The sequence below is a fragment of the Lactuca virosa genome, chromosome 2 (assembly GCF_052849685.1).
Source record: "Lactuca virosa cultivar CGN04683 chromosome 2, Lactuca_virosa_CGN04683_v6, whole genome shotgun sequence".
Lineage (NCBI taxonomy): Eukaryota > Viridiplantae > Streptophyta > Magnoliopsida > Asterales > Asteraceae > Lactuca > Lactuca virosa.
In genome coordinates this window covers 209732379-209804467 of record NC_136427.1, presented here as the reverse complement: position 1 = coordinate 209804467, position 72089 = coordinate 209732379, and the positions used below count along the sequence as shown (strand labels likewise).

Here is a 72089-nt window from a genome sequence, read left to right as displayed (position 1 = left end):
CCACACAGTGATTCACTAACGACATTCTCCGGATTCAATGCGTCCAATTGGGCTTCCTTGATCTGTGAGGCTAGATGATATTGGATGGTGTTTGATAGAGTCTTCACGCGACGACTTGAATACTCCTTTTGGCTCATGGCATCGGCTACCACGTTAGCCTTGCCTGGATGGTATTTTATCTCACACTCATAATCATTTAACAGTTCAACCCATCTCCGCTTCCTCATGTTCATTTCTTTTTGATTTAGAATGTGTTGGAGGCTTTTGTGGTCTGTAAAGATGGTGCACTTGGTACCATATAGGTAGTGCCTCCAAATTTTCAAGGCGAAGACCACCGCCCCCAGTTCGAGATCATGTGTGGTATATTTTACTTCATGTGTTTTCAGTTGTCTGGATGCATATGCAATTACCTACCCGCGTTGCATAAGGACACAACCTAAACCTTGATTCGAAGCATCACAGTAGACTACGAAATCTTCGGTTCCCTCCGTAAGGATAGCACTGGAGCACTACAGAGGGCTTGCTTCAGGGTTTGGAAGGCAATCTCTTGTTTCTCGGTCCAGTTGAAAGGTACGCCCTTTTGTGTCAATAAGGTGAGGGGTTTGGCTATCTTGGAGAAGTTCTGAATGAACCTTCGGTAGTAGCCTGCAAGACCCAAGTATTGGCGAATTTCTGTTGGTGTTGTCGAAATTGCCCAGCCTTCGATGGCCTTGATCTTGGAGGGATCTACATGGATTCCTTCCTTGCTGACAACATGTCCCAAGAAATTTACATTGCGAAGCCAAAACTCACACTTGGAGAGTTTCGCATACAACTTTTCAGTCTGAAGGGTCTCTAAGATCTGTCGGAGGTGTTGGCTATGCTTTTCCTTGCTTCGAGAGTATACGAGAATATCATCGATGAAAATGATCACGAAATTGTCAAGGAATGGGAGGCAGACTCGATTCATGAGGTCCATAAATGAGAATTTATAAGTCCTTGTCCTACCCGTTCGGCTAACGACCCTCCACCGATCAAGGAAGCGGTGGGTGAGAGTGGACACCCATTAAGTTGCCATTTTATAGGCAACAACCTTATACCCCCCCCCCCCTTATAGACCGGCTTCGTGAATGAGGCGTACTAGCGGTAAGACGACTTGATCTTATACATATATAAATATTATTAAAATTATAATATTATAAAGTATAAGGGTTGAATTTTAACTTTTAAAATTCTAGGGGTTGGAACTAAAGTTTTTAATATGACTTTACATGTTCCAAAACTTGAGGGCAAGTTTTGTAAACTTTCAAAACTTTTCATTTCTCATAACTTATGAGTTAATGGTTATTAAAAATGAAGACTCTTCATTTTTTTGTAACCTATGTATTCTTTTAATGGTTATTTATAAATGTGACTTTTGGTTATCCATAACTTAAGAACTAGTTATGGACTCCATTAAAACACATAAAGATCAAGAATTAATCTAATCAATTATTAGCACATAATTTCTATGATCTTCTAAACTCATATGTTTATGAATGTTCATATCAAAAATTTCAAGAATCGTAAGTACATATACAAAACTTGAAATTTTGATACGAGCTTTTGAACAAAACTTCGATTTTCAAGTTTTTTTTTTTTTTGCATCAAGTATCAAATAAACAAACCCGTCTCTGATACTACTGATGAGTTTTGAGCATTCTAACACTCCTATGGTGTACATGCAACCCTAGAAACCTTGGATCTATGTTTGACTAAGATACATGCAAATAATTATTTTTCCAAGGTTCTTATCCTATCTAGCATGGCATGGGGAACTTGAATCAAATAAAGCTAGTAGAATTACTTACCTTGTAGTTGTAGTTGATTGCTTGGAGTTTTAGAGCCTAGCACCAATAGTGTGGATGCCTCAAATGGAAATCACAAATCACCACAAACTTGGAATTTTGAGAGAATAGTAATCACCTTTCTTGAAATCGGCCCTCTTACTTTACTCACCACAACTCGTGTGATTTCAAGAACCAAAGCCTCCTTTATATAGTGTGGTGGATTAGGGTTACATCCATGTAAACCCTAATACCCATGTCTTTTCATTTGCATGAGATCCATGGGTTAAAGCTCCATGGAGTATCCATGGACTTTCCATGCAAGCCTAGCCCATTCCAAATAAGCATTAGTCCACACTATATAAATACAAGAGCCCATATTTAATTAGTCATACTTTTGATCTCTAAATTAATTCTAGATTAATTATAGATCAATACTAATTAAATAATATGATTTTATATTAATATATTAGGACTTATAATATATTAATAAATCATAACTTATACTATTCTCAAACGATTATCCATAAATTGTCCGGGTGAAGTGCAACCCAAATGGACCATGCCGGGTCGGGTCAAGTACATACCAAATATAGTTATGGACTTAGACACTATATCCAACAGTCTCCCACTTGGATAAGTCTAATAACTATAGTTGCAAGTATGACTTCAGGAACCGATCAGCAATTGTAGCTCTTTAAAATCTGTTGAACTATGAAGCGCCATTTTAGATAAGTGATCATATAATCCTCTGTTCTAGATATCAGCCGGACAAATACATGGAACATGGTCTTGCTTATTGTCCAGCATTTGTTTCCCGATTTCCGATTTGTTTGACATAGAACTTAACTGAACACATCAATTTAGTTCTGACCGGGCCCGGTACATAGGTCAAAACAAAATCATCGAGGGGCCCAGATATCGCTTCTAATCCTAGAAGGAACAGATAAACTTCGACTCATATGTTTGCTCTACTACTTGTTAAATTACACACAAAAGCACAGTTTATAACATCGAGTTACCAATGCGTTTTCGTGCAATCAATGCATAACCAACTCATAGGCAACAAATCATATCTCTAGGTTTGAAGACTTATATGATATTACCGTCTTACGATCACTCGAGATAAATTCCATGAAGTGATACAAGTGAGCGTGGGTTGAATCCAATACTCAGAACTTATGAGCACTCATGAGTGTTGTAGCCCCGCTTTGTCTAACATCTTAGACCTCTACAAGCCAACCCATGACAGTCTTGATTCATATCTACTTCCAACATATGACCGACTGTGGAGAGTTTGAATAATATGATATAAACCATAACATAATTATTCTGGAAGTCAAAACATGCAAAAAGAAATAATAGTAAACGATTGACAAGAGATAGCAACACTTTACTCATAAATAACAGCTTTTATTTATCATCAAATGTCAATTACATTTTACAATTTCAAGATTATCTAACTACTAAAACTAATATCATCCTTCAGCCCTATGCTCCGAGCATGCTGGAGATACTTAGCCCGAGTCAGTCCCTTCGTGAGGGGATCTGCTGGGTTCTCAACCGATGATACCCTCTTTGCCACGAGGATTCCTTCTTCTATTCGATGTCTGATGAAGTGATATTTTCTGTCAATGTGTCTGGATCTCCCATGATCTCTTGGTTCCTTGGCTAAGGCAACTGCACTATTGTTGTCACAGAAAATCTCCATTGGCTCCTTTATAGCTGGTACAACTCCAAGGTCTCCGATGAAGTTCTTTAGCCATATAGCCTCATTTGCTGCCTCGCTTGCTGCTATATACTCTGATTCACAAGTGGAATCAGCCACTGTCTCCTGCTTGGAACTTTTCCAAGTAATTGCCCCTCCGTTTAGAGTAAAGACCCAGCCCGACTGAGAGCGGAAATTATCCCTGTCAGTCTGAAAGCTAGCATCACTGTACCCTACAACTCTCAAGTCCTCACTGCCACCGAGGGTAAGGACCCAGTCCTTAGTCCTCCGTAGGTACTTGAGGATATTCTTTACCGCAGTCCAGTGTGCCTTGCCAGGGTTCCCCTGATACCTGCTAACCATGCTCAAAGCAAAGGCTACATCAGGTCGAGTACACGTCATAGCATACATGATCGATCCTACAGCTGAAGCATAAGGTATTCGACTCATTTCTGCTATCTCAGCCTCAGTACTAGGGCTTTGTGTCTTACTCAATCTGGCGTTACTCTGGATGGGTAACTCTCCTTTCTTGGAGTTATGCATGTTGAACCTTTTCAACACTTTGTCCACATAGGTGCTTTGACTAAGTCCAATTAGTCTTTTACTCCTGTTTCTCAAAATCCTTATCCCTAGGATATAGGCAGCTTCTCCAAGGTCCTTCATAGCGAAACACTTCCCAAGCCAGGACTTTACTTCCTGCAGGGTTGGGATGTCATTTCCTATGAGTAGTATGTCATCCACATACAGTACCAAAAAGCTGACTATACTCCCACTAGCCTTGATATAGACACAAGATTCATCTTCACTCCTTGAAAAGCCAAATTCTTTGACTTTCTCATCAAAGCAAAGATTCCATCTGCGAGGTGCCTGTTTTAATCCATAAATGGATTTCTCGAGCTTACACACTCTACTGGGGTACTCTGTACTGACAAAACCCTCTGGCTGAACCATGTAAACATCTTCAGCCAACTTTCCATTAAGGAAAGCGGTTTTGACATCCATTTGCCATATTTCATAATCATGAAATGCAGCAATGGCTAACAGAACCCTAATAGACTTAATCTTGGCCACTGGTGAAAAGGTCTCATCATAATCAACTCCCGGAGTTTGAGAATAACCCTTTGCAACCAGTCGTGCCTTATAAGTGTGTACATTACCATCCATGTCGGTCTTCTTCTTGAAGATCCATTTGCACCCAACTATCTTACGATCAGGTACATTGTCAACCAAGTTCCAAACTTGATTGTCATACATGGACTGTATCTCGCTATCCATAGCCTATTTCCATTTAGCAGCCTCAGGGCCTGCCTTGGCTTCCGTGTAGCTATTAGGCTCATCCAGATTTACCAGTGTGTTATCACTGATAAGTGTCTCACCTTCTGCAGTAATATGAAAACCATAATAATGCTCAGGTGCATTCCTAACTCTAGTGGAACGCCTCAGAGGTATAGATTCTTCAGTCGGCTCAACAGGAGTTTCCTCCTCAGGTTGAGGGCTAGGGTTTGAGGTTCCTTCACCACTTGACTCTTGAATTTCCTCAAGGTCAATTTGCCTCTCACTGTCTCCTTGGCTCATGAATTCTCTCTCTCGAAAGAATCCTCTTCTTGCTACAAAGACCACATTATCACTGGGTCTGTAGAAGATGTAACCAAAGGATTTCTGTGGGTAGCCGATGAAAATACACCTTTCGCTTCGGGGTTCGAGCTTATCATGAGTCTCGCGTCTCACGAAAGCCTCGCAACCCCAAATCTTGATGTGGTCTAGATTGGGAACTTTTCCAGTCCACACCTCGTGAGGTGTTTTGGCAACCTTCTTTGTAGGGACTAGATTAAGGATATGGGCGACAGTCTCTAAGGCATACCCCCAAAATGAGATTGGTAGCGAAGCTCGACTCATCATGGAACGAACCATGTCCAACAAGGTCTGATTGCGCCTCTCAGCTACACCATTCAACTGTGGTGTCCTAGGAGGTGTCAATTGTGAGACAATCCCACATTCCTTAAGATAGTCAAGGAACTCAGTACTAAGATACTCACCACCACGATCGGATCGAAGCATCTTAATGTTCCTGCCCAACTGATTCTCCACTTCTTGCTTAAACTCTTTGAATTTCTCAAAGGTTTCTGACTTATGCTTGATTAGGTAGACATATCCATATCTACTAAAATCATCAGTAAAAGTCACATAGAACCGATTAGCATCTCTTGTGGCGGTTCTGAAGGGTCCACACACATCCGTGTGTATGAGGTCCAACAAACCTTCACCCCTAGCACAAGTGCCAGTAAAAGGTGACTTTGTCATTTTACCAAGCAAACAAGATTCACAACTATCATCTGACTTTAGGTCAAATGACTCCAAGACTCCATCCTTTTGGAGTTGGCCTATTCGTTTCTTGCTTACATGTCCAAGACGACAATGCCATAAGGATGCTTTATCTAAGCTAGTGGAAGAGTTAATACACAATACATTATTTCCTAGATTATCTACAACAGATACAGTTTCATACACGCCATCACAAGGTAATGCTTTAAAATAAAGAACATTATTAAAGAAAGCATCAATACTACCATTATTATTATCAAAATAAAAGGTAAAACCTTGTTTATACAATGCATGAAAGGAAATAACATTTCTTGTCATTTCTGGCGAATAATAACATTTATTCAAATCTAATGTAAACCCACTATTTAGCACTAAGGAATAAACTCCTATCTTGGTGACAGGTGAAGCTTTCTTGTTTCCCATGATCAAGTTTATCTTTCCCTGCTCCACATTCTCACTTCTTTTTAGTCCCTGCAAATCACAACATATGTGAATACCACAACCTGTATCAAGGACCCAAGACGTAGAATGAGGTGAGTTATTAGACAATATAGTGTATATACCTGCATGGTTGGGTTTTACTTTCCCATCCTTCAAATCTTGCTGGTACTTTGGGCAGTTTCGCTTCCAGTGCGACTTTTCATGGCAATAGAAGCATTCAGCCTCATTAGGGTTAGCAGAAGGAGTGACAAAACCTTTCTTGGTTTTGCTTGAAGAGGAGCCTTCAAGGGTCTTACCCTTGGTACCCTTAGAAGGGTTCTTTCTCTTCTTCCCTTTGCCATGCCCGATTGCCAAGACATTGGCCGCAGTTGGAGTAGGAGTAGGAGTAGTAACAACCGACTTACCCTTTAGACCACTTTCGGCGGTCTTCAAGAGTCCTTGAAGTTTGCTGAGGGTGACTTCTTCCTTGTTCATGTGATATGTCATGCGGAATTGATCATAACACAATGGCAAGGAGTGCAAAATGATATCTATTGCTAACTCCTCAGGGAAGTTCACATTCAGCTTCAGTAAACGGTCCACATACCTTTGCATTTTCTGCATGTGGCCCGTGATGGGTTCACCATCCTTCATTCGGGTTGTTATCATGGAGGAGATTATTTCATATCGCTCTTGACGAGCACTTTGATGGTAGCTGTCCATCAAGTCCTGGTGCATCTCAAAAGGATAATAGTCCTCATAGGACTTTTGGAGCTCGGCTGTCATGGTGGCCATCATGATGCATGCCACTTTTGTAGCATCTCTTTCATGTACCTCATATTCAGCAAGCTCTTCAGGAGTAGCAGTTGGCTCGGGTACCTTCAGCTCCTTGTCGAGAACATATTCTTTGTTCTCATACCGAGTGACCATCCTGATGTTTCTGATCCAATTTGTAAAGTTGGACCCATCAAAGATGACTCTCCCACAAAGATTCATGAGAGAGAAGGATCTAGTAGGGTTTGAGCCAGAAGCATTGTTATTGGAAGACATTTGAAAAGAAGAGGGAATAGATTAGATTAGATATAGAGATAGTCCTTAACAAAACACCCAAATGTAATATTAAGGCTAGGACCCAACACAATATTTTATAACTTAGAAGAGGGATGCCGTAATCTAAGCTATAAGATATTTGAAAGTAGGTGAATGACGATTCACCAATTTCCACCATGAAAAACGAAATATTTAATTAGGTTTTAATTGGTTTAGAAACTCCTAGATTCTTTGAGATTCATTGAACTTTCTTCAATGGCATGTTTCAATCTTGAGTGTGCCCTTCAAGTTTTGTGACTGGGATGCCGAGGATCACAAAACAAGGTGTGAAGTAACCATGCAAATTACTTGGTACCCTTAATGTATTACCCCTCAATCGATGTGTCGGTTAACCACACACGCTCCATCGATACTATGATAAACATTAAGTCACCCTTTACCTACCTTGTTAAGTTCAAGTTAGTGTGCCGGTTAACCACACACGCTCCACTAACGACTTAAATAAAGTGTAAAGTGTAATTTCATGGATTAGCACCTTATTCACATTTTCCTAAAATAACTAAGATTGGGAATTCAATAAAGTTTAGTTACTTTAGTATTATCATTATACTTTTAATGAGAATTTATAAGTCCTTGTCCTACCCGTTCGGCTAACGACCCTCCACCGATCAAGGAAGCGGTGGGTGAGAGTGGACACCCATTAAGTTGCCATTTTATAGGCAACAACCTTATACCCCCCTTATAGACCGGCTTCGTGAATGAGGCGTACTAGCGGTAAGACGACTTGATCTTATACATATATAAATATTATTAAACTTATAATATTATAAAGTATAAGGGTTGAATTTTAACTTTTAAAATTCTAGGGGTTGGAACTAAAGTTTTTAATATGACTTTACATGTTCCAAAAGTTGAGGGCAAGTTTTGTAAACTTTCAAAACTTTTCATTTCTCATAACTTATGAGTTAATGGTTATTAAAAATGAAGACTCTTCATTTTTTTGTAACCTATGTGTTCTTTTAATGGTTATTTATAAATGTGACTTTTGGTTATCCATAACTTAAGAACTAGTTATGGACTCCATTAAAACACATAAAGATCAAGAATTAATCTAATCAATTATTAGCACATAATTTCTATGATCTTCTAAACTCATATGTTTATGAATGTTCATATCAAAAATTTCAAGAATCGTAAGTACATATACAAAACTTGAAATTTTGATACGAGCTTTTGAACAAAACTTCAATTTTCAAGTTTTTTTTTTTTTTTTTGCATCAAGTATCAAATAAACAAACCCGTCTCTGATACCACTGATGGGTTTTGAGCATTCTAACACTCCTATGGTGTACATGCAACCCTAGAAACCTTGGATCTATGTTTGACTAAGATACATGCAAATAATTATTTTTCCAAGGTTCTTATCCTATCTAGCATGGCATGGGGAACTTGAATCAAATAAAGCTAGTAGAATTACTTACCTTGTAGTTGTAGTTGATTGCTTGGAGTTTTAGAGCCTAGCACCAGTAGTGTGGATGCCTCAAATGGAAATCACAAATCACCACAAACTTGGAATTTTGAGAGAATAGTAATCACCTTTCTTGAAATCGGCCCTCTTACTTTACTCACCACAACTCGTGTGATTTCAAGAACCAAAGCCTCCTTTATATAGTGTGGTGGATTAGGGTTACATCCATGTAAACCCTAATACCCATGTCTTTTCATTTCCATGAGATCCATGGGTTAAAGCTCCATGGAGTATCCATGGACTTTCCATGCAAGCCTAGCCCATTCCAAATAAGCATTAGCCCACACTATATAAATACAAGAGCCCATATTTAATTAGTCATACTTTTGATCTCTAAATTAATTCTAGATTAATTATAGATCAATACTAATTAAATAATATGATTTTATATTAATATATTAGGACTTATAATATATTAATAAATCATAACTTATACTATTCTCAAACGATTATCCATAAATTGTTCGGGTGAAGTGCAACCCAAATGGACCATGCCGGGTCGGGTCAAGTACATACCAAATATAGTTATGGACTTAGACACTATATCCAACAGGTTAACCACATGACCCAAGAACTGGACTTCTCGGATCCAAAAATCACACTTGGAGAATGTCATCTAACACTTCTCGTAGATTATGGCCATGCTCCTCTTGGCTTTTCGAGTAGATGAGAATGCCATCTATGAACACTATCACGGACTTATCGAGGAATGGTTTACAAACCCTGTTCATCAAATCCATGAATGCTGCTGGAGCATTGGTTAATCCAAACGACATAACCAAGAACTTGTAGTGTCCATATCTCGTTCTGAACGCAGTCTTCTCGATATCCTGATCTCTCACCTTCAGCTGATGATATCCTGACCTAAGATCGATCTTTGAGAAATAGCTCGAACCTTGCAGCTGGTCGAATAGGTCATCAATCCTCGGCAATGGGTACTTGTTCTTCACTGTTGCCTTGTTCAGCTCTCGGTAGTCTATACACATTCTCATGCTTCCGTCTTTCTTCTTCACTAATAGCACCGCAGCTCCCCAGGGTGATGAACTAGGTCGAATGAAACCGTTGTTCAATAACTCCTGAAGTTGCGTCATAAGCTCCTTCATCTCCGTCGGTGCTAATCGATACGGTGCCTTTGCTATCGGTGTTGTACCTGGTAACAAGTCTATCCGAAATTCCACTTGTCTATCAGGTGGTAATCCGGGAAGATCTTCGGGAAAGACTTCCGGATAATCACACACGACTGGTATATCATGCACCTCCTTTTTCTCCTTCTTTGCATCGATCACAAATGCCAAGTACGATGCACATCCCTTGGACAAACATTTCCTGGCTTTCATCAGGGAGATGATTCCAGAATTTACTCTACGTTTGTCCCCGTACACCATAAATGACTCTTTTCCAGGTGGGTTTACTCTTACTATCTTCTTTTGGCATAGTATCTCGGTATCATTGGCACTGAGCCAATCCATTCCCAGAACGATGTCGAAACCGTTCAACTCAATGGGCAACAACTCTTCGTGGAATTCATTTCCGTTTAGGTCGATGACGATGTTCTTAATACGATTACTAACAGGTACCAACTTGCCACTGGCAACTTCCACAATTAGGGCATTATCAAGTTTTTCTACAGGCAATGCTAATTTTCCTCCAAATCTATGCGATACAAAGGAATAGTTTGCTCCCGAATCAAATAGCATATTGGCAGGAAATCCATTTACAAGAAAGGTACCTGAAGCGATGTCTGCTGCCTCCTTTGCAGCCTCGAGCGTCATCTGGAAGGCTCTTGCCTTCGGCTTCGGTGGAATGTTGGGTCTTCCTACCTCCTTCTTCTTCGGACAGTCCCTCGAAATGTGCCCTTCCTCGTTGCACTCATAACAGACCTTCTTAGTGAACGTGCACTCATTGGCATAGTGCTCAGGCTTCCCACATTTGAAACAAGTGACTCCTCTGTCACATTTCCCCTGGTGCTTCTTCTTGCACTTGTCACACCATTTGGCTTCACCTCCTCCAGACTTCTGCGTACCAGACCTTGAGAACTTGCTTTTCTTGCTGAATTTCGACGACCCATCAAATTTCCTTTTCTCTCCCACCTCCGCTCTCTCCAGACCCTTCTCTCGTATCTGGGTCTCCACATTCTTAGCAGCCCAGATGGCGGCTTTCAGAGTGGTTGTTTGCTTGACCATTAGACCGAAGTCAGCTGGTAATCCGAGGGCAAACTTGTTAACCTTGGAGAGTTCAGTTGGGACGAGGTGAGGAACAAGCTTCATTTTCTCTGTAAAGCTTGCAGCGTATTCAGTAACGCTCATTCTTCCCTTCTTTAGATTCTGGAATTCGTTGTTAATCTCCAGAAGATCCTGCTCAGAGCAATATTGCATCTTTAATTGCACCAGAAAATCCTCCCACGACATCTTGCTCGCTTCTCCTTTGGGCATTGAATCAGCTAGTAGCTTCCACCAGCTTGGTACTCCAGATTTCAACAGAGGAACCGCGAGAGCGGTCTTCTGCCTGTTGCTACACTAGCAACTCTCAACATCGTTTCCATCTCGGAGATCCAGTTCATGACTTCCACCGGCGTCGGGCTTCCAGATAGACACGGTGGTTTGGATGCCATGAAATCCTTGTATTTGCATCCACGTCTGTCATGTCCTCCATCCTGATGGTTTTGCCTAACTATCGGTGGGTTGGCTTGACCAACAGTCCCACTGTAGTTTCCTCCTTCTGACGGCCCATCATTCAGCTCGGGCTCTACGATTGGTATGGTAGCTTCCTCGCGATTTTGTTGGAGCAAACGCCTGGTTTCCTCCATTTGACGATCCAACATCATCTGGGTCATCGCTTGCACTACGGCCATCGTGATTGGCTCAGGAACATCTGCTACAACAGGTATTTGCGGAATCACTGGGGGTTGATTCCTATTCCCATTTGCATTCCCAGCTCCACTGCGGGTTCTTTCCATTTTGATCTATACACTGAATAAGGTGAATTTAGATCTTTATTCAGGATAGACGTTTAAATCATTCTTATCTCTCCGAAACGTTCACATGCTAGTTCTAATATCGTAGTCGTACGTTTAGAATCCTAAACACATAAGGTTTCCAGATCCGGTCGGCAACAGACCATAGATCCGAACAAATAACAGCATATCAGGCACAAAGCATTTAGCACATAAAAGCATTTTAGGCATAATTCCTAAAATAAGATAGTGCTCACACCTCACAATCATCGCTTAGCATTCTAAGTTTAAGTCTAGAAATCCTACGAATTCCTAGTTCGCTTAAACTAATGCTCTGATACCAACTGTGACATCCCCATTTTCACGGCCAGAAAAGACCGATTTTGTTTATGCTTGTTTGAAAATCAGAGTAATATTTTAAATAAAAGTGTTGCGGAATTTGTCCCAAAACAAAATATGATAAAGATTTATCAAAAGCATTTCCAAGGAAATGTATTTCATTAAAAGACTCGGGATGTCATGTTCGATACAGATCAAAAGCATAAACAGTACAATATAAGCCTTACTACATTATTTCATATCTACAGGCCTATATCCGTAATCCCTCATCCAAAACATCACATCTATGCTCGAGCGCCACTACCTGTAATACATGAAACTGAGTGGGTCAGGCTTGGGAGCCTGGTGAGCACATAGGGTTTTCAACCCATAATAAATAAGTTTATTAATTTCATCAATCAACAATAACCCGATTACCCGTTCCCGTTATCCTCATTTTACGTCCCTAAACACCTATCATAAGGGACCTAGCCTAAGGATCATCATCGGGATGGACATTACTGCTAAGGGGGTTCCTCAGCAATAAATGTCCTAAAGGCAACCATGAGGGGGATGGAGTACACCGGTGAACACATCGTTCACAAACACCTACAGGTTGCGAGCCTGCTAGCGTTCCACTAGACTGTCTAGAAGAGTCCGTGGTTGTCATCCATACTCTGCTAGATGACAGAATCAACAACAACAACATTGAGGCCTCTCATCATTTTATCACACATCGTCTATTACATCTACCCATGTTTTACCCCAACATTTTTGTAGATATAAAATACATATACAGTTTAAATCATTTAAAACATGTATAAAAATCTTTCACCAGCATAGACAGCAAGTATTCAGACAATATGCACACATAGCACGTAGTTTATATTAAATACTTCATATCTATGTATAAGATGAAAGTAACTATGCACTCACCTGATTAAGTGGTGACTCGGTACTTGAACAGCACTTCGTTATCTCAAAACAATTTTTCCTTGACCAAAACCTAGTATTAATACCACTAGAGTTTAGTTTTAACGTTAACCGCGACTAATTAATAGTCTAGCTATTATTATTATTATATAAGCGTTAAATAACACTCAATATAACTCATAATAATAGCCCAAATAATTATTTTAAAGACCTAATAACATTAATATAATTATTTAAAAGTTATATTAAAAATTGCGTAGGCGTAGCTCACTTACAGCGGATTTTAAAGAAAACCGGGCCTTGCTCGGAGCAGCGTTTCCGAACCGAAAGACCCTTTTTCTCGGGACTCCGGGAGCCTCGGGGCTTCCTTAGGGTGCTAGGGATTTTTCCTAGGGTTTAGGGGTGGTTTGGAACCTTAGAGAGAGAAAGAATTTAGAGAGAGAAGGGTTTTTGGTGTGATTTGTTCGGCAGCCCTCGCAGGTATTTATAGCCGCGAGCCTCGGACGTACGCTGGGCGTAGTCCTTGGCTACGCAGGGCGTAGTCCTCGGATAAGGTCACCAGCTCGGATCCAGCTGGCTCGCACGCGCCTACTCTCGGAAGTGGATAAGGCTAAGTACGTCGGGCGTACCCAGCTTCGGACGCGGGGCGTAGAGCGAGGCTACGTGGCGTTCATCGGATGCGAGGCCGTGGGGAGCAAGCAACGGTTAGGATCTTGTCACGTCATCACAGTTTCGCAAATTGCACGCTTAATTTCTAAAAATCATAACTTTCGCATACGAGCTCCGTTTTCGACGTTCTTTATATCCACGCGTAGGCGGGAACGTACTCTAAAACTTTTGTTTAGACTCCGTTGGCTAATTTTGACTTTATTTTAAAAGTTATATTTTTAACAGGCCGGGACAGGATTGGTCCGTTAAAAATTCATAACTTCTTCATCCGACGTCCGTTTTCGTCTGTCTTTTTATCATTATGCTACTATTAACGAGATCTTCGATTCTCGTTTAGGTTGTGTCGGCTAAAAACCGCTCGATCTAATATTCGAACTTCGGGCTGTACACTGCTAAGCCGAAACTTCAAAAAATCATAACTTCCTCATACGAAGTCAGATTTGAGCGTTCTTTTTATGGACGCTCTCGGTTTAATGTTTTCTACGACTTTCGTTTAGATCGCTAAGGCTAAAAGTCACTTTATCGTAAATTCACTATTTACGCTTCCCGGTGCCGTGCCGGTTCCGTCGCGAAACTTCGACGGGTCATAACTTCTTCGTTATAACTCGGATTTCGGCGTTCTTTATATCTCCGGAATCCTTGTTTCGACCACTACAACTTTATGTAAAGATATCGGGTTTATCTCACACTTTAATTTTGAAGCTTATTAATTTTGAAGCTTATTTTTATTATTTATTAATTATACATTTATAATTAAATAATAAGCATATAAATTCACATAATTCACAAAATACTCAAATATTTCATCTTTATTACATCAAAAGAGTTACAATAGTTGACCTAGACTATTACATCGTCTAAAAATGCTTAGCCCCGAAACCCGGGCATTACAACGATCATAGTAGAGTTCAATATTTTCACTTTCTTTTTGTCTGAATTCTCCTAGCTCAAGCAGACATTGCTTAACAGAGCTCTTCTTCGTCTTCTCACTCCCTTGATACTTGTATTTCAAAGTATCCCAAATTTCTTTAGAAGTCTTGCAACCACGCACATAGTTGTAAACCACCGGTGGAAGAGCACCACGGAGTTCATGCAAGCATCTTTTCTCATTTTTCATTAGTTTCTCTGTTTGTTGACCAACATTTATATTAGAACTTGCAGTTCCAACCTCTTGTAACAGAATTGCAGGACAAAGTCCATCAGTAATGCATTTCCATAGATCTTCATCGATTCCATTCAGATAGTCTTCCATCCTATCGGCCCATTGATCATAGTATTCAGGAATCAACATAGGGATTTTGGTTGAAGAACCAAGAAGATGAGAATAAGAAGTCATCGTGTTCATATTGAAGTTCGTCATTGTTGTACGAACACAAAAGTTGAAAAGCTTCAAAAAGAGGAATGTAAGAACTGAATCTTTCAGGAATCAAACACTAAACACTCGATTAATCAAACGAACAGCAGAATCGAATCAAAGCAATTGAACTGAAATGATTTTAGAATATTTTTGAATCTGAAACAACAACTCAAAAACTTTTGAAATGAGAAGAAAATCAGAGATCTATTGCTAGAATCCTGCTCTGATACCAATTTTATTTCGTGTGAATCGAATGATTGAAATGAAATCAGAGTATGAATCAAACAAGAACACAGAATCGTAAATATAATCTGTTTTGCCCAATATAACTTCTGAAAGATACAGAGAATGTTTTAGAGTAAGAACAACGAAGGCTCAAAAGTTACTCTAACTCTAGTACCTATCCCTATTTATAGGAATGATAGAAGTAGACAAAAAAAACACAAGGGCGAATACAATTACGCTTCGACATACAGATGTGACCTTATGCAATACATACAATACAGACTTCGACACTAACATATAACTAAGGACGCTTCGATACCTTACATGTAACGACGAGAATTTCCAAAACAATTTTTCATTTTTAAAAACATTTCATAAGAAATAATAAAATCCAATGTAACCCATGTCATCCAAATGAAACAATCCCAAGATCCCAAATACATAAAAACTCCATCAGTGTGTACAGATCATGCCGGCGCCTTCCCGCGATCCTCGCTAGTACCTGAAACACATATCACATAACACGGTAAGCATAAATGCTTAGTGAGTTCCCCAAATACCACATACAACACATACGCCACTCAAGGCCATAGCTCTATGGGACCTTTCGGTCCATGTGTCTCAGGGGACTTCCGTCCCAACCCTGGTAGACCTTCCGGTTCTACCCGTAATGACCTTCCGGTCCTCATCATCTTGACCTTCCGGTCTATACACTGTTGACCTTTCGGTCCAGATCATACTGACCTTCCGGTCCATACCATACTACTCATAACATAACATAGCACATACATATCACATATATCACATATTCTGCATATCATATAAGACCTTCCGGTCACACATAATTACCACTCTAGGTAAAGCATAGTGAGAAGACTCACCTCGTACGATGTCGGATAATCTCTCTTGCTTGATAACCCGACCTAGCCTCCTCCTATTAACATAATAACATTTCTAATCAATACCTTCTCATGTCCTTACTTCTAAAGGATGGGTAGAAGACCATTCTACCCCTCCCTGATCTCTCATGAACCAGCTTGACCAAAACCCTAAGGTCAACTGAAGTCAACTCCAGTCAACAGTCAAACTTTGACCCGACTCGTCGAGTGCACTCGGGTGACTCGGCGAGTCCAAGTGTGTCCTCTGAATCCTTCTAAGTCTTTACTCGACTCGTCGAGTGAACCTTCCACTCGACGGGTTACTTCTGGTCATGAATCGCGGGGCAACCCCGACTCGACTCGTCGAGTTCCCTATGGACTCGACGAGTTTCTTCCATAGACATACTCAAATGACCTTCTGAGGTCAGATCTGCTTCTCTAACTAAGAGATCTGACCCTACCATGCTCAATAATCATGTAAAGGTCCGACCTTTACACTCATGCCACGTCCATAATGCTTCTTTTGGTGAAATAGCCTCTAAAATGGCAACCTAGGTTCATATTTCTAATGGAATAGCATAAAGCAGGATAGATAGGACTCTCTGGACCTCTTAAGGTCCAGATCTAAGAAGAACTCCACCTTGGGACCTCATATACTTCGAATCCAAGCTAAAGAAGGCATAAGAAAACCCTAGATTCAAGTAGATCACCAAATACACGAGATTGAGCACAGATTTATACCTCTAGCAGCCTCTTCTGATCAATTGGTGGTAGATCTGAGCTTCTCAATCTTCCTTGCTTGCCCTCCTTCCTTCTTTCTTGCAAAATCACACTTAGAATGATGAAAACGACTTCCTCTCTCTCTCACAGCGCTCTCATGTGCTCTCATGGGTGAAGGTGGCCGCAAATGAGGGCCATAAGGTCTCTTAAATAGGTCCCAAACCCGGACAATTAGGGTTTTCCTTAACAGCGCTGACTCGGCGAGTCAGATACCCGACTCGTCGAGTCCCTTCATTAAACTAGTCACCGAGTCACGATTCTACTCGATGAGTTGAGGCGTCAACTCGTCGAGTCACTCCTCATAACTCAAGAAGAAATACTCAAATTGTCATGCCTGGAAATCCGGATGTTACAATTCTCCCCCACTTGAAATAGATTTTGCCCTCGAAATCGCTCCTCAAACCAAATAGATAGAGACCAAACACTCGAAAAGCACCACTGAGAGGTTCTTACACCAAAACGATATCTTCCTCCATGAATACCTGGATCCGACCGGGAACTTCAAATTTGGAACAAAACCGGCCCCTCTGTCGCTAAAATACCCCTTTCTGACCTTCCCAGAACCGAGAAACTCTAGTGGCCTGGTCCGCCGCCAGGCCGCCCACTCACGCTATTACCATGATATTCGCTCCTCGAACATCAAACCCTGATAACTCACTGCTCCTCTGATTCTCACAAGACAAAATCCGACAATCGGCTACCGATCACTCATACCAACGTACCAAAACAGTTCGAATCACGCCCCAAGGAACGAAAGGGTTCACATCCCACCAGGACTCATCCACTGAACTACTATCAGAATCCATCCAAACAATAAACTTTCAACTTCCTGTTTTCTGACACAATAAAATCATGCTCGCTCAGAAGTCCTTAGACATCTAAAATCATAAGCCTCAGCTGCATCCCTCGTATCCCTTTTTAACACTGAGTACCAGGTCTGATCTCGACCCAATAGTTGAACCTCCAGGGTCATCCGTTGCATTATCCCAACCGTCTCCATGGTTTCCTTCTTACTATAACCACATCGGTCCAATGTGACAAGTAACGAAGTTCGCTTAACCCTAAGCGAATGCTACCTTCCCAACTGGAGATCGACTCAACCCCGACCTCTGTCACCTGTTACTCATCGTTCCATGCAACTTGCGGTACCTCCCGTACACGAGTACTGACCCACACAGGTCTAAGACATCAGATGACAAACAATACTCCTCAATATGGAACCCACCTCAGAATCCAGAATCTTATCTCGCCTATCCAACGCACCACCAGAACCAAACTCAAACTCGAGAGTTTGGTCCGACCCAGAGTTGGAACCACTCGTCCCAACGAAGCACTCAACTCAGAACTCATTTCCCGCAACCCATGCGTACCTCACTTATCCCATTCGTTTGGATTGCGATGACCACACCTTACTCAGAACATAATGACTCCCTATCATTGAGGAGACCCCGATCTCGCCCCTGGTCCGACCACCAGGTTCCCAAAACTCATAAATTAGGGCCACCCCATGCCTAAAACTCTTCTGCGCCCTGCTCTGATCAAAGAGTACTTTACCATAACAACTTCTCGTTGACTAGTGTGTGTTACGTCTTCCCGTAGCATCACATCAACCTCTCATTGACTGGTGAGTACTACGGCTTCACGCAGTATCACCACAACCTCTCACTGACTGGTGAGTACTACGTCTTCCTGCAATATCACCACACCTCTGACTAGTGAGTACTACGGCTTCCCGTAGCATCACAACAATCCTCTGACTAGTGAGTACTACGGCTTCCCATAGCATCACAACAACCTCTGACTAGTGAGTACTACGGCTTCCCGTAACATCACTACAATCCTCTGACTAGTGAGTACTACGGCTTCCCGTAGCATCACAACAACCTCTGACTAGTGAGTACTACGGCTTCCCGTAGCATCACAACAACCTCTGACCAGTGAGTACTACGGCTTCCCGTAGCATCACAACAACCTCTGACTAGTGAGTACTACGGCTTCCCGTAGCATCACAACAATCCTCTAACTAGTGAGTACTACGGCTTCCCGTAGCATCACAACAATCCTCTGACTAGCTCACAATCTGCGGATCAATCATAGATAGGTGCATGCACTTACCCAAATTATGCATCCCTATATCTGGCGGCAATCGTCATAACAAAACACCCTTCCCTGCTACGATCCATATTCTTGGACAATCTCACTTTCTGTCATTAACCGAAAGGGCTCCCACTGGAATCATCGATGCTTGACCCACCACTTGCCGTCTCCACTCAAGGCTCAAAATTATCCGAAATCCAATGCATTAAATTCGGATACCTCGATACACCACATAGGACCTCACGACGTCTCGTCTCATCCACTGATCTTCCTATTCCACGACCTGAAATTGGTTGTTTAATCAACTTCTGCCCTTTCCAAGCTGAATAACAGCCCCATCATTGAACCATAATTTCTCATCCACCGAACCCACCCTACAAGCCAACCATCTCGAATTCACCATTACGACCTTGAAGAATTCCCGTTCCCCCAAGGTCTCCTATCAACGGCCACTTATCGTGGAGGCACTCGTCCTTTTCAACATGACACATGCATTATCTCGCTCTACACCTCGTCTCAATCACCAACAACCTTGGGCTCAATGAATTCGCACCGCCGGTCTCTATATCCAGATCTCTAACCATTCTCGATCGAATCTATGATCCCCTCAATACAATACCCGGTTCTCCCCCACTTAGGGTTCGAACCATCCCCAATCGGCGCACCAGCAATCTATCACACAGACTGTTTCCACCAGTAATCATCGCACCTACTCTTGGAAGGTGCTACGCAACGCTCGATGATCTCCCGACAGAGATCGAGCAACTCCAAATGCCCTGAAACTCAGGTGAAATCCTCATAACTTCCCACCATGACTGCCTCTAGTCATTCAGGATCTCACACCATTCCATCACGTCACTTATCATAAGAGCAGAAACCATATTTCTACTCTTATTACCCATCAAAGTCAATAAGGGCCACCGCCCTGATATACTCCTATTGATCGTCCGACGCTGCAGCTAACGCATGCCCTACTATACTCAATTAGGGTGTATCCTGGTCCTTGACCATCTCAATCCCCACTGACGACCTGTTCAAGCTATATCTTTACCTCGCGGCAGACCTACTGCCATATACTCTGGTTGAAGATCACCATCCGTGCAATCCCACAGGGCTCACCCCCAAACTCAAAACCGAAATCTCTACACCTCTTATGGCTCCCACAAGAAACGGAAATAGCACCACTCGGGTCACAGAAAGTGACCTCTCCACTATCGGCCGGTTGTCCAGCCCAGAACGTATTCTCCCATAACGCACCATCCCTACTCATCCCTGAGTCTTGCGACTCCAACTGGCATATCACCCACAATCCCTCGGAGCTCACTCGATTTCCCTTTTCAAGGGATGCTCCACTAAAACTTGTTCATCATGGCCTTCTGGCCCCATACTCATTCACCTCTTATATCAGTCTAGACAATCCCCACAGAATAACCAGTAAAAACCAGAAACACTAACCGCCACATGTCAGGATACTCAAACCGTGTGGCCACCTCTCGATCTGCTATGGATCATGGTACCTGAACCATGTTATCTCCTCTTAATCTTCTACGAATCATGGTACTTGAACCATGTTCCCTCTTCTCAATCCACCTCACATCATGGCACTCAAACCATGACATCACCTCTCGACCTCCTACAACTCATGGTACTCGAACCATGACGTCACTTCTCAATCCGCTACTTATCATGGTACTCGAACCATGACATCACTTCTCAATCTGCTACTTATCATGGTACTCGTACCATGATATCGCCTCTTGCAGCTATCGGATCCTGTCCCATCAAACCCTGGTGACTTCGTGTTGCTGAGCTCCCGGTACAGCAACGAGTCACCCCCTCGTGGCCTAGCAGTTGCGACAGCTTCGGTGGCTGCAGCAGCAGCAGCTTCCGAAACAGCAGCGTATCGCTCATCGAACGTCTCAATCAACGTGGTCTCGATAGACCCAAGCATCTCGTGTATGACCTCACGTATGGTCGCGGCCACCTCATCACGAATCATCCTGCGAATCTCGTCATCGCTAACTCCGCTGCTCTCTGGTGTGTGACGTGTACCCACCATGATGTCTCTGAAACACAACACAAAGATACCAGAGACTCGATCGAGTATACTCGCACTCGATCACCCAACCCTACTTGTTCCCTGATACCCTAAGGATTCTTACTTGGACTACTCACTGATCCGGTGTTTCCAGTAATACGGGCCCTATACTACCTTTCACACTGCATCAGTATTCATCCCAAGTCCTCCTCCTAGGATCCCAGATCACAAGTACTCTACACCTTGTTGAGCATAGGCTACCCTTCGGTAGACCTCTCATAAGCTCCTCACTGCTACCTACTCACTCTCGAAGCATCACATAGCAGCAGTAATCCCCTAGGCTAAGGCATCACAAATCAGTCCACTCTAGTCCTAATATGAATACCTAGCCTACCCTAGCATGCATAACATATCATATCATATCTCATAACACATAATGTAAGGGTATTTTGGGAAATCACCGTTCGGGCGCTGGCTGATCGTACACACTGCTTCTTTCCGCTTTCCTCAATTTCCTTTACTTTTTAGAAAAATTGTTCCTTTTATGAAAAACTTTCTTAAATCCTCAGTTTGATTTCAAATACACCCGAAGGTGCATCCGAATCCCTCAAACCAAGGCTCTGATACCAACTTGTAACGACGAGAATTTCCAAAACAATTTTTCATTTTTAAAAACATAATTTCATTCATAAGAAATAATAAAATCCAATGTAACCCATGTCATCCAAATGAAACAATCCCAAGATCCCAAATACATAAAAACTCCATCAGTGTGTACAGATCATGCCGGCGCCTTCCCGCGATCCTCGCTAGTACCTGAAACACATATCACATAACACGGTAAGCATAAATGCTTAGTGAGTTCCCCAAATACCACATACAACACATACGCCACTCAAGGCCATAGCTCTATGGGACCTTCCGGTCCATGTGTCTCAGGGGACTTCCGTCCCAACCCTAGTAGACCTTCCGGTTCTACCCGTAATGACCTTCCGGTCCTCATCATCTTGACCTTCTGGTCCATACACTGTTGACCTTCCGGTCCAGATCATACTGACCTTCCGGTCCATACCATACTACTCATAACATAACATAGCACATACATATCACATATATCACATATTCTGCATATCATATAAGACCTTCCGGTCACACATAATTACCACTCTAGGTAAAGCATAGTGAGAAGACTCACCTCGTACGATGTCGGATAATCTCTCTTGCTTGATAACCCGACCTAGCCTCCTCCTATTAACATAATAACATTTCTAATCAATACCTTCTCATGTCCTTACTTCTAAAGGATGGGTAGAAGACCATTCTACCCCTCCCTGATCTCTCATGAACCAGCTTGACCAAAAGCCTAAGGTCAACTGAAGTCAACTCCAGTCAATAGTCAAACTTTGACCCGACTCGTCGAATGCACTCGGGTGACTCGGCGAGTCCAAGCGTGTCCTCCGAATCCTTCTAAGTCTTTACTCGACTCGTCGAGTGAACCTTCCACTCGACGGGTTACTACTGTTCATGAATCGCGGGGCAACCCCGACTCGACTCGTCGAGTTCCCTATGGACTCGGCGAGTTTCTTCCATAGACATACTCAAATGACCTTCTGAGGTCAGATCTGCTTCTCTAACTAATAGATCTGACCCTACCATGCTCAATAATCATGTAAAGGTCCGACCTTTACACTCATGCCACGTCCATAATGCTTCTTTTGATGAAATAGCCTCTAAAATGGCAACCTAGGTTCATATCTCTAATGGAATAGCATAAAGCAGGATAGATAGGACTCTCTGTACCTCTTAAGGTCCAGATCTAAGAGGAATCTAAGAACTAAATCTTTCAGGAATCAAACACTAAACACTCGATTAATCAAACGAACAGCAGAATCGAATCAAAGCAATTGAACTGAAATGATTTTGGAATATTTTTGAATCTGAAACAACTCAAAAACTTTTGAAATGAGAAGAAAATCAGAGATCTATTGCTAGAATCCTGCTCTGATACCAATTGTATTTCGTGTGAATCGAGTGATTGAAATGAAATCAGAGTATGAATCAAACAAGAACACAGAATCGTAAATATAATCTGTTTTGCCCAATATAACTTCTGAAAGATACAGAGAATGTTTTAGAGTAAAAACAACGAAGGCTCAAAAGTTACTCTAACTCTAGTACCTATCCCTATTTATAGGAATGATAGAAGTAGACAGACAAAAACACAAGGGTGAATACAATTACGCTTCGACATACAGATGTGACCTTATGCAATACATACAATACAGACTTCGACACTAACATATAACTAAGGACGCTTCGATACCTTACATGTAACGACGAGAATTTCCAAAACAATTTTTCATTTTTAAAAACATAATTTCATTCATAAGAAATAATAAAATCCAATGTAACCCATGTCATCCAAATGAAACAATCCCAAGATCCCAAATACATAAAAACTCCATCAGTGTGTACAGATCATGCCGGCGCCTTCCCGCGATCCTCGCTAGTACCTGAAACACATATCACATAACACGGTAAGCATAAATGCTTAGTGAGTTCCCCAAATACCACATACAACACATACGCCACTCAAGGCCATAGCTCTATAGGACCTTCCGGTCCATGTGTCTCAGGGGACTTCCGTCCCAACCCTGGTAGACCTTCCGGTTCTACCCGTAATGACCTTCCGGTCCATACACTGTTGACCTTCCGGTCCAGATCATACTGACCTTCCGGTCCATACCATACTACTCATAACATAACATAGCACATACATATCACATATATCACATATTCTGCATATCATATAAGACCTTCCGGTCACACATAATTACCACTCTAAGTAAAGCATAGTGAGAAGACCCACCTCGTACGATGTCGGATAATCTCTCTTGCTTGATAACCCGACCTAGCCTCCTCCTATTAACATAATAACATTTCTAATCAATACCTTCTCATGTCCTTACTTCTAAAGGATGGGTAGAAGACCATTCTACCCCTCCCTGATCTCTCATGAACCAGCTTGACCAAAACCCTAAGGTCAACTGAAGTCAACTCCAGTCAACAGTCAAACTTTGACCCGACTCGTCGAGTGCACTCGGGTGACTCGGCGAGTCCAAGTGTGTCCTCTGAATCCTTCTAAGTCTTTACTCGACTCGTCGAGTGAACCTTCCACTCGACGGGTTACTTCTGGTCATGAATCGCGGGGCAACCCCGACTCGACTCGTCGAGTTCCCTATGGACTCGACGAGTTTCTTCCATAGACATACTCAAATGACCTTCTGAGGTCAGATCTGCTTCTCTAACTAAGAGATCTGACCCTACCATGCTCAATAATCATGTAAAGGTCCGACCTTTACACTCATGCCACGTCCATAATGCTTCTTTTGGTGAAATAGCCTCTAAAATGGCAACCTAGGTTCATATCTCTAATGGAATAGCATAAAGCAGGATGGATAGGACTCTCTGGACCTCTTAAGGTCCAGATCTAAGAAGAACTCCACCTTGGGACCTCATATACTTCGAATCCAAGCTAAAGAAGGCATAAGAAAACCCTAGATTCAAGTAGATCACCAAATACACGAGATTGAGCACAGATTTATACCTCTAGCAGCCTCTTCTGATCAATTGGTGGTAGATCTGAGCTTCTCAATCTTCCTTGCTTGCCCTCCTTCCTTCTTTCTTGCAAAATCATACTTAGAATGATGAAAACGACTTCCTCTCTCTCTCACAGCGCTCTCAGGTGCTCTGGTGCTCTCATGGGTGTAGGTGGCCGCAAATGAGGGCCATAAGGTCTCTTAAATAGGTCCCAAACCCGGACAATTAGGGTTTTCCTTAACAGCGCTGACTCGGCGAGTCAGATACTCGACTCGTCGAGTCCCTTCATTAAACTGGTCACCGAGTCACGATTCTACTCGACGAGTTGAGGCGTCAACTCGTCGAGTCACTCCTCATAACTCAAGAAGAAATACTCAAATTGTCATGCCTGGAAATCCGGATGTTACATCACAACTAAATTCGACCTCAACAGGGGGTAAGAAACACATCGCTCAAAAGCGAAATGGAACCCTTTGAAACCAAAAGCCAAAAAGAGAACCAAAGTTGGTGGATCCTCTTAAAAGGATTCATAGATCAGATCTCAACCTGACTTTCGGTCACTACCTATCCCACTTACCCACTCTTTCGAAGTACCCTTCGAAGCTTTAAAAACATAATTTGCATACACACATACGGGGAGTTTGCTCATAATCTACCCCTATCCTCTCAAAAGGATGTTGATGGTATTCAACAAAGTCCCTTGGAGCCCCTTGGGACACACTCATGTGTCAATTTGAATGATCCCATTTCTTCTACACAGGCACAATCAATGGCCCCTGCCACTGATTCCAATCTTTCCGATACATGAGCAATCTCTCCCACCTCAAAAACCATAACCGGTCTGATACCTGGTTCAGGTAAAGGAGGATCGGGTGTATTTGACAAAGATGGGGATGATTTTCTTGACAGTGCTCACTTACAACATCTGGAGCTAACACGAGAACAAGTTGAATACACTCTTATGTTTATGTGCCAACGTGCCATCAGATGTTGGCCATTTCTCTGATATACTGATAAGGAATCTTACATGCCATAAATTGTATACCCTTCATGAGTTTTTCTCTTCCAACGAATGACTCAGACCAACTTGACTTACAAATTTCTCCTTAAGGACGCTTTTACATCAAGTTTGCACCACTACATCCATCAGATGATCCTCAAATCATCATCCGAACTGAACGCGAGAGATTGAAAACCTTCTACTCCAAGAATGCGCGTCCTCAAAAAGAAGTGTGGTTTTCGAAAATGATCACAAAATTCATTGGATATGGCAAAAAGGTTCAAAGCAAGTTCGATCTTGATTGTATTCTCTACAAATACTATGTGTATCGAAACAAGGAATCTACCATTCTAATCACTGATGCAGACTTTCCTTCAATCAATCTGAACGACATTCTCACCATGACTGATCATCTCAAAGATCGTCAGATAAATGAATCACTGATGCAGAGCTTTCAATCCGAGATGAAGACTTCCGAGATGTAGATTGAGTCTGAAGTAAATATGTTCCGAAGTGAAGACTTGTCCGAGATCAATGTTTGTTTAGAACTATTTTGAGTTTGTAATACATTAATTGTTTCAAGTACTATTTTGTATCTTTCTTATTGTTTTCTAGTATAGTACAAGAGACAAGATCAACAGCAACGGTTGTGTCAGTCTATTGATCTTCAGTCGTCTCGCTCACTTTATCAGATTTGTCTTTTAGTTACTCCTTATCTATTTAAGGAGGTGTCTTCCTTGTATCGAATAGAGAAGTATGTACCTTTTTCACTCTATTAAATCAAAGAAACATTCAGTCAATTATTCTCTCTTACATTCTTCTTGTTCTTATTACTCTACACTGTTCATACTCATTACTAATCTTTATTTAGAGCACTTTGTTGAGTTTATCTGATCCGAGACAAGACTAGTTTACCAGAATTGACTGTAACTTTATTACAAGCAATCATTGATCTTAAGTTAATTCAAGGTTTGAGTTTTCAAACCTTGTCCGTGCAACCTCATTGCATTCACACACTCGTCAATCTCATCAGTCTTCCGCTACTGATGTCCTTCCTATAGATGCTAATCCTCCCTCTACTCATCCCATGGTCACACGGCTCAAACAGGGTATTACAAAACCCGTTTCTAGCCTCCACTTTCATGTCAACTTTGAGTCCACTCTTCCCTGTTCTTACTCAGAGGCTTTTGACGATCCCAACTGGCGAAAAGCAATGCAAGAAGAATATAATGCGCTTATTGCTAACAACACATGGACTCTTGTAACCCATCCTCCAGATGCGAACATTATTAATTGCATTTGGCTATTTAAAAAGAAGCTAAATGCGGATGGTACTCTTTATCGTTATAAAGCTCGTCTCGTTGCCAATGGAATGAGTCAGCGACCCAGTATTGACTGTGATGATACCTTCAGTCCGGAGGTAAAACCCACCACTATTTGTAACATCTTGAGCATTGTGGTTACTCACAAGTGTCCTATTCGACAATTGGATGTGAAGAATGCATTTCTTCACGGTCACCTTCAGGAGACTGTCTACATGTAACAGCCTCCTGTTTTTTGTGATCCGTCTCGGCCTCATCATGTCTGTTTTCTCCAAAGATCTCTTTATGGTCTCAAACAGGCACCGAAAGCATGGTTTCAACGGTTTACTTCTTTTATCTCACATATTGTTTTTTTCTAACAACAGGTGTGGTTCATCTTTGTTTATTTATAGACAGGGTACCCACATTTCTTACTTAATGCATTATGTGGATGATATTATTCTCACTGGTAACTCGTCTAAGCTCCTGATACATGTTACATCTATTCTTGGAACCGAGATCTCCATGTCAGACCGTGGTGATCTACATTATTTTTAGGGTATCTCCGCTACTAGAACTGTTGACGGATTATATTTGTCTCAACAAAAATATGCCATAGAGATCCTTGACCGTGCCTCTATGATTAACTATAAATCCACATCTACTCCTGTTGATCTGTCTGCTAAGTTTGATGGCTCAAGTCCTCCTGTTAAAGATCTTACTCTATATCGCAGCTTAGCAGGTGCTCTCTAATACCTAACGTTTACCATACCTAACATTATATATGCAGTTCAACAGATATGTCTTTACATGCATGATCCTCATGAGCCTCATTTCACAACTTTGAAGCCCATTTTGCACTATGTTCGAGGTACATCTGATTATGGTCTTTAGATATTTAGCTCTCCCTCACGGGATCTTATTGCTTATTCAAATGCTGACTTGGCTGGGTGTCCTGTTACTCGACGTTCTACGTTTGGTTATTGTGTATTTTTAGGTCACAACCTTCTATCGTGGTCATCTAAACGCCAGAACATTATCTCTAGGTCGAATGTTGAGGCACAGTATCACGGTGTTGCTAATGTGGTTGCTGAAACATGTTGGATACGTAGTCTTCTTCTCGAGTTACACTATTCTCCCTATCGGGCCACTCTTGTTTATTGTGACAATGTGGGTGTCGTCTACATGTCATAAAATACAGTTCAATATCAACGGATCAAACATATTGACATTGACCTTCATTTTGTTCGTGACATGGTTGCTACGGGTCAGGTTCGGGTGCTTCACATTCCCTCCAAGTCTCAATATGCAGATATATTTACCAAAAGTGTTCCATCGGCTCTATTTCTTGATTTTCAATCCGACTTGAACGTTTGTGATGCTACCCCAGTTCAAACTGCGAGGGGTTGTTAGCGTAAATTATATTTTGTATAGCATATGTTTTAGATAGATAGCCCATTTGTGGCCTTTGGCCCATTGATGTAATCTTGTATAAATACATTTTATGAAGCAATACGATGCATGAATTTTTACCACAATTACAATTCAAATTCAAACTCATATGGTTAGAGATAATTTGTTTTCTCAAACCATATTGATTTGAAACTTAAATGACCTTTTATATTTCTTAATTAATAACGTTTATAATATTTATAAATTTTCAATAAGTTTTTGCATTCTCTCATTATACATGTAGCTAAATTAGTACTCATTTCTCACAAGCAAAAAAAAAAAAAAAATCATGTTGTTGAAGGTTTAGTGATTCGAATATTACAATATAGTTTTCTTTTGGAATAATAGTTATATTAGTAGTATTTTCTCACAGAAAGTTTTTATGTAGTTTAAGCGTTTATGATTCAAATATAAAGAGTTGAATAAGTGGGTTATGTTGCATCAATCGTAATTGTAATATGATTTTTTAGATAATAATGCTTGAAATTTCTTTTTGCATTCTCTAATTATATATGTAGTTATATTAGTACTTATTTCTCACAAAAAGCTTTCATGTTGTTAAAGGTTTTGTGATTCAAATATTTCAATATAGTTTTTTTTTTGGAATAATAGCTATATTAGTAGTATTTTTTTTTTTCACCTAAAGTTTTCATGTAGTTCAAGTGTTTACGATTCAAATATGAAGAGTTGAAGAAGTAGGCTATGTCATATCAATGGTAATTGTAATATGATTTTTTTAGGATAATAATGCTTGAAATTTGATAAAAGCTTGAACAAAGTCTTTCCAATTTAAGCCACCCTTTTGTATGACTTAGCGGAAGTATTTTGGACTTAATAGAAGAAAGAACAAGAGCCCAAACCCATGTCTTTTCCTTTTTTTGCTATCGACATCTCTCTAGATAGTAGATACCCTATCTCTCTAGGCGTCTCTTTGGGATTTTTCTTCATCAAAATAAGACACAAAGCTCTAGAGTTGGTGATATAGTTCTGAAGAATGAAATAGGTTATGTCTCTCCCGAATATATTGGTTATAAACTCAATTTTCTCACTTTTTTTATATGCAGATTCTGCTCTCGGGTTTGGAGGTTTGTCTGGTGTTTTCTATAATTATTTTTATCCAACACTTGATACAAATGTTTAGAAATGATAATCGATTGTCTACTTCTATCTATCTCTTATAAATAAGGTCATTCAAATGAATATGGTTCAAGATAGACCATCTATCTTAAACTATATTCATTGGTCTATCTTGAACCATATTCATTTGAAACTCTCAAACTCTTCAACTTATGCTACTTGAATGATTTATTCAACTTATGCAGGAAAAATTCATGTCTCCTAAAAAATCTTTCATTCAATTCGAAATCGAGCTTGAAAAAAAAATCATTTATTCAATTCAAAATCGAGTCGTGCATATCGCAGGAAGCCTCATACAACATCACAACTTCATTCATTCATTTTGAAGATGAATTAGAGTGAGCATCTCCACTGGCATGTTAGTTCCTTTGTGATCTTATGCCTTTAGTTTTTTTTAAAAGATCATGTGCCTTTAGTTGTACATAGTGACGATGATCTTGTTTCTTTTTTTCCAATCTAAGATGCTTTCTTCCTAACTATTTTGGTTTAAATCTACAATAATTATGATTACTACTTTAGTAGTTAAAATTAATCCCACCATCAATGTCTTCATCATAATCAAGTTATAATGGATACTACACAAATCAAAACTATAAAATATGAAAAATATCAAAATAGAAATTGAAATAATTCCAATAGGAGAAAGAAAATAAAGGATTTGAGGAATGTTTACTTTTAGAGCATCAAGAGAACAACTCATCCCTCCCAATCTTTCTTGGCTACCACAAATCTGCTTAAAAAGTGGATCTTTATATCAAATTGGGAATCACAATCTTATACCCCCCATGCTTTGTCTACTTCTAGTACCAATCTAATAACTATTCTTGCTTTATCACAAATTCACAATATCATCTCCATCACGCTTTGATTAGTTTCACCATCAAAGCTACCAATATGCAAATTCTCAAAATGACAAATGTACCCTTACCTGTCAAGTTGATAGACTGGTTAAATTAGGAAGGTGTCCCATCTATGGAAAGTTTGATTTCATAGACAGCTTTGCATGGGTTCCTGATACCTGTATCTTAGACCAATTATTTGATTCTTTGTCAGCATAAAGGAAAATTCCAAAATGACCCTTTGACTTGTCAATGGCACCCCCATTAACAGGACACGTCATCAGGTGCTTGCTTTGTGCAATTGTGCATATGGTCAGTGGTAAATGCAGATTATTCACTAAGAGAATGTCAAATTTAAAATCAATGGGTATGTGATTTTTTTTCAAGTCTTAATTATAGTATCATGGAGTACAATACCCCTCAATTGTAAGTTTTATTGGATCATTTTGAGATTACTTATTCAAATTTTCATTAAAAGATGAAGGACAAAACTGGTAATTTGAGAGTCCTGTAGTAAAGGAGAATGACCCCACTATCATATGTAAATTATTTGCCAAATCATCTCTTAACAATCCATGTGTAACAATTTTATAAGAAAAACTGATTGTGGATGAGGAATAAGTGATTGAAAAAACACATGACCCCACTCTTGAATTAAAAAAAATCTAAAATTGTGGCCTTCCAAATAGTGGAAGTCGCACCATATGTAGTAGACAACACCCACTTCAGAAACAAGCCTCTCTCCTCTGACCTCTCTTCAACTTATTCCTAAAGTTTCATGGTGCGTTCTTTCTTAGTTTATAGTTTCAGGAGAATAAAATGGCACATAACGAGAAGAAACGATCATCAAGAGTTGCAGACACACAAATGCCATCGTTTCTAAGAAAATTTTTCATTAAAATTCATGATGCTGTAAATTCAAACCACTCACCTTGCAAGAGAAGGAGAAGAAGCCTACACAGGGATGTCGAACAGGAAGAACTCCAGTGCACAAACACCAATTGTCTCTCATCATACTACAGTGTCTTTGTAGCTCGACTTGCCATCATGGTATAAACTATAAAGTATAAACTAAACAAAAACATGAATTTTTCTTTGTAAGATGTGAATCGATTTAGGTTTTTGCAGGTAATGTTGGCGATTCTAATAGGTCTGCTAACGCTTCTCACCTGGCATTTCACTAAAGTGTACACAAGAACATCGTTGAATGCATTGGCATATGGTCTCCGATATGAACTTTTACAGCGTCCGGTGTTGCGTATGTGGAGCATCTTGAATTCAACTGTTGAAATAACAACAGCTCAAGTTAAAATCTCGGAATACGTGATCAAAAAATACAGCAAGCCTGAAAATCAAGCACAGCAAGTTGAGGTTTATGTCAATCCTGTTTCTAATTTTCTCTATGTTATACAGAAATCTAACGTAGAATCATAAATCATGCCCTAATTTATCAGCTCTATGAAGTAATGAGGGATGTCACATGGGCGCTATTCACAAGTCACAAAGCTCTCAATTCGATATCGATAAAATACAAAAACGGTTTTGTTCAGGCGTTTCATAGAGATCCAAGAGATAACAGTACATATTACATATACTCCGATCTCACAAATTACACAATGGCCGGACCTTACGACGTCAACACATCTTCATCGCATCAAGGCTGGAACGATCAAACGATACAAAGTAACATATCGGCGATTTGGTACCGAGAGCCGTTGGATCCCGCCACCGGTGAGAAAATCGGAAAACAAAAGGCGATACCTCCGGATGAGTTAATAAACATCGCCGGAATTTCTCAGGTTCCATATGGTGCAGCTTCGTGGCATGTCGCTGTGAGCAAATTCACAAACTCGCCGTTACTTTCCGCGGCGATGCCGGTGAGGGATGCGTCGGAAGGAAGTATAGTGGCGGTGGTTGGTGTTACGACGTCGCTTTATAGTGTGGGACAGCTTATGAAAGAGCTTGTGGGGTTTCATAGTGGACATATTTATTTGACGTCACAAGAGGGTTGGTTGTTGGCTACTTCTTCTACTACGCCATTGTTGAGGAACTCATCTACAGGTCCAAAGCTGATGATGGCGGTTGATTCTCAAGATAAAGTCATACAAACGGGAGCAAAATGGTTACTCAAAGCCTATGGGAACAAAGAGCCCCCAAATCATGAGGTTCACATAGAGAATGCCAAATTAGGCAATGAACTTTATTACATCGATTCGTTTTACTTGAACTTGAAGCGACTTCCTATGGTATGTATGTTTCACTATTAATGTTTATTTTAGTGTTGGTCAAAAAAAATACCAAAAAGGGTAAATTTGAGAAATTGCTTTTTCTGATATTATATTTTCTATAACTTTATTATTTTTATAAAAAATACATAATTTTTCTTGTGAAATGATATCATTATAATATAATTTCTTAATTATTAAAAGTTTGTGAAATTGAGTAAAAAGTATTTTTTTTTAATGAAAACAAAATTAGACACAACAAAAATTGGTTAACGTATATGTTTCTTAAGCAAATGGGAAGTGATTCGTGCACAATAATTTTTCTCCGTACACAACATTTTATGTTTAATGAAACTGTACAATACAACATTTAAAGCAAATGTGTGGATCCCCTCAAATATCATTTTTTAACAATAAACAATTAATAAAATTTTGGAAAAACTAGTGTTTTATGAAAAATAGGACATAGAACCTATCTTTAAAGTCAAACACTTTAAGCAATTTGTTGAATCTAACTTTATTTATATTTGAAAGGAATAATTTTCTTAAAAATTCCCAAAGATATCATTTTCGCATAAAAAATACTGAAAATGTATTAAAATCAATTTCACAATCTCATGATATTATTTTAAATAAAAAATATTTAATGATAAATATTAAAAAAAATATAGTTATTTGAAGAGGTTTCCTTCCAATATTTAATGATAATAAATATTGGGCGCGTTATATTTATAAAGGGTAAAATTGTAAATTAACAGGTGGGAGTCCTTATCATTCCAAGGAAATACATAATGGGGAAGGTAGACGAGAGAGCTTTCAAGACGTTAATGATACTGATATCTGCATCTGTATGTATACTCGTTATCGGCTGTGTGTGTATTTTCGTGTTAACAAATGGAGTTTCAAAGGAAATGAAGCTACGTGCAGAATTGATTAGTCATTTGGATGCACGAAGGAAAGCAGAGGCATCTAGCAACTACAAGAGCCAATTTCTAGCAAATATGAGGTGAATAATCATATGATCGATTCATCTCTTTCCTATTTTTTTTCTTCTTTTAGCAATTAAGGTTTTGACGTTTTCATTTAACAGTCATGAACTGAGAACACCAATGGCTGCAGTCATTGGATTGCTGGACATTCTTATATCTGATGAATGTCTAACAAACGAACAATACGCAACAATTAGCCAAATTCGTAGATGCTCAACAGCTCTTCTTCGTCTCCTCAACAACATTTTGGACATTAGCAAGGTGAGATTCGTTAAACAGTTTATAATTTCTTCTGATTTTTCATCCAATTGGCATTAAATGATCTGCGTTAACATTATTATATATATAACAAGCAGGTTGAATCAGGAAAATTGGTACTGGAAGAAGCTGAATTTAACATGGGGAGAGAACTTGAAGGACTAGTCGATATGTTCTCTGTACAGTGCAAAAACCATAATGTGGAAACTGTGATAGATCTCTCTGGTAAACATAAAATCATGACTATAATTACATCTAAATTTATGTTAGGTCAACTTAATGGTTTATGATCTGTTTGTGATCAGATGATATGCCAAAAGTAGTTCAAGGGGACTCTGCTAGAGTTGTTCAAATTTTTGCTAATCTAATCAGCAACTCAATCAAATTTACAACATGTAAGTGTTATTTACAATAGTTAGGGCTTGAAATTTGAAACTTGAAACTTAAAACTTCAAAGTTAGCTTGCAGAGTGTAATATTAGCAATTGACTTACAGCAGGATACATTATTCTGCGAGGATGGTGTGAAGATCCACATTCATTAATTGAAAACGGGAAAAGATCATGCAAGGACAACAAAGTAATTCTTTGGTTTGAAGTTGATGATACTGGCTGTGGTATAAACCTTCATCTCATTATACATTTTTTTTTTCATTTCTTCTTATCAGCAAAATGACAGTGATTAAATGATATCCTCTTCTTTTTATCTTTTTCTATGTATAGGCATTGATCCAAGCAAATGGGAATCAGTATTTGAAAGCTTTGAACAAGCTGACCCTTCAACTACTAGATTGTAAGCAATAAAACTCACCAGATTTTCCAATCAAGCAGTTTTCTAAATATTTTTCTGATTTTTTTTTTTTCAGGCACGGTGGAACTGGGCTTGGACTATGCATTGTTAGAACTCTGGTGAGTTAAATGTGATACTTAAATTTACAGAAAGCGACTTTCTGAAAAATGTCAACTTATGATGAGAAATTTATCAACAGGTTCACAAAATGGGTGGAGAAATAAGAGTTGTCAAGAAAAATGGACCTGGGACTCTAATGCGACTTTATCTGTTACTCAATACGCCTGTAGATATACCACAAGACAACTACAGATTAAAGTACGCTGATCATAACTTGAAGGTTAGCAAAGTTTTTCTTCTTGTAATTGTCAAGATTGTTCGGCTTAAATAAAAGAAATTTGATTAGTGAACTTTGACACCAAAGCCTTGGACTCCTTTTATAAGCATGGGGAAAATGGCCTCAAAGATCCCCAACAGTTTCATAAATGGAAGAATGTAACTTATGAACAAATTGCAGGTAGTGCTTGCGCTAAATGGAAGCATGGGCAGAACGATTTTGTTCGGGTGGTTAACTAAAATTGGTGTCCCCACGTGGGATGCATGTGAGTGGAACGAACTGACGCAGATACTACAAGACCTCTTTATACCCACACGTTATACACAAAATTTAACATACGAAACTTCAAAAGTTGAATCATTAAGCAAGCAAGAAATGGACGCGTCTGTTTTCATCATAGTCATTGATATTGGACTACTCAATTTAAGCACAGACATATGGAAAGAACAGTTAAATTTTTTGGACACATTTAACAGAAGAGCAAAGTTTGCATGGGTTTTAAACCATGACACCTCTAACACCATCAAAATGGAGCTTCATAACCGAGGGCATCTGTTAATGGTAAACGAACCATTATACAAAGCGAAAATGATTCAAATAATGGAAGCTGCCATTAAAGAAAGCCCTCATAATCATAACCATAACCATAACCATAATAATAATGATAATAATACGCATGAATGTCTTGAAATTGATGTGCATTCGGATCCAGAGAGTTCAAACGAGTCTGAAAAGTCGGAATTTATAGTTTCTTCTTCTTCACGATATGGAACAACTATAAACAACTGTTTTCTTGAACTAAGTGAAGTCGGATCAGAGAGGGGTAAATTGGTCACAAATGGAACGAATGGACAGAAGTCTCTAGAAGGTGTACGGATTTTGTTAGCAGAAGATACACCGATACTTCAAAGAGTGGCGACTATAATGCTTGAAAAAATGGGGGCCACGGTTGTTGTTGTGGGAGATGGGGTACAGGCGGTTGAAGCTCTACAGGATCATAACCCTCCGCCATATGATTTGATACTCATGGACTGCCAGGTAATAATAATATTTAAAAAAAAAAAAAGTAAATTAGGAATTTTATTTTTAATTTTAGTTTTCTGATTTTTTTTTTGTTGTGTATTTGGGATGGTAGATGCCGAAGATGGATGGTTATGAGGCGACTAAGGCGATTAGAAGAGCGGAAATGGGAACAGAATTGCATATTCCGATTGTGGCGTTGACAGCGCATGCCATGTCATCGGATGAAGCAAAATGTTTAGAGGTTGGAATGGATGCGTATCTAACGAAACCGATAGATTGCAAGCTTATGGTTTCGACTATTTTGTCATTAACTAATTCTCCTATAATAAGCGGTAGAAAATGATATGTTATTTGACAACTTACAAGAGAAATAACACTTGTATAGGTAGCATACTTTGAGATAAAAATACAAAAAATGCATAGTTTTTTTAACAATGTACTTTAATAAAAATGATTATAAGTGGATGGAAAAGATAAATCTAGATTAAGGTTTATCAAAAATATGTTTGCATTTTCTTGAAACGCTATACAAAAAAACAATCGTTTGGTCTTGTTGGATTAGTTTGCAAGGAATCTACAAGTATATACGATTGCAAGCGTAAATTTGCGATTTTTACTTCCTTCACGGTCTGTTTATACAAATTATACTTTATATATTGTCTATGACATTTACTTAAGGTTGCATCGAGGTGGAAAACAAAAATAATGGCCCATGCAGGTCTCGAACCTGCGACCTTCGCGTTATTAGCACGACGCTCTAACCAGCTGAGCTAATAGGCCTTCTGTTTTCTATTGCCAACAAGTTGTATCAATCCTTTTCTTTTCAGTATTTATTAATTCAAATTTGTTGTGAGCAGATTAAATAGATGATCTTCCATGGGATCGGATTTAAGAAGTTTTTTATTCAATGTCGTTTTTGGGAGTTCCAATTTTGTGAATTCCACATATTAATTCAATATGATACTAAAGACTTTTAATACTCCATACAAATATTCTTTTACATTTAAAAAACCAAATATTTTAATATTAGTATTATTATGTTTTAAAATACATATTTTCTGCTTTTTTTTTTAATCTTTGAATAAATATTATAAAGGCTAATCATGAAATGATCAAAAGTGGTAATGTAATATCATAAATAACATGTTTTAGAATGATGCATTTTGTTGGTCCTAATTGTTCTAAGATCATCTTCAGTTATAGACATAGCTTTTTTTATAACGTCATGATTTTTTTAACTTTATTAATTGGGTGTTTCTCTAACTTTATTAACTGGGTATTTGGGAGTGTTTTTTAAAAACAACTTATTAATTTATTGGTTTTTTAAAAAGTCAATAAACTACTAATAAGGTGTTTGACAAACACTAATTTTAAAGGAAAAATTAGTATTTCCAAAAAGCCAGATATTTCTGGATTTTCCAAAAACCAATAAACACTTTTGAGAAGCAAATCTCAAACAAGTCCTAAATAATATGTTGGCAACTTAAATCATCTCTAAATCATTGGCTACTTTTTTTAAAAAAAAATATGAAATTAACTAATTTATCTTCATTTTTATGAAATATTTTATAAAGCTCATTTATATAACTTGTTGACTTAAACATATGTATTATTTATAAAATTTTAAAAAAAAAATACATTATGCTAATATTAGATAAAAACAATATATTACAATATCTTTCATTTTTAAATTTATATATATATATATATATATATATATATATATATATATATAGGTTTAGGTTTTATGGAAAACAAAAAACCCTAAAAATCATAAAAATGCATAAAAAAAATACTTAGAGATCACAAAACTTTTTTTTGAATTTTTTTATAAAAAATCACAGCTTTTTATTAAAATTCGCTGAAAAAAAAATCAATTTTTTTTATAAAATTTTTTTTTATTTTTTTCAGCGAATTTCTTTAAAAACCTGTGATTTTTTCATAAATAAAGTCAAAAAAAAGTTTTGTGATCTCTAGGTATTTTTTATGCATTTTTAGGGTTTTTTTGTTTTCCAAATAACCCTTCCTTATATATATATATATATATATATATATATATATATATATATATATATATATATATATATATATAACGCCCGTGTTTCTAGGCTAGGCATTAATATTGACATGATACTCTAGGTTAACCTTTGTGACTCATTTTGAAGAAATGAAAAGGGATTATGTGAATATTATGTGAAAATTATTTGTTTTATGCTTAATTATTAGGGTTTAATTAATTAAGAATAAAAATGAGCGTCAAAAAAATATTAGATAAAGTCGATATCTATTACGAAACTCGTAGTGGTCGTGACAAGGATTACGGATATATAAAGAATACCAAAATCCGAGTTATAACGAAGAAGTTATGACCTGTCGAAGTTTCGCGACAAAATCGGCACGGTGCCGAATGTCGTAAAAAGTTAGTTTTTGATAAACTACTTTTTGGCCTTAGTGATCTAAACTAAAGTCGTAGTGTTCGTTAAACCGAGAGTAGGTATAAAAAGAACGCCCAAATCTGACTTCGTATGATGAAGTTAGGATTTTTCGAAGTTTCAGCTTAGTAGTAGACAGCTAAAACTCGAATTTTAGATCGAGTGATTTTTAGCCGACACGGCCTAAACGAGAATCGAAGGTCTCGTCAATAGTAGCACAACGGTAAAAAGACAGACGAAAACGGATGTCGGATGAAGAAGTTATGAATTTTTAACGGATTTCCTGTCCCGGTCTGTTAAAAATAATAATATAAAAATTAAAGTCAAAATTAGCCGATGAAGTCTAAACGAAAGTTGTAGAGTGTAATTTTACCTACGTGTTTATATAAAGAACGTCAAAAACGGAGCTCGTATGCGAAAGTTATGGATTTTTGAAGTTTTGGCGCGAAAACCGAGAAATTTCGCATAGGTGGCTTCGGCCACGTCACCTTCGCTTAAAACATGTCACGTGTACGAAATATGGCTGAGTCATCCGATCTAGTGAGTCATCCGAACCGGAGAGCAAATCCGAAGTGGTCCACTAAGGATCCGACGCGTGTCTACTATCACATGTCCGAGTCTCGCAGGGGGTGCCACGTCCGAAGTCTCGGACTAGACCTCGGTCCAATCAGCGGTTGCCACCGAGACCCTCGCACATGCGAGCCATGTGTTGCGCGCCTTCGCCCAGCTGTCGCGTGTCCTCGCATGCTTACTCTTCCCTTCTTAGCCGACCTTCGGACTCACCTATAAATAGAAGGCTTGCGAGCCTTCTCGGGTAGTTTTGGAATTTTGCCACATTTAGCCCCTTTTTCCATATTTTCTTCATATTAACATTCCCCAAAGCCCCGGTATCGATTATAACCCCCGGAATACGCCACGAAGAGCCCGAAAAGCCCGGAAAATTTATCTTTTCGGTTTCAAAGCCCGACCCTCGTAGAGCCCGGTTTCTGAATAAAACTCCCGGTTTTATTTGAAACGATCGTTTTAGGAAACGAATTGCTGCCCGATTTTCATTAAATCAAGTGAGTGTGTAGTTACTTTCACTTTACACATAGATATGAAGTATTTACCTTAAAATACGTGCTATGTGTAAATATATTAATTGTTTATTTGAGGTGACTATTGAGTTGATGTTTTATACAAGTTTTAAACTGTATATGTATTTTTATCTACAAATATGTTGGGTAAAACATGGGTAGATAGTTGGTGTGTGATGAAATAAAGTGATGAGAGGCCTCGATGTGATTGAGATTCAGTCATCTAGCGGAGTTTGGATGACGACCACGGACTTTTCTAGACAGTCCAGTGGAAACGCTAGCAGGCCCGCAACTTGTAGGTGTTAATGAACTTGAGCGTTCGTTCGCTGTACTCCATCCCCCTCATGGTTGCCTTTAGGACATGTATGGCTGAGGAAACCCCTTAGCAGTAGTGTCCATCCCGATGATATTCTTTAGGCTAGGTCCCTTGTGATAAGTGTTTAGGGACGTAAAGTGAGGATAACGGGAACGGGTAATCAGGGTTATTGTTGATTGGTGAACTTAATAAGTTTATTATTATTGTGGGTTGAAAACCCTATATGCTCACCAGGCTCCCAAGCCTGACCCACTCAGCTTTTTATATTACAGGTAGTGGACCCCGAGCATAGTCGGATGATGATGATGAGTGATTTTTGGATTATAGGCCAGTAGTTATAAATAACTGTTGTAAGGCTTATAATGTCTTGTTTATGCTTTTGATCTGTATCGGAACATGACATCCCTAGGTTTTGATATAAAAGGAAATTATATATTTCTTAAAGAAAGGTTTTGACAAACTTTTATCATGTTTTGTTTTGGGGACCAATTCCGCAACATCTTTTAAAAAGATTTCTCTGATTTTATTTTAAAAAGCATAAATTAAATCGGTCTTTTCTGACCGAGAAATTAGAGGATGTCACAATATATATATATATATATATATATATATATATATATATATATATATATATATATATATATATGATAAAGTTATTATGTCTATAGTATAAAAATTATAAACAGTAAAAGTATCACATGATTATTCTAAATTTAACATTTAATATTGGGGATTAAAATGATAGAAAACAACTAGTTAAAACTAATAAAACTTTAAAGGTTAAATACTATAAATAAGTAAAATGAAATATTGCTAAATACATAGGGTTAATTGTAGCAAACATAAAACTCCAAAAAAAAATTATAGAATCTAACTATTTTGTATTATTGACCCAAAAAATAATTCGTTGCGATGGTAAAATTAAATATTGCTAAAAAAATTATAGACTCTAAAATAACTATCATTGCAAGTGCTTTATGAAAACATTATTTAAAGAGATATATACACTAAAGTCCCGGTTAGCCGGTAATTAGGATTTTTATGTCAAAAAAATAAAGTTTAGGACTTTTTTGTCAAATCGTAAATTAGGACTTTACTGTCAAAAAATAAAATTTATGACTTTCTTGTCAAATCATTGAAATATTGGGACTTTAGTGTAAATATCCCTTTTTGGTTAGAAATTTAATGGTATGATAATCTTTAAGCATAAGAGTTATTGAAACTTGTTTAGGTTAGCTAAATCCTATTGAAATCCTAAATGTTTGTTTCTTGTTAAGCAGTTTTTTTTAATCTCAATATACCAAAATTGAAAAAATAGAGATAATCAAGAAAGAAAGAAAGAACCAAGGTTGTGTTGGCTTTTTGTAGTCATAAAAAATGAGAACTAAGAAACTAGAAAAAACGAAATTGCCCTTCTTACCATTTCTCCACATTCACACCCTTTTAACAAAGTGTGTGTTGTTTGTGTTTGTACAATCTGGCCCCACTTTTCAGTTCAAGATTTTGCGGCAATCCAAGAAGAAAATTTTACAAGTCTTCCTACACTCTCGCTCTCTCTCTTTTGCACCTGTTTTCCCTGATCGTGATTGTATCAAGGTAAAGATGATGATGGTAAGAAGAACAGTGGTGCTACAATAAAAATCACAACTAAAAGTTATTAGGCTACGAAAATACACTAAAGTCCTAATATTTTCAACGGTTTGACAAAAAAGTCTTAAACTTTATTTTTTAACAGTAAAGTCCTAATTCACAATTTGACAAGAAAATCCTAAACTTTATTTTAATGACAACAAAGTCCTAATTACCGGCTAACCGAAAAAAATGGTAAAAGTGTCAAAAAAAACTATCGGTATTTAGAACATTACTGTCAAAAAAATAAAGTTTAAGACTTTCTTAGTCAAATTGATGAAAATATTGGGACTTTAGTGTATATATTCCTTATTTAAAACATAAGTTTTTCACAAAAAGTCATTAGATTATCATTCATATATTTGTAAATTCACTAAAAAAAAGTTCTATAAAAACCAATCATAGTTTTCAAAAAAAATCATTCATAGTTATAGATCTTAAAATAAAAAAAATAATAAATAATAATAAAAAAAACATATTTTTTGAAAACTTTTCTTTTCAAAAAAATGTAATTTCAAAATATAAAATAGAATTTGCTATCCAATATGGGTGAGAATGGTTTGGAATTTTGACTAAATAAAATTCGAATTGAAGTTTCAGTTTTTCACGTTGAAACTTGAAAATACTCATCAGTTTTTTGGTTTCAGCTTTGTTTGTTTGTTTTTTTTTTTGTGCTTTTTTGGTTTTCAGCTTTTATTTTTATTTTCATTAGTTTCTTCGTTAACCAGGTGTTTTTTTTTTTTTTGAAATGGCGGAAATATATTAAATAAAAGTCACTGCCAAACAAGCACAAACCATGGCAAAAAAAAAACAATTACATAATGTTAAATGGAAAGCAAATCCACTTTGTCCAATTACAACCACCAAAATGACATTTATGTTTTACCTAACTAAAAACCGAAGTGGTAATGATGTCCACCAGCTTCGAATAAGTGATTCTAAATTTTTTGAAAATCAAATATCGCTTTCCAGACGCACCAAAGAAAACCATAAACGATAACCAACAAAAGATCACATTTTTTAGGGTATCGCCTATAATCCGCTGCGAAACCCACCAGCTCGCTAACCATCACAAAGTTTCGGGTTGGAATGTTACACCAATTGGAAAATCCACTTCAAGGCTTCATTAGCAAAATAGCAGCCCACCAGAAAGTGATTCGAATCATCCATGCCAGTAGAACAAAAATGACAATTCAGAGAGGGAATAGAGATTCCCCTGCGGGTGCAAGCGTCGAAGGGATCCGATCCATACAGGCACGCCAAACAAAACCAATAACTTTAAGAAGAGTCGGGTAAACCTATAACGCCCCGAACTTGTAACGTCCCAAAAAAAATCATGACATAAAATTTTTTGTTTTTAGATTAATAAATCATTAGTACAAACGAATTCCATAAAACCAAGGTAATTCAGAGTTAATCAAAACATCATCAATCAGAGTAAATCATGGAATGCGAAAACTTGTGGTGTGTGCTCTGCAATCATCCCGAGCTCTTCCAATTGAAACCGGAGTACCTGAAACATAGACTGAAAACCATAACCACAAAGCTTAGTGAGTTCCCCAAAATACCATACAACATACAACCACAGATAATCATGCGATACACATATAGTTGCCATGGGCTCCCCCCATGGTCTATATCTAGTATGTCATGGGCTCCCCCCCCCCCCCACCCTTCATGGTCTTCCATACAAGTATCACAGAGACAACAATGGGTCGGCATTGGTCCCTTCGACCCATGCATATTGTGAGAAGACTCACCTCACACTGTCGAATCACACAGACAAACCCCGGCTGTTGGCTGACAGATCCCCGAACTGTCAAACATCAAAACAACACCCAATTAACAATTGGGTGCCAATGCATAACCACAAATCCATACTTGGGGTAAAAAGACTATTTTACCCCTAACCTAGCTTGGTCTAAGACCAAGGCCCAAACTCAAACTCTGGAGGTCCACAAGCCAAATAATCAACCAAGGCCCAAACTCAAACTCTGGAGGTCCACAAGCCAAATAATCAACCAAAGCCCAATTATGGCCCATTTTTCCAAATTGTGCCCAAAACCTTTACATGAGCCTTACCCTGAAGCACATTCAAATTTTCTAGTCAATACACTTGTTCTCAACCACTTGGGTTGTGGTGACTTGGTAAGGCATGTGGAAGATATGGTGGATAACCTATTGACCCATGTTCAAATCCTGGCACTACTCAGCCCTTGTGGCCATGGAGGTTCGCCTGCAGTGACTCCAGGGCATGAGGCAAAGCCCCATGTTTGCAGCGGGGGATTAGTCGGTGATCGAAAACTGGCTCGGAAACCCTCGTTAGGGAAGTTCCCTTTCAGAAGAAACACTTGTTCTCAGATGGCCCATCAAGAACCCAAACACCTAAGCCCAAAAGAAACCCCAACTCGAAGCCCTAGACCAGCAGTCGGCAGTTTAGGTGCCGGTGAGGGATCGGGATCAGGCTCGGGGGCCGAGCATTTGGATGAGCAGACTAGGGAGTTTCTCTCCTTAGAGGTTACTCGCATCATACTCGAGCAGACTCCTGTGATCTTCGGTTCGATCAAGGAGGGTATTTTGGAGCTGATGGACGAGAAGTTGAGCACATTCCGTGCTGAGGTGGCGGCCATGATGGGGTCGCGCACCCTCACTTTCAGGGAGTTCAGAGCATGTGGAGCTCCTGACTACCATGGGGCGTGAGATCCCATTACGAGTACCAGGTGGTTGGCGGATGTCGCCAATGCATTCCGCACCAGCAGATGTCTACCAGGTTCATTTCACTACCAGGTTCAGAGCCGAGTTTGCACTGGTTATCGAGGTGCAGCAGTTAGCGAGGGAGTTTCAGGATCTTACTCAGACTACTGAGACTGTGGCGGAGATTACCGCCAAGTTCAGGGAGAGGGCTCTTCTCGTTCCTCAGTATGCGGCTGATGAGGAGATGAAGAAGGCTCGTTATCCTGAGATGTTGAGGAGTGATATCAGACAGTTTGTGAGCCGGTCCAGCTGTAAAACGCTGGATAACATGATTGCGAGGGCTCGTGAGAGAGAGATAGATTTGGAGATGGAGAAGAAGAGGAAGCCAGAGGCGGCATCTGGCACAGGGAGTTTGGGCAGAAAGCCCAAGATATCGGATCACAGATCCAGAGGACAGCAGAGCCACAGTAGGTGTGGCAAGTGTGGGAGATTGCACGATGGGGCGTGCAAGGCAGGGATCTCCGGCTGCTACAAGTGCGGTCGGACCGGGCATATGAGTAGAGATTGTACAGCCACCACCACCACCACAGCAGCTGATCTGATTTGCTTCCATTGCAATCAGAGGGGACATAAAAAGTCCCAGTGCCCGAGTTTAGCAGCAGCAGGGAAGGTGGCAGCACCTGCCCCTGCTACTTTGAGGATTACAGACGGCCGTCAGGGTCGGGCTGAGGCACCAGTGGCGAAGAGTAGAGCTTTCCAGATGACAGTAGAGGAGGCGCAGGCGACTCCTAATGTGGTGACGGGGTCGTTCTTAGTGAACGACATTTCAGCTACAGTATTGTTTGATTCGGGGGCCACCCGATCGTTTGTCTCGCTTGCGCTTAGCAAGCGGTTTAGCAGAGCTCTGGGGGAGCTGGACCGTCCACTTGAGGTTGAGATAGCTGATGACAGGACCGTCAGGGTCGCAAGGGTACATAGGGGGTGTTCGCTGCGGTTATTTGATGAGCAGTTTTCAGTAGATCTGGTTCCTATTCCCCTACGAGGGAATAAGGTCATAGTGGGTATGGACTGGTTGAGCCCCAATGGGGCAGTGATTGATTGTGAAGTGCAGTTAGTGAGAGTTCGCACTCCTAGTGGGGGAGAATTAGTGATTCAGGGCGAGAGGCCACAGCGCGGACCGATTCTGTGTTCAGCAGCGAGAGCGAGGCGCTACTTTCAGCAGGGTTGCGCGGGGTACTTCGCCTATGTTTTAGATGCCCGGGAGAAGGGCGAGGCGACAGTTGATGATGTACCGGTAGTACGCGAGTACCCGGATGTATTTCCAGAGGATTTGCCTGGGATACCTCCTGAGAGACAGGTTGAGTTCAGGATTGACCTGGTTCCTGGTGCGGCTCCAATAGCCAAGGCACCATACCAGTTGGCTCCTCCCGAGATGCAGGAGTTGTCTACGCAGCTGCAGGAGCTGCTAGACAAGGGGTTTATCAGACCGAGTAGTTCACCACGGGGAGCCCCGATCCTGTTTGTGAAGAAGAAGGACGGGTCACACCGTATGTGTATAGATTACCGGGAGTTGAACAAGGTGACTGTGGAGAACCGTTACCCACTTCCGAGGATAGATGACTTGTTTGATCAGCTCCAGGGAGCATCTTGGTTCTCCAAGATTGATTTGCGCTCCGGTTATCATCAGATGCGGGTCAGAGGTGAGGACGTACAAAAGACCGCTTTTAGGACCCGCTATGGTCATTATGAGTTCGTGGTGATGCCATTTGGGCTCACCAATGCACCAGCCGCGTTAATGGATCTCATGAACCGCGTATGCAGACCGATGTTAGATCGGTCTGTGATAGTGTTCATCGATGACATCTTGGTCTATTCCAAGACTCAGGAGAAGCACGAGGAGCACCTGAGGGAGGTGCTAGAGACACTGAGGAGGGAGAAACTTTTCGCAAAGTTCTCTAAGTGTGAGTTCTGGTTGCGCGAGGTGCAGTTCCTTGGACACCTCGTCAACCAGAAGGGTATACTAGTAGATCCGGCCAAGATAGAGACTGTGATGCAGTGGGAGGTCCCGAGGTCTCCATCTGAGATTCGGAGCTTCCTAGGTTTGGTAGGGTACTACAGGAGATTCATCCAGGATTTCTCCAAGATAGCAGTTCCGCTCACTCGACTGACCAGGAAGTCGGTGGCATTTCGCTGGGGGCCTGAGCAGCAGGCAGCATTTGAGACCCTCAAGCAGTGATTGTGCGAGGCACCGATTCTTACCCTGCCAGAGGGAGTGGATGACTTCGTAGTCTACTGTGATGCTTCGATCACAGGTATGGGAGCAGTGTTGATGCAGCGAGGGCATGTGATAGTGTATGCCTCTAGACAGTTGAAGCCTCACGAGGCTAACTATCCGACGCACGATTTAGAGTTGGGGGTAGTGGTGTTCGCCCTCAAGATTTGGAGGCATTACCTCTATGGGGTCCGTTGTACCATTTACATGGATCACAAGAGTCTGAGGTACCTTATGGATCAGCCGAATCTAAACATGAGGCAGCGTCGGTGGTTATATGTGGTTAAGGACTATGATTGTGAGATCCTTTGTCATCCGGGCAAGGCCAACGTAGTGGCCGACGCCCTGAGCCGCAAGGCGATGATGGCCCCGATCAGAGATATATGTATGAGGATGACAGTGATTACTCCATTATTGGAGCAGATTAGAGAGGCACATGTTGAGGGCCTAAAAGAGGAAAGACAGAAGTGCGAGAGGATCGTGGGCCGAGTAGCTTCTTTCGATTATGACAATCGATGATTGTTGACCCTTCATGGGAGAGTTTGGGTGCCGTACTGGGGAGGAGTACGGCAGGTGTTGATGGATGAGGCCCACAAGTCTCGGTTCTCCATCCACCCTAGGGCGACGAAGATGTACAGAGATCTTCGACCCGATTATTGGTGGCCCTGCATGAAGCAGGACGTAGCTTGGTACGTGGAGAGATGCATGACCTGCAGGATGGTCAAGGCAGAGCAACAGAGACCCCACGACAAGATGCAGCCATTAGACATTCCCGTGTGGAAATGGGAGGATATCACTATGGATTTTGTTACTAAGCTTCCCAGGACTGCACGTGGAGTTGATTCGATTTGGGTCATAGTGGATCGGTTGACCAAGAGCGCGCATTTAGTACTAATCCAGGAGAGCATATCGGCCGAGAAGTTAGCCGATATTTGTGTGCGAGAGATTGTGGCACGTCATGGAGTGCCTGTTTCAGTAGTATCAGATCGAGACGTCCGGTTTACTTCCAGGTTTTGGAAGCGGTTCCAGGACGAGATGGGGACTCGTCTCCTTTTCAGCACCGCTTTCCACCCTCAGACGGACGGGCAGAGCGAGAGGACGATTCAGACTCTCAAGGACATGCTTCGGGCATGTGTCCTAGATTTTGGTGGCAGTTGGGATACGTACCTTCCATTAGCGGAATTTTCGTATAACAACAGTTACCACTCCAGTATAGACCGACCTCCCTTTGAGATGCTCTACAGGAGGAAGTGTAGGACCCCAATCTGTTGGGGCGAGGTCGGTCAGAGAGTCATGGGGAGCACTGAAGTGGTGCTTAAGACCACAGAGTTGATACAGCAGGTCCGTAGCCGGCTCCAGACTGCTTAGAGTAGGCAAAAGAGTTACGCCGATAGGAGGCGTTCTGATTTGGAGTTCCAGGTAGGCGATATGGTCCTCCTGAAAGTGTCACCCTGGAAGGGTGTCATCAGGTTCCGGAAGAGGGGCAAGCTGGGCCCCATATTCATTGGTCCCTTTAGGGTTTTGGCCTGGGTGGGTCGGGTTGCTTATCGGTTAGATCTTCCAGCAGAGCTTAGCCAGATCCACAACACTTTCCATGTGTCTTAGTTACGGAAGTGTTTGGTGGATAAGTCAGCAGTTGTACCGTTGGAGGATATTCAGGTTGACAGCAGCCTGAATTACATCGAGAGACCAGTTGCGATCTTGGATCGGAAGACGAAGACCTTGAGGAACAAGGTGGTTCAGCTAGTGAAGGTGCAGTGGCAGCACCGGAAGGGTTCGGAATGGACATGGGAGACCGAGGAGGAAATGAGGGAGCATTATTCGGAGTTATTTTCAGATTCAGTAGCAGCAGACTTCGAGGACGAAGTCTAAGATAAGTGGGGGAGAGTTGTAACGCCCCGTTCCTGGTATTCATTTAAAACATTATTTTTATTTTTATTTTAGAAGCTACTCGACGAGTCAGTGGCCCTAACTCGTCGAGTAGCAGCGAGTTAGCACGTGGAGTAGGCGTGGCGACTCGACGAGTCCATATTCCGGACTCGGTGAGTCTGCCAGTCTGGATGAAGCCCTAATTTTAGGGAGTGTACCCTATTTAAACACCATTATAGCCCCCAAACCAGCCTCCTTCACCTCTCAGAGACTTATTCCCGAAACCCTAGCCTCCTTAAAGTGTGTGTGAGTGATTTTTGCCCTTGTGAAGGAATCTTGGTGCATTGTTGAGCAAGAAGAAGAAGGAGAAGGTAGAAGAACTCAAGGAAGAAGAAGTAGATCCAGATTATACTCCTCTTTGGCCATCCTTTCTGGTAATAAAGCTTTCATCTTAGTTATTGTATTGCTAGATCTAGTTTGTCCCCAAATTGATGGTTTTGAGCTCAAAAACCCCAAATCCCTAGTGATGAAGCTTTGTAATCAAGCCATTTCTCGGATCTAGCCTCTCCTGAGTTCCAGGGGCTCAAGAAGGCCACCTTTTGGCAGCCATGGCATTGTTCTAGACAAGTAACCCCCATTATAGCCAAGTTTGAGTGTTATTGCTTCATTGCATCATAGATACACGTAAAGTTAGCAACTTTACGTGTTCAGATTGTCCCAGAAACCTAGATCTATGAATTGGATGCACTGAAACTGATTAGAATCGACTGAATAGAATCCGCATGCAAAGGACTCGGCGAGTCGTTCTTCGGACTCGGCGAGTCAGGACGCGAGTCTTAGATTCCCTGTTCAGTAGAAGCGAGTCTGTTTAGCGAGTGGAGTAAAGACTCAGTGAGTTAAGACATGGATCTGAGTGTAGAGGGACTCGGCGAGTCTACACCCTGACTCGGCGAGTCCAAGACAATCTTCTTCCCACAAGAACAGACTCGACGAGTTGTTCATACAACTCGGTGAGTCATAGACTGGACGTGTTCATATGATGAAGGAGGACTCGACGAGTTGTTCATACAACTCGGCGAGTCAGATAAAGGTTGACTCGATGTTATTATAGAAGGAGAACTCGTCGAGTCTTCGCTAAACTCGACGAGTAGAGTCGGTAAAGGGAGTAGAAGGAAAGATAGGGACTCGACGAGTTGGCGGACCAACTCGGCGAGTCAGGTCAACGGATTGTTGACTTTGACTAGGGGTAAAATAGTCATTTTACCCTAAGATTAGTTATCAGTGTCTTTTGGGAATTGTAGCCGGGGAGTTACCGGAACAGCAGTCAGACAGTTCCCGAGGAGCATTTCAGCAGCCAGCCTTACGAGGTGAGTTTCCTTCCAGTAGGAACGGGTCTACGGCCACAATGTCGGCCCGTTTAGTTAGCAGTAGTTTCGGACTACAGTCCGATGCAGTAGTTCAGTATGCTTGGTGTCTTTGTGATACAGGCATGGTATGTGTTATGTGTTCCGGACTATGGTCCGATGCAGTATGCAGTATATGTGTTCATATTATATGCTATGATTATGTTATGCTATGTTCAGTCACTTCCGGACTTCGGTCCGATGCAGTGGGCAAGGCCTTAGTTAGTTCCGGACTTCGGTCTGATGCAGTGGGCAAGGCCCTAGTAGTTCCCGACTTCGGTCCGATGCAGTGGGTAAGTCCCTAGTCAGTTCCGGACTTCGGTCCGATGCAGTGGGCAAGGCCCTAGTCAATTCCGGACTTCGGTCCGATGCAGTGGGTGAGGCCCAGTATGTGCTTTATATGTTATTGTATGGTATGTGGTAGTTTGGGGGAGCTCACTAAGCTTCGTGCTTACAGTTTCAGTTTTGGTTTCAGGTACTTCAGCTAGCAAAGGGAAGGGCTCGGGATGATGGCATGACACACACCACAATTTTAGCCTGGGAGTTAGACTCTGATATTTTGATATGATCTTGACACTAGTTTCGATTTGATAAATTTATTATGACATTTTGAGATACACGATTCATGGTTTTATCTTTTAATAATTGATAGTATGGTTTAGTAAAGTTTTCAAACAAAAAATTTTGGGTTGTATTTTTGGGATGTTACAGAAGGCCACCACCACCACCGTGAAGTGGTGGCTGCCACCATCTACCACCGCCGGCCACCACAAGGGTGGTTGTGTGTATGTGTTTATCTATATGTGTGTGTATTTTATTTGGATGTGTTATTTTTGGGTTAAAGCATTGTAAAATGTAATTAGAGGTTTGAATAATGAAAATAAACTCATAACCACCACCGTGAGGTAGTGGCTGCCGCCACCAGCCGCCGTGTTAGGTGGCGGTGTGCTTTTGCTTGTGTATAGTGGCTTTTGGGATGCGTGGACAAAATGGACTAGAACCATAACCACCACCTTAAGGTGGTGGCCGCCGTCGTGAGTCGTCGTTGACCACCACTACCCAAGGTGGTAGTGGGTGGTGCCCGACTAGCAAAACCCTAATGGGCCTAGTGAAACCCTAATGGGCCTAATGAAATTCTAATGGATCTAAGGACTTAGCTTTTGGGCCTATTGGGTTGGGATTGGGTTGGAAACCCTAATTAGGGTTTAGAAAACCCTAATTTTGGAATCATTGGCTTGGACTTATCAGGACCCGCATTTTGGGCCATTAGAATTGGACTATGTATTAAGCTCGACCACACTATATGATTTATCTAGTAGAGTGATGGACTTAATGGATTAAGTCCTTAATGGGTTAAGTGAGAAACACTTAACCCTAATTGTCATTTTATGTGAAAACCCTAATTTCACTTGGGCTTTGAGTTGGGCCTTTCTATTGGGCTTTGGTGATTGGGCTAGTAATGGGTCATCCAAGAACAATCATTTGGACTAGAATAATTGGATGGGCTTTAGGGTATGGCCCATGAGAAGTTTTGGGCCCAATTTGGAAAATTGGACCATAATTGGGCCTTTATGATTATGAGATATTGGGTCATTAGAAATGCCAAATGTTTGGACTGGACTAAATGGTTGGGCCTTAGGGTAAGACCATGTAAAGGTTTGGGCCCAATTTGGAAAATTGGGCCATATGTTGTGTGACATCCCCATTTTCTCGGCCAGAAAAGACCGATTTTGTTTATGCTTTGTTTGGAAATCAGAGTAACATTTTTTGAGAAAGTGTTGCGGAATTTGTTCCCAGAAAAACATGATAAATACATTATCAAAGCATTTCCGAAGAAATGTATTTTTATTCCTTTTAAAACCTTGGGATGTCATTGTCAATACAGAAACATAACCATAAACAGAACTTACATTCATTTACACTAGTGATCTACATCTCTTTAATCTCTCAGTGTAATGTAACTTCATATCGACACCTGTGATACAAATAAGTTTGGGTGGGTCAGGTTGGGAAACCTAGTGAGTACATAGGGTTTTCAACCCATAATAATATAATTAGTATGTTAAACATCAAACAATCAACGCAATTACCCATCCCCATTATCTTCTTTACTCTTAAAGATCTACCCTAAGATTCAGTTATTCCTCGTTCATTCATTCCTAAGGATCATCCTAAGGAAACGGCACGAAGTCCATCGTTGCCAATGACACAGTTGTCAAGCACAACTGCTAATTTTATCACTTAGGCGCAGCTGCCAGAATTGTGACATTCCTTATGAGGCGCATCTGTCGGTATTGTCCTTTAGGCGCATCTGCCGAGGTTATGATGTTCTCTATTAGGCGCTTCTGTCGGTAGAGTCCTTTAGGCGCATCTGCCAGGGTTATCTCGTTTATTGACAGTATTGTTTTTTGAGATTCCACTCGCAATACAGGTCAATGGGTTTTTAGAGTACACCGGTGAACACATCGTTCACAACACCTACAGGTTGCGAGCCTGCTAGTGTTCCATTGGACTGTCTAGAATAGTCTGTGGTTGTCATCCATACTCTGCTAGATGACGGGGCCATCATTTGGGTAAAAGGCTTCTCACATCGTCCACCTCTCACCCTCACCTCATAGTCTATTTCACCTCTCACCTCATCATCTGACTCATATTTCATCTACCCATGTTTTACCCAACATATTTTGTAGATATAAAATACATATACAGTTTAAATCATTCAAAACATGTATAAAATCTTTCATTCAGCATAGACAGCAAGTATTCAGACAATATGCACACATAGCACGTAATTTATATAAAATACTTCATATCTATGTGTAAGATGAAAGTAACTATGCACTCACCTGATAAGGTGGTGACTCTGCACTTGGACATCACTTCGTTACTCTTAAAACAATTTCCTTTGACAAAACCTAGTATCATTACCACTAGGGTTTAGTCTAATATTCATTGCGACTAATTATTAGTCTTAGCATTATTATTATTATATAAGCGTTTGAACAATATTTTTCAACCACTATGTACAGACAGGGGTCATACATAAAACACCGGAGGGCATGACCATTTTGGCATATAGCACTTCTGAAATCCAACAACCATTTGCGGCCCTTTAAACCAGATTCCCCGTACCGCGAGTAGTTAAAAAAATATTATAACGACACTTATATAACCCATAATAATAGCTCAAATAATTATTATAAGGTCCTAATAACGTTATTATAATTAATTAAAAGCTATATTAAAAATAGCGTAGGCGTAACTCACTTACAGCGGGTTTTATCGAAAACCGGGTTTCGCTGGATCAGCGTTTTCCGAGCCGAAAAGCTCTTTTTCTCGGAGCCATTTGGAGCTCCGGGGCTTCCTTCTCGTGCTAGGGGTGTTCCCTAGGCTTTTTGGGGGGTTTAGGGGGTTAGAGAGAGGTTATAGAGAGAGAAAGAAGGGTTTGAAGGTGTGAGGAATGAGCTTCACTCGACACCTATATTTATAGGCTGTCTGGGGGCAATTCGCGTCGTGAAACTTCAATTCACGTCGTGAACATGCGTATGCTCCAAGGCTTTGCCTGGTGCTGACACGTGGCATCGCACACAGGGTGAAAATCAGCCGATTTTCAAAAATTCATAACTTTCGCATACGAGCTCTGTTTTCGACGTTCTTTATATCCACGCGTAGGTAAAAATAAGATCTACAACTTTCATTTTGACTCCGTCGGCTAATTCTCGACCGATCTTAAATTTAACAGTATGAGGAGATTAGACTATTAAATGACCGCGAAGAATTCGTAACTCCTTCATACGGACTCCGTTTTCGTCTGTATTTTAACCGTTGAGTTCCTATTAATGAGATCTTCAACTCTCATTTAGGTCGCGTAAGCCAAAAACCGCTCGAACTAAAATTCGAGTTTCGGGTCGTGTACTGCTATGCCAAATCTTAGAAAATTCATAAATTCCTCATACGAAGTCAGATTTGGGCGTTCTTTTTTTGTATGTTCTCGGTTTAATGTATTCTTCAACTTTTGTTTAGATCACTAAGGCCAAAAAGTCTTCTATCGTAAATTCACTATTTACGCTTCTCGGTGCCGTGCCGGTTTTGCCGTAAAACTTCGACAGGTCATAACTTCTTCGTTATAACTCGAATTTCGGCGTTCTTTATATGTACGAAACCCTTGTAACATATACTACCACTTGGAAAAGATTAATCCTTCTAAATAATCTTCCATCAAAAACTCATTTTTGATGTTTATTGTCTCTAAATTGACTAGCCCGGATCTGCGGGCGTTACATGTTGGGCTTTGACTCGTAGTTGACTTTTGGGCCTTTGGATTGGGTCTTGGGCTTGAATGAAGCTAAGATAGGGGTAAATCAGTCTTTTACCCCAAGCATGGACTTATGGATGTGTGTTGGAACCCAATTATTAATTGGGTATTGTTTTGATATTGACAGTTGGGGAAGCTGTCATCCAGAAGCCAGGGTTTTGTCTGCGGGACTTCAGCAGTGTGAGGTGAGTTACCTTCCAGTAGAAGTAGGTCTAAGACCAAAATGTCGACCCACTAGTAGGAGTTGTTTGTTAGATAATTGTCTCTGTGATAATTGTCTGGTATGCCACTATATGTTATGTTTTATGTGCTAGTATGGTATGATGTTATGTGATAGTGGTAGTAGGAGGAATAGTCCCCGTATCAGGTCAAAAGGACCAAAGGGGTAGGTCAGGCACCCCGGTATGCCTGTCAGTATGTTTATGTTATGTTATGTTATTATGTGGCAGTGGTAGGGGTGAAATAGTCCCCGTAACCGGTTGAGATACACCGGAGGGTAGGTCGGGCACACAGATATGCCTGATATGGGGTAGGTCGGGCACCCCGGTATGCCTGACAGTGGGGTAGGTTGAGCACCCCGGTATGCTCAGCAGGGTAGGTCGAGCACCCAGATATGCTTGACAGCGTAGGCAGGGCACCCAGATATGCCTAGCAGTACGTGATTTGTATGGTATGTGGTATGATGGGGGGAACTCACTAAGCTTCGTGCTTATGGTTTTCAGTTTTGGTTTCAGGTACTTCGTTTTCAAAGGAAAGGAGTCGGCTCGATCGCAGCGCATCACACTATGTTTTCCGCACATGGGATCTTTAGGATTACACTCTGATATTGTTTATGATAACATGTTTTGATTATTGACGCTTTGGTTTTGAAATGGGATGTTATTATGGATGTTTCTTATACTGTTAGATTTATAATAACCTAATTAAAAACAAATTTTTTGGTCTTGAATTTTGGGATGTTACACTCTCCACAAGCTCTTTTTCAAACTAAGCCCACAAATTACCAAACAACCCCCAACATCCAAAATTCATCACAATTCAAGTCCAAATGTTTTAATATAGAACCCCAAAACTCCAAAAATTATATCATTAAACTTCTTATAGCTAACACTGACAATTTATTACGTATTTAGGGCTATTATTCAATTATTAATTTTATCTATTTATTTATTTTAAACGGAATGTTACAACTCTCCCCCACTTAAATTAGATTTCGTCCTCGAAATCCGTCCTTACCTTTCTCAACACACCAAACAATCAGAGCAACACATCCACAACCCGAGAATACTACAGCCTCCCCAAGACAACCGAAACCAACTCTAGCAGAACTTACTAAACCTGAAAAAAAAGAACGAACCTTAAACCCTTGTAGAAAACCACCTCTACCGTTCCCAAAACCCGGAATCTCAAATCACTAAAACCACTCCGACTCATCTTGTTGCCACCTAGTTGCTTTCCTAAAGCAATCAAGACCTCCCTGGTCCCAACTTGTCTCCCAACAATCTGAAACACCGGACTTCTAACCGGCTGATGATCCAGAAGACACACAAGCATACAGTAGCCCCACGTGACTCCCGAAAGGAAATCTCGCCTGGTAAGAATTGCCCAAAGATACCTTTCCACCAAATCTAATGCTAAAAGTGAATGCTACATGACCCACTGCAGCCTCATAGTATACCCGGTCTCCAACAACCTACATTCTCCTAATTCCAACCACGATGTGGCTCTTCCACAGATAAAACCATCCCAAGACACAACATAATGGCTCGATTTGTCATCATACTAAACCCGTTCCTTACCCTTGAACCCTGCGATTGATGCCTTTGGCACATAGATACCCCAATTTCTTATTCTACTGAAACGAAAACCCTGCACAAAACATGTGCGATACCCGACTCGAGATCTTACCCAAAACCAATTCGATTCTCCACTCATAACCCGAGATCCACGAATTTGCATTTGCATTTCACATTACCACATTCTGATTCCCGACACCCCTCAATTGACCGATAAATAAATACCCTCAAACCATTTCCGAGACTACCAGTCTCGCACCTGGTCCAACCACCAGGTTCCCAAGAGTCCAACAACAAGGCTACCCAACATAAAACCTCTTTGTGTCACACACTGATCACCCTCATGATCCTGCAACTCAAGATCCAAAACCTTGACCCAACGGTCCCTACCAAGTCCAACTTGAATTTCCATAATCACACAGGGCTCGCCCACGGGCCCCACTCATCAAGAGCCAACCAGGCCCAACTCCGCCTCAGACCCCAATGGTCCTCAACTTAGAACATAGAATAATTCCCTGACCATCCAAGTCGGCGTGCCCAAGGCACGAACTGATTCTTCTTCTACGCTCGTGACCATCACAATAATAATATACCTCGAACTGATTCTTCTTCTACGCTACGATCCCATCACATCCTTACAGCACTCCCAACCAACCATGGTTACCACCCATGGCCTTACCACACTCAAACCATCACAATACTACGCATCCTGAGCCGAATCCTGCAACCCATTAGGAGTTCGGGTCATTCATTTGAATCCCACACCCTACTATGAATAACAATAGAGATGCCGACTTGCAGTTTTCTGCAATATTTGGAAAGTTTAATAACATCGTGTTAAAAATATTTGAAAAGTTTAATAACAACATCTTTTTAAAAATATAACTTTGTAAATAAATGAATATAATAGTCCTTCGGAAATATTTTATATTTAAAAAGCCGCAAACCACAAATTAATTGTTGAGATAATGTGAATATAATATTTGTAAAGTTTAATAACATCTTGTTAAAAATATAAGTGTTATTTTCATTTGAATTAAGTATATTAATTAGGTGTTGATAAAAATGGATTTACCCATTAAAAAAAATAAGGTTTCCTTTTTTTAAACTCAAAATCATAACCCTCTGTGTTATTAAGATGGATAAAAGGTTTTTAGAGTTTTGTTCTCTTTTATTAATCTGAGTGGTGCAAATGTAAACCAAAATATTTTCGGTTTACTTTTAAGCACAGAATCATAGCCTATTAAGGACATATATATTCGTTACAAAGCAAATTCAAACAAATTTTTTCGACACAAACATTACCAACGAATGCCAAACTGAACAAAATCCTAATGATAACAACAAGAAAACACATTGGTTCTTTGAATAAACTCATACATCATTTCTCATTCTTGAGATCATTAACAGTTATAATGGAAACAAAAATTCTTCCATTAGATACCGAAAATAAATTAAGTATTTTGGCCCTACTTTCTGCATAATCTTTGTAACATCCATAAAATTCGAGCCAATTTAAAACTTTTTAAATCATTTAAAAGCATTCAATTATTACAATTTGTTTTCAAAATAGTTTAAACATCAGAGTTCCCAGAAATCATAATCATCAATCGAGGAAGTGTACGGTCACGCCTTCGCCTTCCCGCGGTCATCCGCTGAACCTGAAACAATAAACTGAAACTATAAGCTCAAATGCTTAGTGAGTTACCCCCAAAATACTCATACATACAACAATACACATACAATAATAAACAACATACTATGGGTCAATCATCCGTCGGGATGGAATACCCCATCCCCTCAACCATCGGGTTGGAATGCCAACATACCGATACACTTCACGTATCACATGTACAAATAACCGCATATACTGGGTCCACAGCTTTACAGACTAGATTACCCCTGGGCCCACAGTGTGAGTCTGGATAGCCTTCCGGGCCCACAGCTCACATCTGGATTGCCACCGAGCCACAGTACGAGTCTCCCTCAGCCCGTATCTGGAATGCTCCCGGGTTTGTTGGTTACCGCACGGAGCATTATCACCTCAACCCATCCCACATAATATGTCAACATATAACATAACTAATGCGCATACAGATAATCACATAACAACACAGGTAGTCCTACACATCTACCTAACTGGCATAGCAACTAGCATGCAGACAATCAGACCAACTATAGGTCACTTAAGCATAACCACATTCGATCTACCAGGATACCGATCTAACAGATCATACTAGCATATAATCATCCTATCTACCAGGATACCGAGCTAACAGGTCATACTAGCATATAACCATCCTATCTACCAGGGTACCGAGCTAACATATCGTAACAACATATAACTGTAACGCCCGTAGATCCGGGCTAGTCAATTTAGAGACGATAAGCGTCAAAAATGACTTTTTGATAAAAGAGTGTTTAGAATAAATAATCTTAACCAAGTTGTAGTATATGTCACAAGGTTTTCGTACATATAAAGAACGTTGAAATCCGAGTTATAACGAAGAAGTTATGACCTGTCGAAGTTTCGCAACAGATTCGGCACGACGCTGTAGGACGTAAATAGTGAATTTACGAAAGAGCAATTTTTAGCCTTAGCGATCTAAACGAAAGTTGTAGAATACGTTAAACCGAGAGTGTGCATGAAGAGAACGTCTAAATCAGTCTTCGTATGAGAAAGTTATGATTTTTCTAAGTTTCGACTTTGCAGTATGCAGCCCAAAGTTCGAGAATGAGATCGAGTGATTTCTAGCCGAAACAATCTAAAAGAGAATCAAAGATCTCATTGATAGTAGTGCAACGGTGAAAAGACAGACGAAAACGGACGTCAGACGAAGGAGTTATGAATTTATAACGGAGTTTTTCTGTCCCGACCTACTAAAAATAATATAATAAAAATAAAGCAAAATTAGCCGACGGATTATAAATGAAAGTTGTAGAGCATAATCTCACCTACGCGTGGATATAAAAACGTCGAAAACGGAGCTCGTATGCGAAAGATATGAATTTCTGAAGTTCAGGGCACGAACTTCAACCTGTGTCAGAACTCACAACGTGAACATAGAGTTCACGACGTGAACTCAGTGATTGACACCTTCAGAGCCTGACAGACTAGTGTCGCTGATGGGTTTTAGGTACAACAAGCAAACTAGAAAACAATTCCTAAGTTCACATGCAACCTACTTTGGATCTATGTTTTAACTATTGAACATACAACTTTGAATTGCAATACAAGAACCCTAGAGGAGAGAGGCTATTATCGAAAATAGTAAACTAGGGTTTAGGGTTTACATACCTTTCAATTGTTATAGCAAACAATTGATATTCCCTTGATCTTGATCTTGATCTTCTTGGAAGCTTTAGCACCACAAGTGTAATGCCTCTAATGGAGTCACACCCAAACTAGCAAGAGGGAAAGTAGAATAGAGAGAGAGGAGAGGGAGTATGCAATTTCGGCCAGGGTATTCTTCCAAAGAATCAGTACCCAAAATGTGAGCCAGGAGGCTCCTTAAATAGTTGAGGGAACTAGGGTTTAGGGAAAACCCTAGTTATCCTTTGCTTAGGGCCTAAGCAAGACCCAAGGCCTTATCTTGGAGCCCTTGGACGAATTCTCTAGGGTTTCCCCTAGGGTTTTCGTCCACCCCCTTCCAAGGGGGTTCTGGAACCTTCCACTCAACTATTAGTTAATTGCAAACTAGTCCCTACACTTTATAATTAATTCTTTTAACCCCAAAATTAATTCTGATTAATTTCTGGCTAACAATTAATTAAACATAATGATTTCTAATTAATATATTAATCCATTAACATATTAATAAATCATTTATATTAATTTATTAATCTTATAAATTAATATCTCTCCTTTCATAATTTCCTTGTCTAGTTGCTAGGTTGAGGGCAACCCAAAAGGACTGTGCTGGTATCAATTCAAGTACATACCAATTATAGTTATGGGCTTAGACACCTAATCCAACAGTCTCCCACTTGGATAAGTCTGTAACTATAATTGCTAGTATGCCTTCTAAATTTGACCAGCAAATTGTAGCTTCCAAAAGCTGCTGCCGAACTCTGACCCAGTCAGTTACGTGTCCTAAGATAAGTGATCATATAACCCTTCGTTCTGCTTGATATCCCCAGACAAAAGACATGGAATGTAATCAATCTGTTTGTCCAGAATCTATGTTTCCCGATTCCTGATTTGTGATGATGTAGGACTTCTAATCGAACACATCAATTTAGTCCTGGCTGGGCCCAGCACATAAGTCAACACCAAATCATCGAGGGGCCCACAGATATCGCTTTTCCTGTTAGGGCAAAAGGAACGAATAAACATTGACTCATATGCTTGTATCTTTTACTCATCAAATTATGCATGACAATACGTTTTATAACACCAAGTTACTGATGCGTTTTCGTATCACCAATGCACAACCGACTTGTAAATTACAACTCATATATCTTCGTTTCAAGATTATAAGATATTATCGTCTCAGTATTACTCGTGATGAATTCCATGAAGTAATACTCTGAGCGTGGGTTTATCCAATACTCAAATCTCAATTTCTGAGTACTCATGAACATTGCAGCAATTCTATTGCCATGTCTATCCTTAGACAATCTGCAATCCAATTCATGACAGTCTTAATTCACTACTTACTTCCAAGAGTACGAGCGACTGTGGAGTTTGAATAATCTCATTATTCAGGAAGTAAAACATGCAAAAAATGAAACGCAATAATAAACAATTGACAAAAGGTAGTAGCCAAACTTATAAATAATACTTTATTATTTAATCACCAAAAGTCAATTACATTTACTTTGTTACAAGTTTCAAAAACTAATCTAACTACTAAAACTAATATCATCTTTCAGTCCTATGCTCCGAGCATGCTGAATATGCTTAGCCCTACTCAGACCCTTTGTGAGAGGATCTGCTGGGTTATCTTCAGATGACACCCTCTTTACTATAAGATGGCCTTCTTCTACTCTATGTCTGATGAAATGGTACTTTCTGTCGATATGTCTGGTCTTACCATGATCTCTCGGTTCCTTTGTCAAGGCAACCGCTCCTTCATTATCGCAGAACAGTTCCATAGGCTCCTGGATGGTTGGAACAACTCCGAGATCCCCGATGAAGTTCCTCAACCAAGCTGCTTCTTTCGACGCTTCACTTGCTGCTATGTACTCTGATTCACAAGTAGAATCAGCCACCGTATTTTGCTTGGAACTCTTCCAAGTAACTGCTCCTCCATTCAGTAAAAACACCCAGCCCGACTGAGAACGGAAGTTATCTCTATCCGTCTGAAAGCTGGCATCACTGTAACCATCTACTCTCAAGGTATCACTGCCACCAAGCACAAGGACCCAGTCCTTTGTCCTTCGCAAATACTTGAGTATATTCTTAACTGCTATCCAATGAGCTCTACCTGGGTTTCCCTGATAGCGACTGACCATGCTCAAAGCAAATGCCACATCAGGGCGAGTACGTGTCATAGCGTACCTGATCGATCCGACAGCGGAAGCATAAGGTACACGACTCATGTCATCTATTTCAACATCTGTACTCGGGCATTGAGTCTTACTCAATTTGGTATTGCTCTGGATAGGTAGCTCTCCCTTCTTGGAATTTTCCATACTAAACCTCTTTAGTACCTTATCCAAGTATGTGCTCTGACTAAGTCCAATTAGTCTCTTCTTTCTATCTCTCAATATTCTAATCCCAAGAATATAGGCAGCTTCTCCAAGGTCTTTCATGGCAAAACACTTTCCAAGCCAAGACTTAACTTCTTTCAAGGTTGGAACGTTGTTACCAATGAGTAATATGTCATCGACATACAACACCAGAAAAGTTACTATACTCCCACTAGCTTTGATATACACACAGAACTCATCTTCACTTCTAGAGAAACCAAATTCTTTGACTTTCTCATGGAAGCAAAGATTCCAACTGCGAGATGCTTGTTTCAATCCATAAATGGATTTCTCAAGCTTGCACACTCTATTAGGGAACTTTGCATCAACAAAACCCTCTGGCTGACTCATGTAAACATCTTCAGCCAACTTCCTATTAAGGAAAGCAGTTTTGACATCCATCTGCCAGATTTCATAATCATGAAAGGCAGCTATGGCGAGCAATATCCTAATAGATTTAATCTTAGCCACTGGCGAGAAGGTTTCATCATAGTCAACCCCTGGGGTTTGAGTGAAACCTTTTGCAACCAGTCGAGCCTTGAATGTGTGCACATTTCCATCCATGTCTGTCTTCTTCTTGAAGATCCATTTGCACCCAACTGTCTTACGACCTGGTGCACTATCAACCAAATTCCAAACTTGGTTGTCATACATGGACTTAATCTCGCTGTCCATTGCCTCTTTCCACTTGGAAGCCTTTGGGCCTGCCATTGCTTCCTTATAAGTGACTGGTTCATCTAAGTTTACCAGTGTTCTGTCACTTATGAATGTGTCACCATCTGAAGTAATATGAAAACCATACAACTCAGGTGGCACACTCACCCTAGTGGATCTTCTAAGAGGTAATGAGTTATCAATTGGTTCAACAGGAACTGTTTCCTCTGGTTGAGTGCTAGTGTCATCTAAGGTTCCTTCATTGGCTGACTCTTGAATTTTTTCAAGGTCAATAGTGCTCCCACTGTCATCTTTGAATATGAGCTCTCTTTCAAGAAAGACTCCTCTTCGTGCTACAAAGACCACGTTCTCACTAGGCCTGTAGAACAAATATCCAAAAGACTGCTTTGGGTAACCAATGAAAACACATTTCTCACTTCTAGCTGCTAGCTTGTCGTGAGTCTCTCGTCTTACGAAAGCTTCACAACCCCAGACTTTAATATGTGCTAACGAGGGAACTTTCCCTATCCACATTTCGTGAGGTGTTTTGGCAACCTTCTTTGTAGGGACAAGATTGAGGATGTGGGCGGCTGTCACTAAGGCATACCCCCAGAAGTGAATAGGAAGCGAAGCCCGACTCATCATAGAACGAACCATGTCTAACAAGGTTCGATTGCGCCTCTCAGCTACACCATTTAACTGTGGTGTCCTAGGAGGAGTCAATTGTGAGACTATCCCACATTCTTTCAGATAGTCGTTAAACTCGATACTAAGATACTCCCCGCCTCTATCGGATCTAAGTATCTTTATCTTTCTGCCCAATTGATTTTCGACTTCATGTTTAAACTCTTTGAACTTTTCAAAAGTTTCTGACTTATGCTTGATCAAGTAGATATATCCATATCTGCTATAATCGTCAGTGAAAGTCACATAGAATCGATTAGCATCTCTTGTAGTTGATCTGAAGGGCCCACACACATCTTTGTGTATGAGATCCAACAGACCTTCACCTCTTTCACAAGACCCTGTGAATGGTGATTTTGTCATCTTTCCCAAAAGACAAGATTCACACATATCATCTGACTTTAGGTCAAATGATTCCAACACTCCATCCTTTTGGAGTTGGGCTATGCGTTTCTTGTTAATGTGTCCAAGACGACAATGCCACAAACATGCCTTGTCTACACTATTAGACAAGTCAATATTAAGTACACTATTTCCTAAGCTATCAACACAAGTCACTGTTTCATACACACCATTACAAGGCAAAGCTTCAAACATAAAAACACCATTCTTATAAACAGAAATTGAACCATTCAAATCATTAAAAGAATATGTAAAACCTTGTCTGAACAATGCATGAAATGAAATAATGTTTCTCGTCATCTCAGACGAATAGCAACAATTTATTAAATCTAATCTAACATCATTACTAAGCAGAAGCTGATAAACTCCGATCTTGGTTACTGGTGAAGACTTTCTGTTTCCCATGATCAGGTTTATCCTTCCTCGCTCTATCTCCTCACTTTCCTTTAGACCCTGCAAATCAGAACAGATATGAAAACCACATCCTGTGTCAAGGACCCATGAACGAGAAGATAATGAGTTATTAGCAGAAATAGTGTAAATACCTGCCGAAGATGGCTTCACTTTGCCATCCTTGATATCTTGCAGATATTGTGGGCAAGATCTCTTCCAATGCCCCTTTTGGTTGCAGTAAAAGCAAACTGCCTCTTTTGGATCAGAAACATGGGGAGTGGAACCATTGGGCTTAGCCTTTGGGCCATTATTAGATGACCCAGCCTGAGCCTTGCTCTTCCACTTTTGTTTGGGAGGACCTTTCCTCTTTTTCCCCTCTCCCTGTCCAATAGCCAAAACAGGGGCACTCGTAGGTGTGGAGGGTATACTTTTACCCTTCATCCCTGCCTCAGCTGTCTGCAATAAGTTGTGCAATTGGGCCAAGGTCTGCTCAGTATTGTTCAAATGGTAAGTTAGAATAAACTGACCATAACATTCAGGAAGTGAGTTCAAGACCATGTCAATGGCCAATTCCTCATCAAAGTGAATATTGAGCTTGACCAAACGCTCTATGTAGCGTTGCATTCTTTGCACATGTGACACAACCGACTCCCCATCTTTCATTTTGCAAGCCATGAGTGACTTGACTACTTCGAACTTTTCTTGACGAGCTCGCTTATGGTACTTTTCCATAAGGTCCTTGTTCATCTCGAAAGGCCAGTAGTCCTCATAGTACCTCTACAGTTCTGGGGACATAGTTGCCACCATGATGCATGCCACTTTGGTAGCATCATCGTAATGTTTCTTGTAGGCAGCAAGATCTTCAGGAGTAGCTTCATTCTCATCAAGCTCTTTGAGCTCCTTTTCAAGAACATATTCTTTGTTCTCGAAACGAAGAGCCATCTTGATGTTGCGCATCCAATCGTTATAGTTTGAGCCATCCATAACGACTTTGGAGCATATATTGAGCAAGGAGAAGTTCTGGTTGGAGGAGGATGAAGCAGAAGTGTTTCCATGAGTAGACATCTGAAAAGAAAGAAAGTTTTAGTTAGATTTCAAGATACCTTAATAGAATAACCCAAAGATATAATATCAAGGTTAGGATCCAACTATGAAGATTCACAACTTAGAAATGGGATGCCGAGATCCAAGTGCAAATTTCATAAAGGTAGGTGAATGACGATTCACCAATTCCACCATTAGACGAAACAAACGAAGTGAAATTCCTAATTCTTTTGAGATACATTGAAACTATTCAATGGCATGTTTTAATCTCAGATTATGCTCTTCTATTTGTGACTGGGATGCCGAGGATCACAAACAAGATGTGAATAACCATGCAAATGTGCTTGGTAACCTCATTGTCTTTATCATTAACTATTGATGTGCTGGTAAACCACACACGCTCCATCAAAATGACAATTATGAGATACCCATTACTACTCTTTATTAGTGCCTTTTAGTGTGCTGGTTAACCACACACGCTCCACTAACGACCAATAAAGCATAATGTGCAATTTCATGGATTAGCATACTTTTCACATTTTTCCTAAAGTAACTAGAGTTGGGATTTTGAAAATAATGTTCTAGTACTTTCTTTAATATCATTATACTTTTAATGAGAAGTAGTTGTCCTATCAAATCCGTTCTGCTAACGACCCTCCACTAATCAAGGAAGCGGTGGGTGAGAGTGGACACCCATTCAACTACCATTTTATAGGCAGTTTCCTTATACCCCCCTTATAGATTAGCTTCGTGAATGAGGCATACTAGCGATTTGACTGACCATGTTCTTATACATATATAATATTAAACTTTTAATTATAATATATATATAAGGTGTGTTTTAAAACATTTTAAAACTTCAAGGGTTTATAAATTTCGAAATTTAAGCTATTAAATTTAAATTTAAATAAACCAATTAACTAGATTTAATATTTATCTTTTAATTAACTATTAATCAAATTATTAAATCTTGTAAGGATTATCTAATTAAATTAATCCATTAATTTAATCCTAATCCTTATCCCTCTAAATTTCGAAAAATAGGGTAAGGATAATTATCCAATTAATCTAATTAAGTAACAATTATCCAAAACAAGAAACCCTAGTTATCCTCTAGCATATTTCGAAATTTACAAGGGAGGAGGCTAGGGTTTTCAAAACCCTAACCCTAATTTCGATTAGGGTTCTTTGGAGGCTAGGGTTTTCGAAAAAAACTCTTTGATCCAAAACCCTAGAAATCGAAAATTTTGGCCTTTAGGGTTTAATAGCTATAAACCCTAATTTGCAATTCAACAATTGTAGCAATTCAATTTAAAACAACAATGGCTCTGATACCACTGATGGGTTTTAGGTACAACAAGCAAACTAGAAAACAATTCCTAAGTTCACATGCAACCTACTTTGGATCTATGTTTTAACTATTGAACATACAACTTTGAATTGCAATACAAGAACCCTAGAGGAGAGAGGCTATTATCGAAAATAGTAAACTAGGGTTTAGGGTTTACATACCTTTCAATTGTTATAGCAAACAATTGATATTCCCTTGATCTTGATCTTGATCTTCTTGGAAGCTTTAGCACCACAAGTGTAATGCCTCTAATGGAGTCACACCCAAACTAGCAAGAGGGAAAGTAGAAGAGAGAGAGAGGAGAGGGAGTATGCAATTTCGGTCAGGGTATTCTTCCAAAGAATCAGTACCCAAAATGTGAGCCAGGAGGCTCCTTAAATAGTTGAGGGAACTAGGGTTTAGGGAAAACCCTAGTTATCCTTTGCTTAGGGCCTAAGCAAGACCCAAGGCCTTATCTTGGAGCCCTTGGACGAATTCTCTAGGGTTTCCCCTAGGGTTTTCGTCCACCCCCTTCCAAGGGGGTTCTGGAACCTTCCACTCAACTATTAGTTAATTGCAAACTAGTCCCTACACTTTATAATTAATTCTTTTAACCCCAAAATTAATTCTGATTAATTTCTGGCTAACAATTAATTAAACATAATGATTTCTAATTAATATATTAATCCATTAACATATTAATAAATCATTTATATTAATTTATTAATCTTATAAATTAATATCTCTCCTTTCATAATTTCCTTGTCTAGTTGCTAGGTTGATGGCAACCCAAAAGGACTGTGCTGCTATCAATTCAAGTACATACCAATTATAGTTATGGGCTTAGACACCTAATCCAACAGTCGCAACTACGCACCTGATGATGACCAAGTTCACGACGTGAACAAGCCTGGTTCACGACGTGAATAGCGAAATTCAGCCCTATAAATAGAAATCAAAGGCAGCCGGTTTTGGATGCTAATTTCTCAACCTCTCTCCTACTTTTCTCATCATTAAGCCTACTTTTAGCCCCCCGAAGTCCCGATATCATTCCCGATACCCGAAGCAAGTCCCGAAGCTCCGAAGATCCCGAGAAAAAAGAGTTTCAAGCCGAAGCTCTGCCCGCGAGAAGCCCGGTGTGTGAAGATATCCCGGTTACATCAAAAGAATAGTACTTGAAGAGCCGTAGTGCTGTCCGAGCATCGTCTAATCAAGTGAGTGTATAGTCACTTTCATCTTACACATAGATATGAAGTATTTTATAAAATATGTGCTATGTGTATATATATTGTTTGTTTATTAAGATAGATCAGACATACCCGATCCGGGAATATGGATTAGGTAAGGAGGTAAATTTTAGATCCGGGAGTACGGATTATGTATTTTTGGAACTATGTGTTCATCCGATAAGGTATCATGTGCATAGTCCCTTTCATGGACATGATTTTAACACAAGTATTGATTAAAGTATTAGATATATATGTATGTGAAATATTTGTTATTGCCCGAAATACGTGTTAGATATATATTTGATGATATACAACGTGCGAACCAATTATGGTCCAATATGTGTTAAGATGTGTATATATGATATTATTACTTAAAACTTTGTGTTAAGTATACACTAGTTAGCGTTGCCTAAACGGAGATAGTATCGAAAATTGATTATAAGCATTGTAGGTTTGCCTAGTGATGGGTTAAGACTTAAAAAGGGATGTTTAGTTCAATTAAGTTTGGACATTGGGTAGCCTCTTATTAAGAGTACGTGTGTGGTGAGATTGATGATCGATGGAGTACGTCCAACGTACAGAAGTACATTTTGTGTACAAAGTCCTTTTCAAAGCTCTGTGTCTTAGGTGCTGCCTGTGTCGGGGTATTATTATGTTCTCGGGTACGAGTCCTACGCATACCAGAGTACTATAATGTGCCAGAAGTACTATCATGTACAAAGTCTTTTTGACACTATTGTGTGTCGGTTACGGGAGCACTCTATTAGTATTTCCCCAAACTTTTTATTTTGAAAGAGTTTTGGAGTCAGCGTTTCTTTTATGAAGTGATCGGACGAGCTTCATATGTCAGCGTTTCCTTTCACGAAGTAATTAAGGGAACTTCGTAGACTGCCTAATAAAGTGTATAGGTAATAGATCACTACTAGGTATGTCTGGTGTTATATTGCTGGATAGGGTGAGTCTGGGGGTAAAATACCTCACGATATTCAGACCACTACTAGGCAAAGTTCGATGCTGGATAGGGTGAGTCTGGGGGTAAAATACCTCACGATATTCAGACCACTGCTAGGCAAAGTTCGATGTTGGATAGGGTGAGTCTGGGGGTAAAATACCTCACGATATTCGGACCACGACTAGGCATTGTTATCTAGATAACTACCCCTGACTTAATTGTCTTGTGGTTCTTTCTTTTACGAACGAAGGTTCGTGGTGAAACTTATTCCATTCCCTTCATTTGATGTCTTTATTGATCCTCGTTTGCTGCCAGGGAATTTCCGACGCAGCTTCGTCAGTTTGTTGTTCATATTGATTCCTTAGGCTAGATCTTGTAAGATCATTGTATAGGGTTAGTATGTGGGGATCGACGGGATGGGATAGATTGTTTTAGAAATATGATATATATGTGTTAATAATAATAGTGGTCTTGCAGGATTTAGATATACATTATTATCACATTGTTTGAAGTAGGTGTTCATTAAGTATTTCCAAACGGAGTGTTTACCAAGTATTTTGATTTAAGTGTTCACTAGTTGTAATCTAAATATCCTGGCAGCTGCGCCTAAAGGATTATATTGGCAGCTATAGATTTAGTGCCTTATAGATGTACGTTGGAAGTTATGGATTTAGTGCCTTATAGATGTACGTTGAGAGTATGGATTTAGTATTGTATAGATGAATATTGGTAGCTATGGAATTAGTGCCTGTTGTATAAACCCTGGCGACGATGTACTTCGTGCCTATTTGACATAAATTGCAGAGGAAAGCAATGTTGTCACCCCTTTGGTTGTCTATTCGACATAAATTGCTGGGGAAAACAATGTTGTCACTCCGATGGTTGTCCTATTTGACATAAATTGCTAAGGAAACCCCGAAGCAGAGTTGTCGCCCCATTAAAAAATCCTTAGACTAGGTCCCTTATAAATAGATACTTTAGGGACGTAAAGTGAGGAATACGGGAACGGGTAATCTCCTTAGGAGAATCCTTAGGAATGAACGAATGGAGGACATATGATTATTAAGATATTTGAGAATAAAGAAGATAATGGGGATGGGAAAATTTGGTTAGTTGTTTGATATTTAAACATAATAAATTTACTTATTGTGGGTTGAAAACCCTATATACTCACCAGGCTCCCAAGCCTGACTCACTCAGATTTTCTGTATTACAGGTAGTGGAACAAGAGCATAGTTGGACGATGACGAGGGATTTTGGATTATAGGCCAGTAGATATAAATAAATGTTGTAAGGCCTTTATGGTACTGTTTATGCTTCTGGTATGTATCGGAACATGACATCCCGAGGTTTTATAATATAATGAAAATTCATTTCTTTAAGAAATGCTTTGATAAACTTTTATCATATTTTGTTTTGGAAACAAATTCCGCAACTCTTTTAATCAAAGGATTACTCTGATTTTATTTTAAAAACATAAATTAAATCGGTCTTTTCTGGCCGTGAAATTGGGGATGTCACAATAACCATCCTATCTACCAGGATACCGCGCTAACTTATCATAACAACATATAACCATCCTATCTACCAGGATACCGAGCTAACATGTCATAACAACATATAACCATCCTATCTACCAGGATACCGTGCTAACATATCATAACAGTAATAATTCCAATAACAAATCAAAGGGCCGGCCTTGGTGCCTTAAACCCTTGAGTACAGTGGGGATAACTCACCTCGCAACTGGCGAGCTGAAATGATAAGCTCCACTCTCGGATCATTGTCACAAACTCCACCACCTATATTCACCATAGAACCATACTCATAATTTCCAATTTCCCAAAATGCTCCTAGAAGTCAAATAGTCTACCCTTGGTCAAAGTCCAAGTCAAAGGTCAAGGTCAACAGTCCATGTTGACTTCAACTCGTCGAGTACAACCAGCCACTCGTCGAGTTCCTTGCATACCTCGTTAACTCGCCGAGTCACATGAGTGACTCGTCGAGTTCCTAATGTTTGCGGCCGTAAACTCCTTGGCCGACCCGTCGAGTTTCCCTGCAACTCGCCGAGTTCATGCGTGCCAAAAGGTCGGGAAAACCCTAGCTGACTCGCCGAGTCACTCTACTGACTCGCCGAGCCCACGTCAATCTTCATCGGACTCGCCGAGTCGACCATACAACTCGCCGAGTCCCTTCAGTCCAAATCCATACATATGCTTATTAATCCGTCTTAAGGTTCCATATTGCAGATCTAGCTTCCCAAGGCATGTTTATCACGTAAAGTTGCAAACTTTACGTGCATGCAAGGCTCTAAGGTCTTATAATGACAAAACCAAGCTTGAAATGGAGTTTTACACTTGAGGAAAGGTTCACACTTGCTAAAGCTGAAAGCTTTATGGACTTAGAGGCCAAAGAGAATTCAGATCTGAAGTTACAACCTCAGATCTTAGCTCATACCCAAGAATAGCTTCTTATTATGCTAGAAAAGCCCTAATCTTTAATCAAATGAGATCTGGAAGGAAATGAGATCAAGGCAACGACTTGATACCTTCCAAGAGATGCCAACTGAGGCAGATATCAGATCCCTACATGTTCTTTGCTCCTAGCCACTTGCTCTCCAAGTTCTTCTTACAAAGATCCACCTCCCAAAGCTTGAAACACACAAGGATGAAGCACACACCCGGATTAGGGTTTGCTGAACTCTCAAGAGGCTGTAAGGGGGCTGAAGGAGGCTTATGATCCTTTAAATAGGGTGCAAAACCCCAGAAATTAGGGTTTCATCCTCCAGCTCCTACTCGTCGAGTCCCTTCTTGGACTCGACGAGTAGGTCACTTAAACACGTGGACCAACCCACTGCTACTCGACGAGTCAGGGCAACCAACTCGTTGAGTAGACCTTAAAATCATGAAAATTAAAACCATAAATTAATGCTTTGAGAATCGGGGCGTTACAATCTTCCCCATCCACCACCCATTCATATAGTTTGTGTCTATGATATCTCCCACACAAAACTTACTCATCAGAATTTCAGAAAGAGTCGACCTAATTTTTTCCATTGAGACAACCTTTCAGAGGGCTCTAAACCATTATCAGTGAGAATGGTATGATACTTAATGATAAACTTTTCATCACATATATCAGAGATGATATTGACTGGGTAGTAATATTCTTTTCGGACCTTATTTCAGTGTTGGATATTTCAACTTTATCGCCACTTACAAACGAAATATTTTGATTTTGTTTTTGCACACAGAGTAAAGAGGTTGAGGAGGGAGTTGCCCTTAAGATGTAGGAGATGATTGTGGGATGGAGATGAATAGGGAGAACATAGAAGTCATTGAAGGCTGCTACCCTAGAGTTATGGTATTAGTTTTCAGTTTTCCAAACAAATTTCAGAAATTGGTCCATAAAGTATATTTTTACCAGTTTTACTCAAAAAGTCTTTTACCCGCACTTAACTTAGCATTATAGATGGTAACTGCCCCACGGACCTTTGTTGCAAGATTTGAAAACCACAAGGACCAACCATATCTAAATTCAAAAGTTAACTAAAAATGTAAATTACAACAAACCAAAGGGACCAAAATGTAACTTGCTCAAAATAAAATGTGAAACAGTTAATTAGGAAGATCAAACGTTATGTGCAATTACCCAGGGGTATATAGTAATATTTCACCTCTTATAGGGGCATTATGGTCACTAAAATTTGTTTACAAAAATATAACACTCCTCCTTTGCACTCTGCCCAACTCTCTTTGTGCCCTCTCTGCTGTACTTCTCAAGACTTGTCTTCTTCCACCTCTTCTCCCCCACTACATTACTCTTCACAGTCAAACATCTTGAGAGAGAAAGTGGTGGATATATACAAGAAGAGT

At 40.0% G+C, this 72089-nt stretch overlaps 2 protein-coding genes and 1 non-coding gene across 4 annotated transcripts in view; 2 read left to right on the top strand and 1 right to left on the bottom strand.

Moving 5' to 3' along the window:
• The first annotated feature begins 31229 nt into the window (after nucleotides 1-31229).
• Nucleotides 31230-36541, top strand: LOC145160125 (histidine kinase 1-like). Of its 2 annotated transcripts, none has more exons than XM_079079232.1 (13): nucleotides 31230-31460; nucleotides 31539-31775; nucleotides 31865-32656; nucleotides 33394-33641; nucleotides 33726-33885; nucleotides 33981-34107; nucleotides 34188-34277; nucleotides 34378-34497; nucleotides 34604-34673; nucleotides 34747-34789; nucleotides 34870-35010; nucleotides 35188-36045; nucleotides 36143-36541. In XM_079079232.1, exons 1-13 carry the CDS (start codon nucleotides 31230-31232, stop codon nucleotides 36371-36373), a joined length of 3348 nt encoding a protein of 1115 aa, XP_078935358.1. In that variant the 3' UTR covers nucleotides 36374-36541. The 2 variants fall into 2 exon arrangements, with proteins under 2 accessions (XP_078935358.1, XP_078935357.1); XM_079079231.1 differs by having other exon boundaries at nucleotides 31539-31781.
• A 195-nt stretch (nucleotides 36542-36736) lies between these two features.
• Nucleotides 36737-36810, bottom strand: TRNAI-AAU (transfer RNA isoleucine (anticodon AAU)). Its single transcript has one exon. It is a non-coding gene; the product is annotated as a tRNA-Ile (tRNA).
• Nucleotides 36811-71965: 35155 nt separating this feature from the next.
• The window catches only part of LOC145160123 (protein ALTERED PHOSPHATE STARVATION RESPONSE 1-like), a 3082-nt gene continuing 2958 nt past the window's right edge, over nucleotides 71966-72089 (top strand). The window contains exon 1 of the mRNA XM_079079229.1: nucleotides 71966-72089. This exon is cut by the window's right edge and continues 913 nt beyond it. The gene's annotated coding sequence lies outside the window, so the exon portion shown is untranslated.

Bases quoted from the DNA above. Each gene is read 5' to 3' on its own strand.
- LOC145160125 (XM_079079231.1), top strand. From the start codon at position 31,230: ATGGCACATAACGAGAAGAAACGATCATCAAGAGTTGCAGACACACAA. The intron at 34,108-34,187 runs GTAAACATAAAA...GTTTGTGATCAG, and splicing joins AACTGTGATAGATCTCTCTG to ATGATATGCCAAAAGTAGTT. The intron at 35,011-35,187 runs GTTAGCAAAGTT...AACAAATTGCAG, and splicing joins ACGCTGATCATAACTTGAAG to GTAGTGCTTGCGCTAAATGG.